Source organism: Apodemus sylvaticus, chromosome 8, assembly GCF_947179515.1.
Source record: "Apodemus sylvaticus chromosome 8, mApoSyl1.1, whole genome shotgun sequence".
Lineage (NCBI taxonomy): Eukaryota > Metazoa > Chordata > Mammalia > Rodentia > Muridae > Apodemus > Apodemus sylvaticus.
In genome coordinates this window covers 15,953,423-16,025,511 of record NC_067479.1, presented here as the reverse complement: position 1 = coordinate 16,025,511, position 72,089 = coordinate 15,953,423, and positions in this window count along the sequence as shown.

The following is a 72,089-nucleotide window of genomic DNA, read 5'->3' as shown; positions in this document are numbered from 1 at the left end:
CCCTGTTTGCCATTGCTATGTAGCTCTGCCTTAGCACACACCTTTAATCCAAGAGCTTTCTGTTTGTGGTAAACAGTATTAACTAAAGTCAACCATATGTCAAGAGGCAAAGCAGCATCCAGTTAACAGAGAGAGAAAAACCATAAGAAAGAAAAGAACTCAGATTATGAGAAAGATAGGAGGACAGAGAAACACACAAGAAGTTGAATTCCATTGAAAGGATTTTTTTAGAAGTTATGAAGAAAGAGAACTTCATTTTGAGATGAACACTCTGAAGGAAGGTGCTTTCTCTGCCTCTCTGAGCTAGCAGTCATTCACTCCAGCATCTTATACCTGAGTCTTTATTCAAAAAAGTTGAACATGCACAAAACAAAGAACGAATATTAAAAACAGTGACAGAAAAATGTCAAGTAAAATATAAAGGTAGACCTATCAAATTTACACCAGATTTCTCCCCAGAAACAATAAACATCAGAAGATCATGGGCAGATGTTATACAGACCCTCAGAGAACACAAATACCAGCCCAGGCTACTATACCCAGGAAAACTTTCAATGAACATAGATGGAGAAAACAAGATATTCCATGACAAAAAAAATTTACACAATATCTTTCCCCAAATCCAGCCCTGCAAAAGATAACGAATGGAAAACTCTACCACAAGGAGGGAAAATACACCCTGGAGAAAGCAAGAAAGTAATCTTCTTTTAACAAACCCAAAAGAAGAAAGCCAGACAAACAAATGTCCGTCACTAACAACTAAAATAAAAGGAAGCAACAATAACTTTTCCTTAATATGCCTTAACATCAATAAACACAATTCTCCAATAAAAAGACATAGACTAACAGGCTGGATACATAAAAAGGACCTAACATTTTGCTGCATACAGAAAATGCACCTCTCCAGGAGAGGTGGTGCATGCCTGTAATCCCAGCACTTGGGAGGCAGAGGCAGGTAGATTTCTGAGTTCAAGGCCAGCCTGGTCTACAGAGTGAGTTCCAGGGTGGCCAGGACTACACAGAGAAACCCTGTCTCGAGAAACCAAAAATAAATAAATAAATAAATAAATAAATAAATAAATAAATAAATAAATAAAAAGAAAAAATTAAAAAAAAGAAAAGAAAAGAAAAAAGGAAAAAGAAAATGCACCTCAGTGACAAAGACAGACACTACCTCAGAGTAAAAGGCTGGAAAAAAATTTCCAAACAAATTGTCCCAGAAACAAGTGGGGGTAGCAATTCTAATATTGAATAAAATCAACTTTCAATCACAATTATCCAAAAAGATAAGGGAGGATACTTCATAAACATGAAAGGAAAAAAATCTACCAAGATTTCCCCTAAATTCTGAACATTTATGCTCAAAATGCAAGGGTACCCACAATCATTAAAAACAAAACAAACAAACATAAAACTGGACTAAAGCTCAAAGCACATATTGCACCTCACACAATAATAGTGGGAGATTTCAACACCCCACTGTCATCAATGGACCAATCACGGAAACACAAACTAAACAGAGTGAAATCAACAAAAATAATGAAACAAATTTATTTAAGAGATATATACAGAATATTTAACCCTTAAACAAAAGAATATACAATATATGAAAATCCATCATTTTATTCCACTATATAAGCAAACTAAAAGAAAAATAAACACATAATCATCTCATTAGATGCTGAGAAAGCATTTGACAAAATCCAACACCTTTCATGATAAAAGTCTTGCAAATATCAGGAATTCAACACTCATACCTAAACATAGTAAAAGTAGTATGTTTATTTTACTAGTGGGATGTATATATGGTGAGCACGGAGAGTGGGATATAGGATAAATGCTCACCATACACCTACTCCTGCTTCCCTGTCTTGGTATTGCCCTATACCTGGGCATCCAGCCTTCTCAGGACCAAGGGCCTCTCCTCCCTTTGATGTCCAAGAAGGCCATCCTCTGCTACATATGCAGCTGGATCCATGGGTCCCTCCATGTGTACTCTTTGGTTAATAGTTTAGTCCCTGGGAGCTCCAGGGTTACTGGTTGGTTCATAATGTTGTTCTTCCTATGAGGCTGCAAGCTACTTCAGCTCCTTGAGCCCTTTCTCTAGATCCTCCATTCAGGACCTTCTTCTCAGTCCAATGGTTGGCTAAAAGCACCCAACTCTGTATTCATCGGATACTGGCAGAGCCTCTCAGGAGACAGCTATATCACGATCCTGTCAGCAAGTGCTTTTCAGCATTCACAATAGTATCTGGGTTTGGTGACTGTATATGTGATGAAACCCCAGGTGGGGAAGTCTCTGGATAGTCTTTCCTTCAATCTCTGCTCCATATTTTGTCTCTGAATCTCCTCCCATTGTTATTTTGTTCCCCCTTCTAAGAAGAACCAAATTATCCACACTTTGGTCTTCCTTTTTCTTGAGTTTCCTTGGTCTGTGAATTTTATCTTGGGTATTACAAGCTTCTGGGGTAATATCCACTTATCAGTGAGTGCATACCACATGTGCTAATTTGTGATTGGGTAACTTCATTCAGGATGATATTTTCTAGTTCCATCCAAATGACTAGCAGTGTCATGAATTCATTGCTTTTAATAGCTGAGTATTCCATCATGTGAGTGTACCACATTTTCTGTATCCATTCTCCTGTTGAGGGACATCTGGGTTCTTTCCACCTTCTGACTATTATAAATAGGCTGTTATGAACATAGTGGAGCATATGTCCTTATTACCTTTTGGACCATCTTCTGGGTATATGCACAGAAGTGGTATATCTGGTTCCTCAGGTAGTCCTATGTCTAATTTTCTGAGGAAGCACCAAACTGATTTACAGAGTGGTTTTACCAGCTTGTCATCCCATACGCTATGGAGGAGTGTTCCTCTTTCTTCACATCTTCACCAGCATCTGTTGTCACCTGAATTTTTTATCTTATCCATTCTGACTGGTGAAAGGTAGAATCACCATGTTATTTTGATTTTCATATCCCTGATGCCTAAGGATGTTGAACATTTTTTTTTTTTTGGTGCTTCTCAGCCATTCAGTATTCTTTAGTTGAGAATTCTTTGTTTAGCTCTGTACCCAATTTTTAATAGTGTTATTTGGTTCCCTGGAGTCTAACTTCTTGAGTAACATTAGTCCTCTATCAGATGTAGAATTGAATAAAGATCTTTTCCCAGTTTGTTGGTTGTCGATTTGACCTATTGACAGTGTCCTTACCTTGCAGAAGCTTTGCAATTTTATGAGTTCCCATTTATCAACTCTTGATCATAGAGGGTAAGCTATTGGTGTTCTCTTCCAGGAACTTTTCCCCTGTGCACATGTCCTCAATGGTCTTCCCCACTTTCTTCTCTATTATTTTCAGTGTAACTGGTTTTATGTAGAGGTCTTTGATCCACTTAGTTTTTTTGTTATTGTTTTTGTTTTCGTTTGTTTTTTTCCCCTGAAACAGGGTTTCGCTGTGTAGCCCCGGCTGTCCTGGGGAACTTACTCTGTAGACCAGGCTGGCCTTGAACTCAGAAATCTGCCAGCCTCTGTCTCCCAAGTGCTGGGATTAAAGGCATGTGCCACCACTGCCCCACCCCTTGATCCATTTGGACTTGAGCTTTGTACAAGGGGATATGAATGGATCGATTGGCATTCTTCTACATGCTAGCTACCAATTGAACCAGCACCATTTGCTGAAAATGCTGCCTTTTACTGAGAGCACACAGCTTGCTCCGGGGACTGAGAGTTTAGGTTCCAGTACTGAGGCCTCTGGCAGGAGTCTTCAGATCTCTGCTGTGGGATCCAAAACAGACTGGGTTGCAATGCCACATCTCCAGGTCCTGCAAGAAGCCAGAAGGGCTCCCGGGAGGCCGGCTGGGAGGAGTCAGGGTGCTCTGGAAAGTACAGCAGGCCCCAGCGGGAGCCTTCAGGTGTCTGCTTCCGGATTTGAAAAGCCTGGGCCACAGCACCCTGTCTCCAGGCAGTGCAGGAGGTCAGCTGTGCACCAGAGGCCACCTGGGAAGAAGCAGCTTGCACTGATGAGTCCAGCATTGACAACAAGACCAACTAACACCAGTGAGAACTAGATTTGGATTTGAAATCACTGGTCGTGATGCTGGTACAGGAACACATGAAGGACATACTTAAAGAAATTCGGGAGAAAAATGGATCAAAAGTTAGAAGGCCTTACAAGGGAAACACAAAAATCATCGAAAGAAATTCAGGAGAATACAAAAGCCAATAAGGAGAAAACACAAAAATCACTTAAAGAAATACAGGAGAACTTTGGTCAATAGGCTGAGGTCATGAAAGAGGAAACACAAAAATCTCTTAAAGAATTACAGGAAAGCACAAACAAGCAACTGAAGGAGCTAAGCAAAACCATCTAGGATCTAAAATCAGAAGTAGAAACAACTCTGAAACTCAAAAGGAGACAACTTTGGAGATACAAAACCTTGGGAAGAAATCAGGGGACATAGATGCAAATATCAATAACAAAATACAAGAGATAGAAGAAAGAATCTCAGATGCAGAAGATACCATAGAAACGATGAACTCAACAGTTAAAGAAAATGCAAAATGCTAAAAGCTTGTAACCCAAAATATCCAGGAAATCCAGGACACAATGAGAAGACCAAACTCAAAGAAAAAAAACATATGATCTTCTCATTAGATGCAGAAAAATCATTTGACAAAATTCAGCATCCTTTCATGCTAAAAGTCTGGAAAGAACAGGAATTCAAGACCCATACCTAAACATCCTTAAAGCAATACAGCAAACCGGTAGCCAACATCAAACTGAACTGAGAGAAATTTGAAGCAATCCCACTGAAATAAGGGACTAGACAAGGCTGTACTCTCTCTCCATATCTTTTCAATATAGCACTTGAAATTCTAGCAATATTAATCCTGCCGATCCACGAGCATGCAGAGTTTTCCATTTTCTGAGGTCTTCTTCGATTTCCTTCTCCAAAGACCTGAAGTTCTTGTCATATAGATCTTTCACTTGTTTGGTTAGAGTCACACCAAGATACTTTGTATTGTTTGTGGCTATTGTGAAGGGTGTCATTTCCCTAACTTCTTTCTCAGACTGCTTATCCTTTGAGTATAGGAAGGCAACTGATTTGCTTGAGTTGATTTTATAACCAGCCACTTTGCTGAAGTTGGTTATCAGCTGTAGGAGTTCTCTGGTGGAGGTTTTCGGGTCACTTAAGTAGACTATCTTGTCATCAGCAAATAGTGATAATTTGACTTCTTCCTTTCCAATTTGTATCCCCTTGACCTCATTATGTTGTCTAATTGCTCTAGCTAGAACTTCAAGTACTATATTGAAAAGATATGGAGAGGACAGCCTTGTCTAATCCTTGATTTTAGTGGGATTGCTTCAAGTTTCTCTCTGTTTAGTTTGATGTTGGCTACCTGTTTGCTGTATATTGCTTTAATGATGTTTAGGTATGGGCCTTGAATTCCTATCCTTTCCAAAACTTTTAGCATGAAAGGGTGCTGAATTTTGTCAAATGCTTTTTTTGCATCTAACGAGATGATCATATGTTTTTTTTCTTTGAGTTTGTTTATGTAGTGGATAGCATTGATGGATTTCCTTATATTGAACCATCCCTGCATCCCTAGGATGAAGCCTACTTGATCATGATGGATGATTGCTTTGATGTGTTCTTGGATTTTGTTGGCAAGAATTGTATTAAGTATTTTTGCATCAATATTCATAAGAGAAATTGGCTGGAAGCTCTCTTTCTTTGTTGGATCTTTGTGTGGTTTTGGTATCAGTGTAATTGTGGCTTCATAGAATGAGTTGGGTAGAGTTCCTTCTGTTTTTATTTTGTGGAATAGTTTGAAGAGTATTTGTGTTAGGTCTTCTATGAAAGTCTGATAGAATTCTGCATTGAAGCCACCTGGTCCCATGCTTTTTTTGGTTGGTAGCCTTTCTATGAACCTTTTTATTTCTTCAGGTGTTATGGGACTGTTTAGTTGATCTATTTGATCCTGATTTAGTTTTGGTGTCGGATATCTATCTAGGAAACTGTCCATTTCCTCCAGATTCTCTAGTTGTGTTGAGTATATGCTTTTGTAGTAGGGTCTAATGATTTTTTGAATTTCCTCAGTTTCTGTTGTTATATCTCCCTTTTCATTTCTAAGTTTGTTAATCTGGATACAGTCTCTGTGCCCTTTGGTTAGTCTGGCTAAGGGTGTATCTATCTTGTTGATCTTTTCAAAGCATCAGCTCCTGGTTTTGTTGATTCTATGTATGGTTTTCTTGGTTTCTACTTGATTGATTTCAGCCCTGAGTTTGATGATTTCCTGCCTTCTACTCCTCCTGGGTTAAATAGCTTCTTTTTGTTCCAGGGCTTTCAGGTGTGTCATTAAGCTGTTCATGTATGCTCTCTCCATTTTCTTTTTGGAGGCACTCAGGGCTATGAGTTTTCCTCTTAGCACTGCTTTCATTGTGTCCCATAGATTTGGGTATGTTGTACTTTAATTTTCATTAAGTTCTAAAAAGTCTTTAAATTTGTTCTTTATTTCTTCCTTGACCAAGGTATCATTGAGTAGAATATTGTTCAGTTTCCATGTGTATGTGGGTTTTCTGCTGTTTTTGTTGCTATTGAGACCACTTTTACTCCATAGTGATCTGATAGGAGGCATGGGATTAGTTTCATCTTCTTATATTTGTTGAGGTCTATCTTGTGACTAATTATGTGGTAGATTTTGGTACCTCAAGGTACCATGAGGTGCTGAGAAAAAGGTATATTCTTTTGCTTTAAGATAGAATGTTATATATATATATATATATTAAATCTAATTGGTCCAAAGCTTCAATTAGTTTGATTGTGTCCCTGTTCAGTTTCTGTTTTTCTGATAGGTCCATTGAGGAAAGTGCAGTGTTGAAGTCACCCACAATTATTGTGTTAGGTGCAATGTGTGCTTTGAGCTTTAATAAAGTTTCTTTTATGAATGAGGGTACCCTTGCATTTGGAGCATAGATGTTCAGGATTGAAAGTTCTTCTTGTTGTATTTTTCCTTTGACCAGCAAGAAGGGTCATGCAGAGTCTCTTTTGATGACTTTGTGTTGAAAGTCAATTTTATCTGATATTAGAATGGCTACTCCAGCTTGTTTCCTGAGACCATTTGCTTGTAAAATTGTCTTCCAGCCTTTTACTCTAAGGTAGTGTTTTTCTTTGACCCTGAGGTGTGTTTCTTGTATGCAGCAAAATGTAGGGTCCTGTTTACATATCCAGTCAGTTAGTCTATGTCTTTTTATTGGGGCATTGAGTCCATTGATGTTAAGAGATATTAAGGAATAGTGATTGTTACTTCCTGTCATTTTGATCTTATTTTTTAAATTTGATTGGTTAACTTCTTTTGGGTTTGATGAAAGAAGGTTACTATCTTGCTTTTTCCAGGGTGAAGTTTCCCTCCTTGTATTGGTGTTTTCCTCCTATTATCCTTTGTAGGGCTGGGTTTGTGGATAGATATTGGGTAAACTTGGTTTTGTCATGGAATATCTTAGTTTCTCCATCTATGGTGATTGAGAGTTTTGCTGGGTATAGTAGTTTTGACTGGCATTTGTGTTTTCTTAGAGTCTGCATGAGATCTGCCCAGCATCTTCTAGCTTTCATAGTCTCAGGTGAGATGTTGTGATTCTGATAGGTCTTCCTTTATATGTTACTTGGCCTTTTTCTCTTACTGCCTCTAATATTCTTTTTTTGTTTAGTACATTTGGTGTTTTGATTATTATGTGATGGGAGGTATTTCTGTTCTGGTCCAGTCTGTTTGGAGTTCTGTAGGCTTCTTGTATATTCATGGGCATCTCTCTCTTTAGGTTAGGAAAGTTTTCTTCCATAATTTTATTGAAGATATTTGTTGGCCCTTTAAGTTGTAAATCTTCACTCTCATGTATGCCTATAATCCTTAACCATATGCATTTTCAAAGTCATCCACTGAGATACCATCATCGAATATGTTTATTATTTTTCTACTAACTTTTTATCATGAGACAAATTGAATTCTCCTGTAACCTGAAGTGAGATTTTATAATTACTTTGACAATACAAGGTAAATCAGCAGGTACAAGATATTTTAGATATTGATTTATTTGGGTCTAAAATCAATATATTGTTATATATTGTCATATGTTTATGTAAGAGAACCTGGTCACTCTCAGCTGTGTTAATGTATTTTTAAACAATCCAGTATAATTTATAGCAGGTGATACAAGAAAATGGCCCATTTAACTAGAAAATAAAATTTCTTGGTTGCATCACTCTAAGTGAATAAAATGTAAATCAATTCATTTTAAATAAGGTTAATGTAAGTGAATATACAGAAGATGATTGGTTATATAAGTTTATTCATTTAAATGATCTTCCTTTGGCCATTAAAAATGATTCTATATGTTTGAGGAAGATTCTCAAAACTTATATGTCCCTCAATGTTTTTAATATTAGGCTTCAAGCCTCTGTAAGCCAGTAAACATTTTAGAAATAAAAGATATAATAAAAGACATGCCTATATTTATATTAATACTAGAACATGATTGATCTTATTCCACACAAACTTGTAGCCACATAAATTATTTGAGAGTGATGACATAAGCATAATAAATCATGATCTAAATCAGTATTTTCTAGGCAGCATTTGAAATGTTATTGTGGAAGAAAATCCATGATTTCTTGTCTCTCTTGAATGAGTCTTCATGAATACTGAGATGATTTTAAATGCTTCCTTCTAAGGATTCTGACATTAGTACATTTGGTTATAAATGTAAATTTAAACCTTGTATTATCAAACTTTAGAGAGGTCCTTAAGTGTTTACATATTTTGAAATGAAGCGATTTCTAATTTCCCACTTTTGAATAAGGTGTGCATACTGCTGATATTTTGCCATAATCTGGCCAACTTTTAATGAGAAAATCCACTTTAAACTTTATGCATCAAGCAAAGACTTTCTAAGAAAGTATTGTCTTAATTATGTTTTCCACGTTTGCCTAGTGTGAATATACAAAAGTTGTGCCTGGCATATTCCTACCATTGTAATTATTAATATATTCATGGCATGTGTCATTTTTCTTTACATATCATCAGAAAAACTTCGGAGTCAAGTAGGTTGAGAACCAATAATTTCCAAAGAATTTTGTTTTGCATAGGCTATTTGCAATAAAGGTGATTTTTAATCAGTTGAACCAGAAGAACTGAATAGTGCTGCCACCTTCGGAAAAGAAAACAAACCCAAAAACACCCCAAACAAACCAAACAAAACAAAGCAATCCAACAAACAAAATCATCCGCTGTAATCACAACAAGTTAAATTGGAAAAAAGGAAATAGATGAGATCACTTTAAAAAAGATGGAATATAGTTTCTTCCATAGGACCTCATAAAACTACAAAGTTTCTGTAAGGCAAAGGACACTGTCAAAAGGACAGAACATCAACCAACAGATTGGGAAAGGATCTTCACCAACCCTAAATCTGACAGAGGGCTAATATCTAATATTTACAAAGAACTCAAGAAGGTAGAACCCAGAGAACCAAATAACCCCATTAAAAAGTGGGGTACGGAGCTAAACAAAGAATTTTCACATAAAGAACTTCGGAGGGCTGAGAAACACCTTCAGAAATGCTCAACATCATTAATCATTAGGGAAATGCAAATCAAAACAACCCTGAGATTTCACCTCACACCAGTCAGAATGGCTAAGATAAAAAACACAGGAGACAGCAGGTACTGACAAGGATGTGGAGAAAGGGGAACACTCCTCCTCTTCTGGTGGGATTGTAAGATGGTCCAACCACTTTGGAAATCAGTCTGGTGGTTCCTCAGAAAACTGGGCATGACACTTCTAGAGGACCCTGCTATACTAATCCTGGGCATATACTCAGAGGATTCTTCAGCATGCAATAAGGACACATGCTCCACTATGTTCATAGCAGCTCTATTTGTAGTAGCCAGAAGCTGGAAAGAACCCAGGTGTCCCTCAACAGAGGAATGGATACAAAAAATGCGTTATATTTACACAATGGAGTACTATTCAGCCATTAGCAACAATGAATTCATGAAATTCTTAGACAAATGAATGGAGCTGGAGAACATCATACTAAGTGAGGTAACCCAGTCTCAAAAGATCAATCATGGTATGCACTCACTGATGAGTAGATATTAACCTAGAAACTTAGAATACCCAAGACATAATCCACATATTAAATGATGTCCAAAAGAACGGAGGAGTGGTACCTGGTTCTGGAAAGACTCAGTGCAACAGTATAGGGGAATACCAGAACAGGGAAGTGGGAAGGAGTAGATGGAGGAACAGGGAGAGGGAAGAGGGCTTATGGGACTTGTAGGGACTAGGGACCCAGAAAAGGGGAAATCATTTGAAATGTAAGTAAAGAATACATTGAATAAAAAAAATAAATAATAAAAAAAGAAGAATCTGTTTTTATAGGATTACAGGAGAGGGATAACAGGGAAGAAAGACACACACACACATATACACACAGAATGATTTTCTAATCTCAGTCAACATTACACCTCATTATTACAAACACTTGTAAATTGTAAAAATGCAAAATACAGACCACATTTGTTTTATTTTTAGAAATTATGCTTTACTGTCTTTAATCTTCTCTTATTATTATATTGCATGCATACTGCAGATTCTCCTCCTCTCAGAAAAGACTAGATCTCAGAATGACATCAACCAAACCAGCAGAATAAGCTACAATAAGACCAGGTGCATACCACCAAGGCTGAAAGAGACAAAAGAGTCTAAGGCAGCCCTTGCCTCCACTGTTAGGTTCCCCACAAGAACGCCAAGTTACTCAGCAATAACATGTATTTAGAAGACCTAGGTCAGAACCCAAATGTTTCCCAATCTCTGAAGTTCCTATGAGTCTTAGTCAGTGGATTCTGTGGGCCATGCACTTTTGATGCAACCATTATACCCCTGGTTCTGCAAATTTTCTCCCCTTCTTCTGAAGGACTTTCTGAGCTGCATCCAGTGCTTGGCTGTGGTATACTGCATCTGGTCCCATCAGTTGCTGGATGAAGTCTCTCTGGTCTTACTGATGACTATTCTGCTAGGCTCATGTCCAAGAACACTATGCAGGCAGGTCATATTGTAGATTGAAGATTTTGTGGCTGGGTTGGTGTCTCAATCCATCCTATTGACATCTTTTCTGGTTGCAGAAGATAGCCAGATCAGGGCCTTTTACTGATTTTCAGTTCCCAATGTTATGATGAAGATACACTGATTCCTTCATACATTGTTCACCATACAATCTTTCTTTAAAAGCCAAAGACTTAGTGATTTCAGTATTTGATTATGACCATGAAATATGCAAGTATACATACATTTAAATAATTTTTAAATCAGATAACATATCTAAACTGAAAGTAAAGCCTCAAAATGATCTATCAATTGAATGATTTAAACAATCACACTAAAATCAGGGACTAGACAAGGCTGCACACTCTCTCCCTACCAATTTAACATAGTACTTGATGTTCTAGCTAGAACAATTAGACAACAAAAAGAGGTCAAAGGGATACAAACTGGAAAAGAAGTCAAGATATCACTGTTTGCAAATGATGTGATAGTGTACATAAGTAACCCCAAGAATTCCACCAGAGAACTCCTAAGCCTGATAAACAACTTCAGCAAAGTGGCTGGATATAAAATTAACTCAAACAAATCAGTGGCCATCCTCTACTCAAAGGATTAAATAGGCTGAGAAAGATATTAGGAAAACAACACCCTTCACAATAGTCACAAACAGTATAAAATACCTTGGTGTGACTCTAACTAAGCAAGCGAAAGATCTGTATGACAAGAACTTCAAGTCTCTGAAGAAAGAAATTGAAGAAGATCTCAGAAGTTAGAAAGATCTCCAGTACTCATGGATTGGCAGGATTAATATAGTAAAAATGACCATCTTGCTGAAAGCGATATACAAATTCAGTGCAATCCCCATCAAAATTCCAACTCAATTCTTCATAAAGCTAGAAAGAGCAATTTCCAAATTAATCTGGAATAGCAAAAGAGAAAAAAAAAGGATAGTGAAAACTATACTCAACTACAAAATAACTTCTGGGGGAATCATCATCCCTGAATTCAAACTGTTTTACAAAGCAATGGTTTTAAAAACTGCATGATATTGATACAGTGACAGGCAGGTAGAGAAGTGGAATAGAACTGAAGACCCCACACACCTATGATCAATTAATCTTTGACAAAGGAGCTAAAACAATCCAATGGGAAACAAACAAACAAACAAAAACCCAGCATTTTCAACAAATGGTGCTGTTTCAACTGGCAGTCAGCATATGGAAGAATGCAAATCGATCCAATCTTATCTCCTTGTACAAAGTTCAAGTCCAAGTGAATCAAGTTCCTTTCCATAAAACCAGATACACTGAAACTAATAGAAAGGAAAGTGGGGAAGAGCCTCGAGCACATGGGCACAGGGAAAAGTTCCAGAACAAAATACCAATGGCTTATGATCAAGAATTGACAAATAGGACCTCAGAAAATTGAAAAGCTTCTGTAAGGCAAAGGACACTGTCAATAGGACAAAATGGCAACAAACATATCAGGAATAGATCTTTATCAATCCTACATCTGATAGATGACTAATATCAAACATATCCAAAGAACTCAAGAAGTTAGACTCCAGAGAGCCAAATAATCTTCTTGGGGGGTTCAGAGGTCAACAAAGAATTCTCAACTGAGGAATACTGAATGGCTGATAAGTACACAAAGTAATGTTCAACATTCTTAGTTATCAGGGAGATGCAAATCAGAACAACCCTGAGATTCGACCGCACATCAGTCAGAGTGGCTAATATCAAATCTCAGATGTCAGCAGATGCTGTCAAGGGTGAGGAGAAAGAGGGACACACCACTACTGATGGTAGAATTTCAAGCTGGTACAACTAATCTGGAAATCAGTTTGGCAGTTCTTCAGAAAATTGGACTACTAGAGGACCTAGCTATACCACTTCTGGGCATATACCCAGAAGATTCTCCAACAGGTAATAAGAATACATATTCCACTATTTTCATAGCAGTCTTATTTGCAATAGCTAGAGGCTGGAAAGCACCCAGATGTCCCTCAACAGAGGAATAGATACAGATAACGTGGTACATTTACACAATGGAATACTTCTCAGAATAAAAAAATATATATCGAATAAAAAAAAAACAATGAATTCATGACATTTCTAGGCAAATGGATGTAACTAGAAAATATCATCCTGAGTGAGGTAACCCAGTCATAAAACAACACACATGGTATGTGCTCACTGATAAGTGGATATTAGCTTAGAAGCTTGATATACCCAAGATAAAATTCACAGACCACATGAAGCTCAAGAAGGAGGACCAAAGTGTGGAGCAGAGACTGAAAGAAAGGCCATCTAGAGACTGCCTCATTTGGGGATTCATCCCATATACAGTTACCAAACCCAGACACTATTAGAGATGCCAATAAGTGCTTCCTAACAGGAGCTTGATATAACTGCCTTTTGAGAGTCTCTGCCAGTGCCTGACAAATACAAAGGGGAATGCTCTCAGCCAACCACTAAACTGAATGCATGTTCCCCTCTGGAGGAGCTAAAGAAAGGAACCAAGTATCTGAAGTGGTTTGCAGCCCAATAGAAGGAACAGCAATACGAACCAACCAGCACCCCCATATCTCCCAGGTACTAAACCACCAACAAAGAGTTCATGTAAAGGGACTCATGGCTCCAGCTGCATATGTAACAGGTGATGGCTTTGTCAGATATCAATAAGAGGAGAGGCCCTTGGTCATGTGAAGGCCTGATGCCCCAGTTTAGGGGAATGCCTGAACAGAGAACCAGAAGTGGGTGAGTTAGTGATCAGGAGGAGTGGGGGATTGAATAGGTGGTCTGCAGAGGTGAAATGAAGAAATGGTATAGCATAAAGAGTTAATAAAGGCCAGGTGGTGGTGTCGAACTGCTGTAATCCCAGTACTTGTGAGGCAGAGGCAGGCAGATTTCTGCGTTCGAGGCCAGCCTGGTCTACAGAGAGAGTTCCAGGACAGCAAGGACTATACAGAGAATTCCTGTCTCAAAAAATGTGAATAAAGAAAATATCTAATAAAAATAACATTTAAATAACATAAAATAGGTAAAAGTAAAAAATAGAAAATTCTTTCTGATGATAGCTGAAGGTGTCTAATTTACAGATAGAAAGATGAAAATTTTAATAGCAGTTTGATATTATGTCTAATTAGCAAAATGAGAGTAGTAAGTAAACACCTGGGATCTGTGATATCCTAAATCATGAGTAATTTGGTCAGATTTTTACTATTAGGGATCCCTTTTCTTTTGTTTTATAGGCCTTAAATAGAAAAAACATCAGTTGATTCATCTCAGGACATTTGTACTATCATTGTAAATACAGGTATATAGTTCCATAATGGACATTACTGTAATTCACAGGGTTCAAAACTGAGAAAACTCTTTGACTTTTTTTAAAACAGTATTCTACATAGCACAATCCAGCACTATGAGAGCTAGCCAGAGGACAAAGTTTCCAGCTGAGTTTCTCCATGTCTTGTGATGTATGTGTGTTCTATTTTCAGTATTTGTGGTTTCATCAGCATGCTCTGGTGGACATCTACGAGTAAAACCAATAGCCTGCACTGCTTTGGTCATGAAGGACATACATCTGACCAATAACTAAATGGAATTTATCTTATATATGTCTCTTTATTTCTTATGTGACAACTGGGAGTTTCTTCTGAGATGAACAAAATGCCCATATATAAGCTTTTTATTTAATTTAACTTTTTTTTTCTTATTTATTCACTTTACAACCTGCTCACTGACCCCTTCTAGTCACCTCCTCCAATAATCCTTCCTGACTTCTCCCTCCCCTACTTCTCTGGACAGGTGAGGCCTCCAGTACCCCCATACCCTGGCACATCATGTCTCTGTAAGGTTAGGAACTTCCTCTTCCAATGAGACCAGACAAGGCAGTGCAGCTAGTAGAACATATGCCATACAAAGACAACAGCTTTTGGGATAGCCCAATTCTAGTTCTTCAGGATTCACATGTTTTTACATGTTAATCCTGTTTATACAAAACAAAACAATATCTTCTTAAAAAAGAAAAACAGAGGGGAAATGGTATCCCTGTGCATATCATTTGAATTATGCACATATGTTTTTAAGAAAATTTTAAAATTTAGATGCCAAGGAAACATTGCTAAATGTATATGGCTTCCTATCACGAGGCACGCCAGTGCCTAGATGAGATGGAAGAATTCACTTATTGGCATTGCTGTTGTTCTCAAGATAGATTAATAATGTTTCTTAGATATGCATGAGGCTGTATTTCCTAATATGATCTTTATAGCCTCTACATAAAAATACTCTTGATTTTCATAGATGGCTCTTCTGAAGGAAGAGCTAGATAACTTATTTATAATCAACAGGGTTATAGAAACACCTAGGCTCAGCTCAGTTAGAGCTGACAATGATATTAAATGTTTTTCAACCTATAAATAATACTTTTAATCCCTTTACAATTAGCTTGTATGTTGCAAAATTTGTCCTTTTTTGGAAACCTATGACATGTTTAATTTTAATATGCCATCAGGATCTTTGTTTTCACTATTGTAAAACAATGTCCTAACTGCCTTTCCTTATCTCCAGCTCCCCATTTAGGGGTTTATCTCTGTGGCCTTATACCCTATCATTTTTGACAAATGGATGTAATTCACTATTGGAAAAATTGGAAAAAAGATTTCTTTTCACTTCTCTACATTTGAGAGAAGCCTCTAAATGTAATCAATCATTGTTCATAAATTTTTATACCAAGGGATTGCCATGGTTAAATGGCGGGACTCGTTAACCAATACATGGAATGGTCCAGATCCTGTTTTATTATAGAAAAGATGTTCTATTTATATTTTCTCTCAAAAAGAAGATGGAGCCCGATGGCTTCCAGAAAGATTGATATGGCAGGTAAATAGAGACCCTAAATCAGCTGGTAAGTATGACTAATTCAATAATGTTCTTAAGACTGCTTTTCCCATATTGGGAAGGTAGGCTGCTTTTCCTCTAGCCATTAATTTGCAAGCCAGGATTTTTTCCTGAACAACCAAATTAAATACTTTGGGCCCTCCAGAGAAACAGTCCAAGCAGTTTTTCCCTTTAATCTCTTATTTTGTGTTTCAAGTAGATATCTTCCAGATACAACACTCAAAGGTGGGCTGCTACAGCAATGGCTTCAAGGACTCGAAGATGGGCGGCTATAAAAGCCAGCCAACTCATATTCACAGGGCATTTACTTTACCAGTGGATCTCCACAAATGGAGCTGCACAGAACTCAGATCTATGTATGTTTGTAAATTAAAACAAACATGGGCACCAGTTATGAGGTGCAAGGCGAGGCACTGCAAGGGAAAAAGGAAATGTCCTGCTTCTGAGTTTCCCTGAAAGTAAGCCTGGCTGCATAGGGGTCGACGTTGAGAGACTGTCCTTTAAAATATTAAGACAATCTATTTCCCCTCCCCTAAAAAAGACATCAATTAATATTTAAGGGGGTCGAGGCCTCTGTTTTCCCTCACTGGTCAATGCCCATCGTCTTTGACAAATATAGTTATCCACTGGTTTTCCTTAAAAAAAAAAAGGAGGAATTGTGACCTCCCCCTGCCCACTGCTCTCAAGAATAGAAGGGAGGAATTGTGACTTCCCCCTGCCCACTGCTCTCAAGAATAGCAGCCAGCAACCTGACCACCCACCTCCTGAAGTGTAGGGTTCCATAGCTGCCTGCAGCTATTACGAAGTGGGTTTCTGGAACAGAAGCTGAGGAATAAATAGGGAAGAGGGGCGAAAAGAAGTACGGCTAAGACAATATTCACTGATCAAAGCCCGAAACGTTAATGGCGCCAGACCTTTTAACAGTTTGGGCAAACCCTTCCCCCCAGACTCCAGGCTGAGTTCCGGTGGAAGTTGTCTAGCTTCTCTTGGAGGTCCTCGCCTTGACTGCTCCTGCAGCTGGGTGGGTCACCTGCTTAATTCAGGAATTCCTAGACCTGGAGGAACAATGAACTTAACCTTTACTTCGAGCACTCCACCCTGGGTGGAGAAGGATCCTGGCTATCTGGGAGAAGTTAACCTTGACCAAAGTCAAACTCTGACCAAGTGCAAGACTGCCCCAATATGGCTCTGTACACTGAAGAACAAGAAGAACCGGTTTCCAGCCCTCAGGGGAGGGGTTTGGTCTGCCTTTGTTTTCTGGGAGAGAGGCATTATCATTAAAGATGGAGACTTGAACCAAAAGCTATGTGTTTTGTGTCTCTCCATGTAATTTCTCTTGCAGCCTGTTCCTTTACCCATCTTTCCTTCCAGAGAATCCACGATTAAGATGTGTGAGCTGGACTCAACAGAATTGCACATTTGTTACACATGAGCAGGGAGGCCTAGGTCCTTCCTGTGTAATTTTTTCTAGACTCTGAGACTCCTAGGTTAGTTGGCTCTGCTAGTCTACCTGTGGAGTACCTATGCCCTTCAGTGACCACAACCCTTCCTCTTTTTCTTGAATAAGAATCCACAAGCTCCAACAACTGCTTGCCTGTGGGTATCTGTATCTGTCTAAGTCAACACCTGGGTAGAGCTTCATGTCTCTGGATACCTCCTGGTTAGAAGACAACATGTTCCTGTCTGCAAGCATACCAGTTTCATGAATGGATTAGGATTGGTGCTTGCCCATGGGATGGATCTCATTCCCTTGGTCTCTTTTTCTTCCTCTATATCTATATTACCTGTAGACAGGATAGATTTTTGGTTGAAAGTTTTGTGGGTTGCTTACTGTCTGTATTGCTCCATCAGTATTCCTGTATCCAGTCAGGAACCCCAAGTATAAACTTTTACGTGAATACGCATAATACACATACTACAGAAATACATTTAAGATATAAATATATATGTGTGCACACACATATATATGCATATATATTAGCTCACATATATAACAATATCTGTATAATTATATCTATATAACTATGTCTATCTCTATAACTATCTATGTATCTATGTATCTATGTATCTATGTATCTATGTATCTATGTATCTATGTATCTATGTATCTATTTATCTGTCTATCTATCTATCTATCTATTTATCTATAGCTTATATTGTCAAATATTAGGATGTCCACATGGCTCCTTCAAACTTTTCTTTTTTAGTTATTTCCATCCCACAACTCTTTTCTTCCCTGTCATTCTCCCTTCCTCTGCATTATTCCTGCTTTCTACTAATATTACCTATGTTCTATGAATCTCTTTCCTTTAAGACTGTGGAGTACTGGAATACCCAAAACATAATCCACCCATCAAATGAGGTACAAGAAGAACAGAGGAGTGGCCCCTTGTTCTGGAAAGACTCAGTGAAGCAGTATAGGGCAAAACCACAACAGGGCAGAGGGAAGGATTGGGTGGGAAAACAGGGGGAGGGAAGAGGGCTGATGGGACTTTCGGGGAGTGGGGGTCTAGAAAAGGGGAAATCATTTGAAATGTAAATGAAAAGTATATCAAATAAAAAATAGTAAAAAAAAAAGACTGTGGAGTACTCAGTGATAATTATACCATCTATAACACATGACTTTCCAATAATCAGATCATAGTGGAATCTGAGCAGAGATTGATGGTAACGGACAGAGGAGGGGAGAGGATCAGAACCTAACAAATTTTCAAAGAATTAATACTGTATTTCTGAAGCCACATACGGATTCTCAAAGAGGTTCCTGCGGGATGGAGTGAGGACCTAGGGGCAAGAGGCCCAAGAAATGGACACAAGACAGGATTCTGATCAAGTCTCCTTTATTGCAGGTTCACATAGCTCTTATATGGTAAAGCATTTGACAGCAAAATAAAACAGGATGTGGTAAGCAGCCAGCAAAGATAAACAACCTGACCTATACAGAGAATCTAATCTAAAGAATATGTCAGCACACTATGTCTCATCAAGATCTCAGGGTACAGTCAGCAGCAACAGTTCCAGAAGGACGAGACTACTTCCTATGACTAATGCTCTCACCTTGACCCTGCTCAGGCCTGAGAAAGACATGTCTGACTCCAGTAGTCTCCTACAGTATTTGTATTTAAAAAGTATGGATTTAGCATTTGTCTCAATTTCAAAATTTAACTGACTAAAATATATGTTAAATACTAAGAAGTTATTATCCCTCTAGTTATAAAATCATTAGGGGCAGTAACTTAGGTTTTAATTTTTTTTTTTTTTTTTTTAGGTAGCACTAATTCTTTAAAATGAATTTAGAGGTATACTCCCATTGATGTGATAACAAACAGATAAATAAATGTGGAAACATAAGAAACAGAATTCAGGGGCCAGGTGGTGGTGGCACACGCCTTTAATCCCAGCACTTAGGAGGCAGAGGCAGGCAGATCTCTGAGTTCGAGGCTAGCCTGGTCTACCAAGTGAGTTCCAGGACAGCTGGAGCTACACAGAGAAACCCTGTCTCAAAAACAAAAACAAAAAACAAAAAAAACAAAAACAAAAACAAAACAAAAACAAGAAACAGAATTCAGTTCTTTTATTAATTTTGGGGAAACAGGGTAAAGAAATTGTTTCTATGATATAAACATTGGGAAATCAAAGGAAACAAGAAAAATTTCAAACATTTTCCACGGTAGGTAAATAAATGATATGGTCCAGTTTTTTTATTGGATATTTTTGTTATTTACATTTCAAATGTTATCCCCTTTCCTGATTTCCCCTCCAAAACACCCTATCCCATCCCCCCTCCCCCTGCTTACCAACCCAACCACTCTCTCTTCCCGATCTTTATATTTCCCTATACTGGGACACCAAGCCTTCTCAGGGCGAAGGGCCTCTCCTCCCTTTTATGTCCAACAATGCCACCCTCTGCTAAACCTGCAGCTGGAACCATGGGTCCCTCCTTGTACACTCTTTGGTTGGTCATTTAGTCCCTGGGTGCTCTAGGGGTACTAGTTGGTTCATATTGCTGTTTCTCCTATGGTGCTTTGGGAGCTTCAGCTCTTTGGGTCCTTTTTCTAGCTCCTCTATAGGGGACCATGTGATTAGTCCAATGGTTGGCTGAGAGCACCAACCCCTGTATTTGTCAGGCACTGCCAGTGCCTCTCAGGAGACAGCTATATCAGGCTCCCATTTTTTTTATTTAGACACTTCAAAAATTTTAGGTGCCATCTTAAACAATGGTACAATTAATTTCCATCATACAAATATTTTATTACAAATGTGCACATGCTCTTTACTTATAAGGTGATGAACTTTGTCCCATGTCCTAATACACAAAATTAAAAGCACATATGGTCACCACTGAGGTTATTTAGTCGTTATTTTCTCATTTTTCAGCTTCATTCACTGCAATCTTTGTGTCTGTTATGAATGAACAAACAAGTGCACTGGTTTGGCAGCTGGAGAGATTACCTAGAAACTTTTTATTTTGTATGCAAAAAATCTATTTTGAAAAATGAAGACTACAATTTTTTTGAATGCTGGCTTCATTATATTTTTTTGCCTTTTTGGATTACTTGACTACTAACTAGAGCAATGACACCAGAGGAAAGACAGTTTAAATTACTCTGCGTGATTGCTTTTCCAACCAAAATGAGGAGAAAATGAAAACACTTTAAAATGAAATATCTCAAATAAACATTTCATTTAAGATAAAACTGAAGCTGCATATATACCATCATATTAAATATTGAATGAACATCTATTGAAGAGCTGAAGGACTCATTTGCAGGAAAATAAATGTAATTGTGCAAGTAAGCTGCTGAGAGTAAATATGTAAAACCACAGTTGAACAGCATGCAATTAGCACGAATTCATCCTGGAAAACAGAAAACGATGATGAGATACGGATTTTGGTGAAGTATGTATTTGCATAACAGGTTGCCTTGTTTATCATCGAACATGAGTCTAGATGTACATGGATACTCTTTGCTGATCTGAAAATACCAAGCAGAAAGTTACAAAAGTGTGCATCAGAAAATGTCAGTACTACGTTTTCTCAATTAGTTTTGTTTCTTAATTAAGTAACTTACTTTATTACCTTAAAATATATTTACTTATTTTCAATTGTGTGTGTAGGTGCACACACACACACACACACGTACACACGTACACACAAACACAGTCTTGCACACATACATGAGTGTGTGCATGCCTGGCATGCCTGTATATACACAGCATGTTTGAAGATGCAGTGGAGGACAGAAAGCAGCAGCATCTCCTTGCAATCAGAATTACAGGTGTGTGAGAGCAACCTGAAAAGACAGAAACCGAGCTTGTGTACTTTGGATGGTCACCAAGTTGTCTTATTTGGTTCTAAGTATCATTTGCCACCTTAAACACTTACTTTTGTCTCTCTTCACGGCTGACGCTTCCCCTATTCTTTCAAGGATTGTTGTTCTATTCATTCCCCCTCTGTAATTTTACTCTCTAGTAATAATATTTGTTTCTGAAACTGTTTATTATATCCATTTTATCTCAACAGGACCTATCGTTGTTTGTGGGTAAATAATTTATTTTTGATATAATGTCTGGAAATTACAAATACTTATATAATTACTAAAAACTATAACCCTAGGTGAGAGACACATAACATTTCATTTTAAAATAGTGATTTCAGTTGAATGCTTATGAAGAGAAAATTCTTATGGAATTCTACAATAGTAATCATTGTTTGTATTATATTATTGATGTTGGTACTACATCAAACAAAATAATAAGCTTTCTAATTTTTACTACCTAACTATAGATAAATGACAGATATGTAATGAATAAACATTAAATGTAGCTGCCTTCACAATGATATAAGCAGTATATGCTCAAAATGGTTATATTTAGGTTCCAATTAAATAATTACCAAACACACTGTTAAAAGATGGAGATGTCCAAAACTAAGGTTAATACATCTTTATTTTAAGAGAATTATTTTGAACAAAATTTGGGAGGTAAAACCAACGTCATAAAATAGAGAATAGAAATTGGCATGGTTAGGAGTGTTTTCAGAGCCAAAACACATTAGCAAAATGGAAATCTCACATGATTTGCATTCACTGCCAAATATTTTCTTGACTAATAGAACTGTCACAATTTTCTGCTGTCTCAGCATTGTGAAGATCAATTAAAGTTAAAGAAATTGAAATAAGAAATGACAAAATTGCTTTAGCTTTTGAGTTGATATTACAGAGGTCATGGATTACATTTTGTCTTTTTGCACACCATTAGGACTCCAGGCATGACATGATTTGTTTCATTTTTACATCTTTCTTCCTAAATAGGCATTTAAATATATATATAATTAAATTTCATAAATCTTTTAGTACTTACAGATTAATAATCTATTTTTAAAACATACTATCCTTCAAATAATTCTAATCACTAATGTGAACTAATTAAATACTGCTTTCTGAATGAATTCAAGGAATAATTCCTCATAACAAAAAGTTTTAATTGTGCCTATATTAAGTTATAAAGCATAAGGACTGAGAAGGTATTTATACTATTGCCAGAGATTATGATTCTACTTAATTTTAACTCATGTTTCCCCTTGGTAGCTTGATTTGGCTGTATTCTACTCTTTACTTAATTAAACCAAAATTATTCTATTTCAAATGAATTATAGCATTGCAAGTTTATTTATAATGTTTGTCAGCAGACCAAACATTTCTACTCTAATCTCATATATTTTTGAGTCTGTTTGAATTGATTATCTATCTATCTATCTATCTATCTATCTATCTATCTATCTATCTATCTATGTAGTAATATATCAAAGGTATGGGTTTAAAAGAACACATAAAACTGATTGTCCTAATTTTAAAAAATACTAATTTTTTTCTGAAATGAACATTAAAACAGGGGAGATATGTTCCCCATCTTAACAACAACAGCAAGAGTATACTCAACAAAGTCTATTTATTCTTGTTGAGCAGGGAAAATCATTTGATTATTTTTAGAAAAGATAGGTTTGGGGAGTCCATAAAGCCCATTTATAGCATTGCATAATAATAAAATTTACCTCAGATATTCTGGTATCTGGTAGTTATGGTTTGGAGTTTATTGGGTGAAGTATATATTCTATAACCTTTAACATAGTCTATGTAACAATGTGCTAAAGAGAAAGATTGTGAATAATACATGTTTTTCATCTTGAAGTGTCTTAGTCCAATTTTATTGCATAATTTCATTCTTCTTATATTGTCTTAACTCTTTCACTCTTTAGACTTTTTTCATGATAGGTAGGAAAACTGGTATTTCCCTTGATACAAATGGTAAGTTATACTTAGCGATGTGATCTGACAGGCATGGGCCTGTTCTTTTCCAAAAAGCATGCATTATTTCAGAATGTGTGACTCCCTGAGAGGTTTAGACACAGTGTATGCAGCACCCACTTCACCCCTAGGCCTCTCCATGCCTTCTGCTACTCTAGGAGATCCTCTTCTTATAATATATATATTATACATACATATATATATATATATATATATATATATATATATATATATATATATATATATATACACACACATATATCTGTACTTTCTGTGGCATTGTCCCAGATTATTATCTATATCAAGTTGTCTGCCTGTTTGCTAGGACACAGCTGGGTAAAATCATCAGACAACATTGGAAGTTTAAACAGAAGCCTTTCAGAGTCTCACATTTTGCTGTTCTCCAGGCTGTCATGTTAATACAGGTTCCTTATGCCAGTTTTCCCTTCTGTGCAGTGTTTTCTATAATCAACAACTGCCACTGAAAATATTTATTTGTAAGACAGGATAAAACAGCCAAGCATCAGACTGAACTTAGGGAACCTGGCAGGGGAGCTGGCAGAAGGACTACAGGGCCAGAGGGGTTTTACAACCCCATTGGGAGAACAACTTAGTCTGGCCTGGAGTGTACCTAGAGGGATCCATATACATTTGTAACAGAAGATGGTGTGCCCGACAATAATGGGAGGAGAAACCTCAGGTCCAGAGAGATTTGATGCCCCAGAGTAGGGGGATGATAGAGAGATGGTGCAGGAGAGTGTGGATGGGGGGGAGCACCCTCATACAGGCAAAAGGTAGAGGAGCGGACAGATGTGAGATGGAGGTGGTGGAGGGGGTAACCGGGAAATGGGATATCATTTGATATGTAAATGAATGGAATGATTAAAAAGAATAAAAAAGCAATATTTTTTCTTATAATGTACAGATTCTAGATGTCAAATCATATAGAATATAGCACTCGAGCTTGACTAAAGGAGTCTTCTCTTTAGCACTGGTTCAGACAAGTATTGTATTTTATTTTCTGTATGAGGACATTTGAGTGATACTTCCTTTATGCTAGCAGCATTTTTCTGTATTTGGCATAGAACTGACACAGGCATCATCAAATAAAACTAAGACCTAAAGTACTTTGGCAGACGTGGACATCAGTATACTGTTCTAATCCAGGAGTGGGCATCATCAATGGAATTAGTAGTGCAAAGTCGGGCAGGGATTTTTCAGGAGTCTTACAGAGCAAATTTTACAATACCAATGTCTGTATAATTATCATAATGTTCACACACATCTGGACCATATGTTCATCTGGAAATAATGATGTTTCATATATGCAACCAGAAATGAACTTCTAAATCCAAGATTCTAAATAGAATATGAATGTGTAGCACATAGAATGATAAGATTCTAATCAGTAGAACCATTGAAACTGTCTTGGTATAACTTCAAACCACAAGGAACTCTGAAATGAGATTTCTATCCTAAAACTTGCTAAGCCTCACAAGGAATGTTTCTGCAGGACTCTTGTAAGAAAAATAGCAAATGATCATAGAATGATTGATACAATTTTAAGGTCCTTTGAGGCAACTGAACACATCACACAATTATTGGCCCAAATAAATATATTGAAAATGTTTTTTTGTGGTTGTTAGTGTACCTTAAGAAAAGTTATACCATATATGCAATGTATGTGACAAGTCAAATTTTCATATCTCTAAGTTTGCCTTTTTTTCCTAGATCATAGTGATTTCTAAAATGATCCTGAGTCCTTACAAATGTTGTTACATATTTACTTTGCAGAATATTGGTTTACTGACTCGGTCTGGGAACTACAAAAATCAAATCGTTTTGAGTGATGATAGGACAATGCTATAATGAATTTAATCAACCATGTACTTGGGTGCTGATTTATCTCTATAAAGTTAATTTGTAAATCCTTTGTGAGCACTAGCTTCAAAAATATATCTACAACCTCAACACTTCCTCCTCCAAGCAAGTTGGAAATGCCTTCCTACTACCCAGGTTAGAAATTATTTTCCCTTTGCTGTATTATTTTAATAGAAAATGAGCCAGTCTCTGATTCTACCTTTGAGTTTTACCCTCACCATTTTTCATCATAGTTATAAGGAGTTGGTTTTTTAAAACATAAACTAGTTTGTAACATTTGTCTATTGAAGTTCAGCAATGAGAAACAGTTTTCACTTAGAATTCAAGTAAGAGCTTGTAACTAAATGTGAAAATTGACAAAATCTTGATTCTGATCTCATTCATATTGTGCCTTTCTAACCTTTGCCCACCTGTCTTGTCCTTGAGCTCTTTAAACAATATTTCTTCATATTTCTTTCAGGTATTTGTACTTACAATATTTGTTCAGAGTCTTTTTTTATATGGCTAATTTTATAATGTCTTTAAAATCTTTTCAAAATGTTATCTGAATTAATCCCAGAATCATTTCTGTTAAATTTCTTTGCCTATGTCATGCAGCAGAGCTTTGGGAGATAAACATATTTCAACAACTTTATATTTATAGCAGCCTAATCTGAAAAGACTATTAGCACTGGGAAAATAGATCCTATCCTGATAATCTTAGAATTTCCACATCCCGTACAGTGAGAAAAGTATTTTAAATGACTCGGTCTGTTGTGTTATGCTACAGGCTTCCTGTTTGACTCACATGAACAAGTATGAAGATTGTGCACTTGACAACATGATCCTATTATTTCATATTGGAGGCACTCTCCAAAAAAAGTAATTACATTAAGCACAAAAATAATTAAAATAATGAGTTTTAATTTTGTTAGGAAAAATTTAAATTTCTTAAGGCTAACATATAAGTAGTACTCATTATAAATATGTGAATATTATTTCATTGCCCCTTTCTTTTATTCAGTTCTGGTAACAAAGCTGTGTAGCTGGATTTCCACACAGTCAAAAGAAATCTTCAATTGCTAGACTGTTTTTTGTGGAAAAAATCATATTATAGTTTTTTGCTTTACAACTATGGAACAAAACATGAATGAAGAAATTAAAAAATGAAATAAAACAATCTTTTTACTATTTCAACATTCAAAAATATATGGCTACTTCCCAGTTCCACATAATATTGCCTACCATGTCAAAGGTTAGATTTATTAAGAACAACAAAAAGTAAATGTTTTTTTTTTATATTTTGCTTTTATCTGTTTCATTTTCTCAGTCTTTTTCTCTATCACCATCTTTCACAGCTTTCTTGAGCATAATCTTTATGATAATAAACACTGTAAAATGAGGTGAAAATCAGATACTAGTTGGGTCAAGTTACTTCCAGGATCTACCTGCATATTAGCTAAAACTCTTTTCTTTTACTCTATTTTATTTTGGTCAATTTATAGAGTTAATTGTAAATGATCAAATTATATGTGTCTTAATAAAATAAAATTTAATTTCTCGCTCATAGGATTTTGCTAAAGATGCTCTTGGCCTAGGTTCAAAAAGCCAGGCTTCTTCTAACTCACAATTTCATAATCTTTAACACATGTGTATAAATGAATCAAAGGAAAATGAATAAATACAAGTATGGTGAATTAGTAGTATTACTCTAGTAAAATTAGCCATCCTATCAAAAATCTTCAACAGCTTCCAAGGAATCCTCATTTCCTCATTGGAATTTGTAATTTGGAATGAGGAAATTGTAATTTCCTTATTGAAATTCCAATGCAATTCTTTGCATTGGACCTTAAAAGTACATTGTTAACTTCACATGGAAGAAAAAAGAAAAAACAAAATACAAAACCAAACAACAATGACAACAACCACAAAAAAACAAACAAACAATAGAAAAACAGAAAAGAAAAATGCTTTTGAACAATAAAAGAATGGTGGAAGTATCATCATACCTGATTCCAAGTTGTACTACAGAGCTCTAATCATAAAACTCACATGGCATTAACATAAAAATGTTTTGATCAATGGAATCAAATAGAAGACCCAGTCATAAATTTATGAACTGGTGGATGCCTGATTTTTTTAAAAATAAAGGAGCCATAATGGCACAGTGGGAAGAGAAAGACTCTTCAGCAGATACAACTCATATAATTGGATATCTGATGTGAAGAAGAACGCTCATAGATGCATATTTAGCACCCTGCATAAAGATCAAGGCGACATGAATCAAAGACATCAATATAAAGCTAGATACTCTGAAACATAATAGAACAAAAAGTAGATAATGGCCTTGAATTCACTGACACAGGAGTCAACTTTTTTTCAAAGTTGAAGACACAGTGATATAAGCTAAAAATAGATTTTTAAGTAATAATTTGATTTGTTTAAATTTTACAGTTACACCTCTACAAGCCCTATCCTATTTTTCTTCTTCCCCCTCTCCTTTTTCCTCTATGAGGGTGCTCCTCTACCCACTCACACACTCCCACCTCACTGCTCTAGCAACTCCCCATGCTTGGGAAATAACCCTCCACAGGAACGAGGGTCTCCCATCTCTTTGATGTCAGATAAGCCAATCCTCTGCTACATATGTATCTGGAGCCAATTATTCCCGCCCCCCCCCCACCCATGTATACTCTTTTGTTGGGGCTTTAGTCTCTGGGAGCTCTGGATGGTCTGGTTATTTGACATTGTTCTTGCTATGGATTTACACTCCCAGTCACCTCCTTTAGCCCTTAGCTCTTCCATTGGAGTCCCCAGACTCAGTGTGATGGTTGGCTGTGGGTATCTGCATTTGTATTGGTCAGGTGCTGGCAGAACCTCTCAGGGAACAGCCATACTAGGCTTTTGTCAGCAAATGATTCTTGGCATCAGCAATAGTTTTGGCGTTTGTAACCTGCAGATGGGATGGATCTCTAAGAGATATCTGGGATGGCTTTTCCTTTAATCTCTGTTCCATTTTTTCCCTCTCTCTCCTTTTGACAGGAACATTTCTGGGTTAAAAATGTTGAGATGGGTGTATGACACCATCCATCAACTGGTAGGATGTGGTCTCTACAGGTTTTCTTTCAGGTTTCTTGTATAGTTTGCTGAAATTGTCGCAATTGGGTCCTGGGAGACTCTTGCTTCCTTTGAGTCTGGGACTGTCTAGTGACTACCCCAGTTCCCCATCCCCCAGTGTTCTCTACTTCTTTCTTCTCCCTTCTAATACTTGATTCTGACCTCCTTTTTCTCCTCCCCTCCATTTTCCCTCCCAAGGCTTCCCCTCATCTTATGCCATGTGAGTTTTATTACTAGAGCTTTGTAGTACAACTTGGAATCAAGGATGATTTTAAACAATCCTTTATTGTTCAAAATTGTTTTCCTTTTCTGGGTTTGTTGTTTGTTTGTGTGTTTGTTTGTTTGTTTCTGTTTTTTGTTATTTTTTCCATATGAAGTTAACAATTTCCTTTTAATTTATCTCCTGTGATTATTTTGTTCCCCTATGTAGGATTGAAGCATCCACACTCTGATCTTCCTTCTTCAAGTTAGTGGATTAGATACAGATCCAAAGATAATTCTCCACAGAGTAATTTCAAATTACTGAGAAATGCTTAAAGAAATAGTCAATATCCTTAGGTATGAGGGAAAAGTAAATTACGATGACTCTGAGATTCCATCGTAAATCTGTCAGATTGGCTGAGATCAAAAATAAAAGTGACAGCTCATGCTAGTGAGAATGTGGAGCAAAGGGAACATTCCTCCACTGCTGGTGGGAGTGCAAACTTATACAGTCACTTTGGAAGTCAATATGGCTCTTCCTCAGAAAAACAGAATTTACTCTACCTCAAGATCCAGTTATACCATACCTGTTCATATAACCAAAACAGGTTCTATCCTCTTACTTGGACACTTGATCAACTATGTCCATAGACTGTTTCTTCATAATATCTAGAAAACTGGAACAAACTAGATGTTTGTTCCAAGAGAAGAATGGATAAGGAAAATGTGGTATGTTTACACAATAGAGTATTACTCTGCTGTTAACAAAATGACATCATGAAATTTGCATGTTAATGAATAGAACTAAAAATATCATCCCGAGGAAACCCAGATCCAGGAAGACAAATTCACTGTCTACACATTTATGAATGGATATCACATGTAAAGTAATAGACTATCATGCTGTGGCCCACAGACCTAGATTGGCTAAGTAGCAAGAAGTGCTCAAGGAAAGATGCAAGGATCTCCCTGGGGAAGGGAAATAAAATAGATTTTTTAGGCTGATGCGGTTGGGAACAGAAAGGATCAATTGGCAGGAGAAGGGAAAGGGAGAAAATACTTAGAAAAACAAATGCAATTAGGAGAATTTCTGGGTTTAAGTAAAAAAAAAAACTAGTGCAATGGAAACTGAATGAGATCTATGATAGTAAGCTTAGCAAATATTACTAATAATGGGGATAGGTATCTTGAACTGGCCATCTCTTGTAATCAGGCAAGGGCACAAGTGGAGGGATTAAGATACGAACCCAAACATGAAACCTTCCTCCTACCTTTTGTCCTTCTAGCAGCGTGTTCCAAGATCAAATGTAGCTGAATCATCATCAAAGAGAAAACAGAGACTTCATTTAGTAATTGCTGGGAGCAGATGCTGAATCCCACAGCCAAACACTAGACAGATTGCAGGGAGTCTAGTCTAGAAGAAGGGGCATTCATGATCAGAGGAACCACAGAGATCAGGGATACCAGGAGGAGAGGAGAACAGTACACACTGAATCGACTGATCAGGACTCCTGGGGTCTCTTAGAGATCAGGAAGCCTGCAATGATATGACTTAGGTCCTCTGCATGTAAGTTACTGCCGAGTAGCTTGCTGTTCATATGGGATTCGAGGCAATGAGAACAAACGCTGAAACTGCAATCCCTTCTTGGGTTGATGAACATTCTCAGAGATGGTCATCAGCACAGATTTTTTATATGGTGAAACTCATTACAGTGGTAATGAATAGTTTTCTAATTGGACTGATGTCCCATTTAACAGGAGAGAAACCATGACTAGTTCTGAAAAAATCTAGCCAGCTTCCTAGGGTGAGTGGGCTCACTGAATTTAGAAAATAATTTGCTAATGTCACTTGCTTCCTGACTACATTCTAAATCTTATCCTTACAGACACAGATAAGTGTAACTGCCACTACTCATCAAAGAAACCTTTCTTTACAGCAAATGGAGACCATTACAAAAAAACAGCTGGACACACTGCAGAGACTGAGAAACACCCAGCCTCAACAGATACAAATACACCATAAAGTCTGAATCTGTGGCTCAAGGAACATTATGGAAGAATGGGTGAAAAAAATTGTAAGAAAGTGAGATAAAGGGGAACAAAATACTCAAGGGAGGAAATATGGAGACAAAGTATAGAGCAGAGATGGAAGTGAAGGCCATTCAGAGACTGTGCCACCTGAGGATCCATCCTAGATACAATCACCACTCCCAGATACTATTGCAGATCCTGACAGGAGCCTGACATAGTTGTCTCCTGAGAGGCTCTGCCAAAGTCTGACAAATACAGAAGGGGATTCTCACAGCCAACCATTGGGCTGAGCTCAGGGTCCCCAATGGAGGAGTTAGAAAAAGGACTGAAGAAGCTGAAAGTGTTTGCAACCAATAGGAAGAACAACAATATCAAACATCCAGACCCCACCCCAGAGCTCCCAGAAACTAAACTACCAACCAAAGTGTACACATGGAGGGACCCATGTCCCCAGCCAATATGTAGCAGAGGATGGCCTTATTGGGCATCATTGGAAGGAGAGGCCCTTGGTCCTGTGAAGGCTTGATGCCAGGGGAAGGCTTGATGTGTAGGGGAATGCCAGGGTAGTGAAGCAGGTATGGGTGGGTGGGTAGGGGAAGCACCCTCATAGAGGCAGGGGAAGGAAGATGAGACAGAGGGTTTCCAGAGAGCAAACTGGAAAGAGGGATAGCATTTGAAATCTAAATAAATAAAATATCCAATAAAAATATATAGTATTAAAAAAAAGAAAAGTTGGTAAGAAATCTGATGTGAAACAGTACTGCCCAGAAATGGCTAATAAACTTTTCTTGGCCTATGTCAGTGTCAATAACCTATTAACAAGGAAGGAGAAAAACTTTTGTGGAATTCTGAAAGAACTATAGGCGCCTAATGACTGACAGGTGAAGAATTAATTTAAAACCTATTCCTTTGTATTCCAAGGGACTTTTACACCTCAGTGGCCATTTGTCTCTCTAAATGCAACAAGTGAATTGTTTTTATGGATATGGTTTTATTCACTGAAATATTGAATGATATACTTTGTGAACTGAGGCACTCACTCCAATATCTGGGCTCATGTTAGACTCTGTACCTTTAAGTGTGATTTCTATAAACCATTTAAAGCCATATACCGCTTAAGTAAAAATAAAATAATACATTTTTATAACTAATAAGCTTAAGCATGCTAACATATAACTGGAACTAAATAAGAAGTTTGTAAATCTCTGTTATTATTAGGAAGCATTATACTTTTATTAAATGTACATCTTTGAAAAGCAGAGACTGGATCAGTATTTTATAATGACTTAATATTTTTGCAATACCAAAAAATGAATTTCCTAATTATGGAAAAATACTTTCTAAAAAAAATGCACTTGCAAGATACTTTTGTTAACAGGTTTTAATGTATGCTTACACTATTTGAGATGTGAAAACATCACACTCTTTAGTTTATCTGTATCTCCTGGACAAAATCAGCATTCCTAGAGTCAAAGCCATGCCATTGCTTAAACCTTCACACTGTCCACATGTTATAAGCTATTTTTTTAAATAGACACAAAAAATGAAGAAGTAATAAGCAGACCCCAAACTTCTTAGTGCAATATTAATTTTTTATAATGCAGGATGAAAATTTTCCTGTATCACACACTTATTTGCTATTTCTGATCATTAATGATTAACTATTTCAAAATGATGAAATCACTAGCTAAATATAATATACTAAACATCTTTATAATAGATGGAAAATCATTATTTCATAGAAAGACTGAAGACTTGAGCATTGTTGGTTTTACAATTTGCACACTGAATTAGTTTCTGAATAATATATGAAGGGAAAATGAAGACCCAAATTCCATCCCACTGCCATCTGGCTTTAGAGGATAAATGTCACAAGCAATTGGCATATTCTTGCTTAAGATAAATCTCTACCCTTTTTGTAAATTCTAACCCATGTTGTGCTCATAAGCACAGTGGGTAGAGTGATCTTCAAAATATATTTTTAGAATAGATAATGCCAGACTAGATAAATCACCAGCATTAGATCAAGTAGCACTGGACATATTCCCATGATACAGGATAAGAGGTTAAGATTTAATGTTCCCACTAAGGAAACTAAGAAAATGCTAAGCACCCATCCTAAAAGGTTTATTTTCTATAAGGAAAACTCTAAATGTTAGTGGACTACATCATGCTGAGATGAGTTTTGTCTTACTATTATGTTATTACATTAGTATTATAATAAAAATATATGCATATAACATATAGAATTAATTAACCTAAACTGTTCTAAATGTGATTATATTAATAAATGCACTGAAAATGAAATAAAAATACTGAAAATTTAAATAAATGAATAACTTTTTATTTTAGTTATTTATTTTTCTTTTCATATATACATATATATATATATGTTAATAGATTTCCAAAAAAAATATTTTGAATAGATTTCAAAGCTATTTCTAAACAAAAATCAAGGAAATTTTAAAATTATATTTCAATTAATAAAAGTATTTTACTCATTGATAATAAATTACTATGAGTATTTTGGCATTCATGGGCATGCATTGTTAAATTATTACAGTCCTGTATATGTATATGTGTGTTATTGTTTCTAATGTCCTAAAAATCCATTGCATAATTGTACTATATGCTATTTAGTAATAATCTGCTTATAATTGCTTCTAATATGTAGAATGACATATGGGCAAAAACAGTGACATGTATTGCAAAGTAAGTGCATAGACTTAAATTGTACCTTATCTATAATATAGATTGTCTTCAAACAATTGGAAAGTGTGTGGAACCACTATTTTATTAGTATTTATTGGCTAAAATGTGCCTGTCAGCCATAAAACTTTCCTCCATATATGGTAGTATAAATCTCTATATTGTCAATAGAAAAGGTATCCCTTTCTTGACAACTGAAACTAGAGATGAGACCAGATGACAAATGAAGCAATAAGAAATAAGAAAAACAGTTTTCTGCACAATGGGACAAAAGTAGATCATGTTGATTTTGAGAAGTTTTTATGTGTGTGTGTGTGTGTGTGTGTGTGCGCACGTGTGTGTTTTGGGGAGTTTTATGATATACTTTCTTTCTTTCATGGTGCTCCAAAAGCCATCATTTGTGTAATTTTGATTCATTGTCATCACCTTTATCATATGTTACAATCCCAGAATTCCATAGAGATTACCAAAAGTCCATTTAAGATAGTCAGCCACACTGTAGAGCATGCAATATCTTCCCAGACATTACATTGGGTGACCATTAGAAAAAGTAAAAACTAGTAAAACAAATATATAACTATAGATTATTTGTAAATTCTTCACTTTGGAATTCTAAGTTCCAAGTTTTACTTGGACATTTATCCTGGGAGTCAAACTGACCTTACTTTATGTTTAGACTTCTTTTTAAAAATAGGCTTAGGTTTTGACTTCTCCTCAGCTACAGACCTTGGAGAGATTGGGTGATCGGTGGTCATTGTGCCCTCCCAGAAGAAGAAAACATCTTACAGCTGCCAGAGATTCGCCTTGGCTGAATGCCCGGGCTATGTGAAGAATCCCACTTGCCTTACTTTTTTCCCTGCCTGTATAAGTTGCCTGAGAAAATACAGTTTTTGTGGACCTTGAACAAAGTTGGTGTTGGCCTTCTTCTTCACATCTCCTGTCTCTGTTTCTCTGCCCTTTTCTCCTAGGGACCCCTGTCGAAAACCCCCACAGGCCGGGCCACATTTAGTCAACAGTTATGCTCTTGTAGTGGGGAAAGGATGGGAACTTGGGTGAATTGGGACAAAGAAATGTTTCCCATAAGCAGTGGAAATTTTTCAATCGTTTCAAATGGATGCATGTGCTAGATGGTGTTGATACTTAATCAGTTTTCTGAAAACACTGAACTGACAAATGAATCAAAATCAGGCACAAATTAAAACTGTGTGGTTTCATATCTACCATTGAGGAAAGTAGATATGAAAACTGCAAGATACTGACTGTAGTGACTGAAATCTCCTTAGCTTTTAGGTATAGTTATTATCCCTTAAGTTCCCTCCAGGATCAGGGCATTGCAGACTGCTGACTCTGTTTCTAATATAAATTGATTTAGTACTTTCCTGGATTTCATATATTTCTGAATCTATTAAATCATTTTATGTTATATGTATTATATACTACAAAGCAATTTCGATGTAATTAAGTGATAACTCATATCGCTCATGGAATGATGACAAAAGTAAACATAAATATTTTGCTTTTTTAGTTGATAAATCTGCATTTGCAAGATCTAGTTATACATTAAACACAATGCCCTTATTATTCATCAGCTTTTTACTAAGCCTGACATGGAGAAAGGAACCAAACCAAATTTTATGACCGCTTATTATTTTTTCATACATAACCTTAAAAATACAGTATCAAGAGTACTATCAAAATGATAATACAGTCTTGATAATAATAAATTTCAGTGAAATGATGTAATTAAATTGAACTAATATACATGAAACATCAAATCAGTTTCATATTCATGGGCCCAATATCCATAAATTAAATCTTAGCTGTTGGGGTTGAATTGTATGGAATGTGTCAGCTTGGGTAGGGCACCTTATGCTTACATATTTTCTGCATTTTGAACAGTTATGACTCCCTGAAGAGAATGTAGAGGTACCTTTATCCGAGGATATATCTGAGAACATTCAGATTAGAATAAAAATCTATACTGAATTAACTAAAGGGAATAGTAGGTTCTCCTCTAGGATTACTAAGTTCTCTAGTTAGAGCTTGTTGGGTATGTTTATAGACTTAGACATGGATTCCCTCCTAGGAAGCAAGACTTAAGATATTTGGGCAAATATGTGTACCCCTCCAAATAAAATAGGCACAGTTTCATGCACAGTTCCTGGACTGGCCATTGTGGTTCATGAGCTTTACTACTGAGAACTATTTGATTTCCTTTCTACCTGGACACTGTACACAGAAACTTCTCAGACTACTGAAGCTATTCTTTAAGGAATAAACTTTTAGGTCATTTCCAGGCTGAATCCTCAAAGTCCTCTGCATGAGGAATAATACCTTCAGCATCAGGGTCTTACCTTAAATATGGGAGGCAAGCAAAGGCACTGGAAAAAAGCTACATGGTTTTGAAGTGTCCCAGATTCCCTAACAACAGGAAAGAAGGGTTTCTATGTCTGACATATATTTTAAGTCATCTTATAAAATATTAAAAGGATATGCATTGTATTCAAATATTGTTAGTTTTGCTTATCTTTCCTTTCTATTCTTTTTTATATATTATCTTCATTCCTCCATAATTACTGTAAACCTCTTCCCAATTTTCCCTTTTCCTAGTTCATATCTTCTATGCACTATGATCTCTCTCTGGAGTTCATTTTCCTTTCTACTCTCCAGGATTATGTAGGATATTTAAGTTAAAAAACTCAGTTCTAGTGTTACAGAACTAGAGTCCACACATTGCAGTGGAAATAAGAAATGTATTTTTATGGGTCTTGATTACCTCAGCATAGTATTTTTCAGTCTGATCACTGAATCTGGAAATTTGATGATTTCATCCTCTTTTATAGCTAGCTGAATAGACGTCCATCGTATATAAATAACATGTTTCCATTATCCACTCATCTACTGAACAACATCGAGATTTTTCAATCTCCTAAATAATGTAAATAAAACAGTGATGTATATGGCCATGTATTTATCTCTGTAAAAAGGATACCAAGTCCTTTACATATATTCTAAATTGTGGTATGTATGTCTGGGTCATATGGGAGATAGACTTTTAGTTTTGAGATAATTATCAATATTGATGTTCATAGTAACTGTAGTTTGTAAACCTGCCATCAATAAGTAAGGGTTCTACTTTACCTTCATTCTCACCAGCATTTATTTCTGTCTTTTATTGATATTAGCTATTCTAGTAGGATAAGAGAAATCTCCAATATGTTTTAATTTTACTTCCCAAATGGTTAAAAGTGTTGAATACTTTAGAAGGTACTTCTTGACTATTTTTATTTCTTTCAAGAAATGTTTCTACAGAACCCTTTGTTATTTAGAAATATTCTTTGAAGAGAAGAAAGAGGAGGAGCTTATTTTTGTGGCCAAGCAAACAAACAAACACATGTTTGGGAATTTATAGTGACCTATAGTGTGTTTTGATGGAAGCCACACATTCCCTTTCTTCCACATCCTTTCATACAGTCCTACTTTTCCATCTTACTTTTTTTATACCTTTAATTAGGTTGAATGTTGTTCCTTCTCTCTAACTGGTGAGGTCTAAAGTACTGAAGGAACCTGAAAAGGTAATGTTTGTTTGTGTACATTCTTCCACAGGCCTTCAGGCTGAGCTGTCATGCCCTGTGCTTCCACTACAGCTGAGGTGCAGTTCAGCAAATATTCTGCCTCTCATTGCAAAGTTTTCTTAGCTCTGCCACAACCCTACTGTCATTTGCAATCCATATTGTTTATTGATATATTGATTAGAATATCAAGAAATGGTGAATTTTAATGAATATCTACAAAGATTACATGCATTATCATTTGAGGATTATGATTTTATTTTTTAGTTTTATGTATTTTGAGATGTACTTGTCACTGCAAATATAATCTTATTTATTTAAGAGTTAATACAAAAGAAATGACTGATGTCTTTATTGATTGATATCTTCTCAGTGGCTAATTCCTTTAGACTATATTTATTGGATATTTTATTTATTTACATTTGAAATGTTATCCCCTTTCCTGGTCTCTCCTCTAAACCCCCTATCCCATTCTCTTTCTGTATCTATGAGGCTGTAAATCCCACTTACCCACCTTCTTCCACCTCCCAACCCTGGAATTCCCCTACATTGGGACCTTGAGACTTCACAGGACCAAGGGTCTTTCCTTGTATTGATGCCTGACAATGCCATATTCTGCTACATATGCAGCTGGAGCCACTGGTCCAGACTATTTTTAATCAACATTTCCTTGTAGAAAATTTAAGGTTTTTAATATTATAATAAAAATCTTTAGCACCATTTAATTTAGTGAAGTTATGAAATAAGGAAATGATTTTCCCTTCAGTAGCCTTTAATCTTTTGACATCAAGAACTGTTACTCTGAAGTTATCTTTTTAACAAGTGATATTCTTCCAGCTTTTTGAGTTGTAATATAAATGTCATTTAGATTCACACTGATATGTCAAGTAGTTAATACTCAAACAACCATGTTGCTTATTTTACTTTCTAGATATATACCTTGGTTCTCTCACATTTGTTGAAAATATTATGCAGCCTGCTTAAATTATACCTCTTTATTTATTGCAGAAATTCAATTAATAATATACAGATATTTGCTACATCATTTATTTTGGCTCTTAGCCTTATAATATTCACTCCTTGCTTTTGACAATTCCATACATGTGTATAGTAAATTCTGATGGGTTTAATATGCCACACTTTTACCTAAACCATATTGTTAATGCTTTCCCTCTCTACATTTTCTAAAATATTCATTATTAGGAGTCATAGTTGCTATGGTTATACTAATATGTTTGTATGTATGTATGTATGCTTAGTGTTCTTGAGGGATTCCTAACAGCAAGAGCAGGGACTAACTGACTTTTTTATCTGCTTTTGGGACTCATTTTCTCCTACTGGTATGCCTTGTTCATCCTTAATATAACAGTATGTGCCTGGACTTACTGTAACTTGTTATGCCATGTTTGGTAGATATCCCTTGGAGGACTACTCTTTTCTGAAGGGAAACAGGGAAGGAATGGATTTATGGGAGTGGGAAGGGGATGGGAAAGGACTAGAAGAGGAGGGAGGGAAATCTGCAGTCATGATAAAACAATATGAGAGAAGAATGGATCTAAGAAACACCATTTTTTTCTGATATTTTAGGAGAAAAGTATCAAAGCAAAATATTCTAAATTTACAACCTTTTGCACCCATTTCAATTATGGACCCTTGAGTTTTAGGTGCAGGAGCTGTGATGTAGATGTATTAATTGTTTAAAACCCTGCAATTGGCACTATCTATTGTAATCTAGCATGCTTCTGAATGGTTATAGAGACTGACATGAATAACAGCTCCTTCCAAAGAACCTATCATGATTGAATAGTTCTGGAGTTAGGAATAAGGTCTCATGAGACCATTCATGATCCATTATCTCTTGGTGATATGTTCAGTGCTATGTAGATCAAGTGCACATAGATTCTTTTATGAGGTTATGACCTCATATACAATACTCAGAAGATAGAACTTCACAGCTATTTACCCTATCTCCCAGCTTTCAGGTTCTTTCTAACTCGTATTTGGAGTTGAATATTAAGCCTCAAATAAAATGTCTTATTTAGGATTACATATTCAGGCTTACCTATTCTAAACCCTTTGAACATCCGTGTACACCTGCAATTCACTGATGTTCATTGCAAACAAATGCTTCTCTGACTGAATCTGGATCATTTGTCTACTGGTATAACCTTCTCGGTCGTGGGTTTATTAACATGTGTAGAGTACTAGATATCGATTCTATATTATGGATTGTTCCTCAAAATCAAAAAGAGATCAGTTGGCTGTCTTTATAAAAGTCATGACCCTTATTGGATTACACCCAAAAGATTACATCTTACCACATAGATGGTTGTTCAGCCATGTTCACAGCTTTCATGTTCACAATAGCAAGGAAATGTAATAAAACTAGATTATGATCAGTTGGTAAACTAGTAATGAAAATGTGTGAAAGGAACATGGTTAAATTTTATTCAGGTATGAAAAAAATAAAATCATGTGCTTTGTAGATAAATGAATAAACTAACCAAAGTACATAATATGTAAGGTAACCCCAATAAAGTTAAGGTCCAGTTCTTTCTCCCTGTCCCATGGTTATATAAATAAGACTCAGACTCAAAATATATTTACAGATGCCTTGTGTATATATCGAGGATCAACTTTGACTAGATTGTAACTAAAGAGAACGCATTTAATTTTATTCTAGATTCTGTATTGAGGCTAATTACCTATGCTCAGGTTCCACATGTCTATCTTCTTACATCTTCAAGGACTGGTCCATATCCTTGCTCTCTCCCATAATCCTGTGTCTCTCCTGGATGCTCCACCTCTATTTCTTGCCTAAGCCATATGTTATAGGCTTTTTAATTGACTGGCCATCCAGTCATACAATACACACGATATTTTCTCTACATAAATCAGCCTCAAAAACCATAAATGTATGCATGGTACTGTTTCTCCTCTGTGGGTCTTGCTTTAGTTAGAGTTACCATTGTTATTCATCATCATAAAAGCCAGACAGGAACTCAAACAGAGCAGAAACTTGAAGGCAGAAGCTGATACAGAAGTCACAGAGAAGTGCTGCTTACTAGCTTGCTATAATGGAATGATCATCCTGGTATGTTATAGAACCCAGGAACCGCACTACCCAAAATGGGTTGGATCCTCTCACATCCATCATTAATTGACAAAATACCTTACAGCCTAATCATATGGAGACATTCTATCAATTTATGTTCTGTTATTACAGAGAACTCTAGCTTGTGTCAAGTTGGTATAACACTAGCCAGCAAATGTCTTAATGTCTACTCTCTAGATTAGTATGTGTCCCAGGATACTTTAAATGGAAATGGAAAAAAAATTGAAAGAAGGCCCATATGATGGATGGAGTGAATGCAGTGGGCAGAGGAAGGAAAAACAGGATGTAGGTCCTGAGAAATTATAAAATTTTTATGGTGCTAAATTTAGCAGGAATGGAAGTAAAAGGTGGGAACTATCTGTGGGAAAGGAGGCCAGATTAACCTAATTAGATGTATAAAATATCCAAAAAAGAAACTGACTTCTTTCTAAACCAGTTTAAAAATATTTGTAAAAGGAAAAAAGAGGCTCAGAAGTAGAATAGACAGTATGCTTGTGCAATAGCTTAACATGAATGTCAATGGAACTTAAGGAAAACCTAATGCCAGGTGTAGGATATCTCCATATGAAATGATTTTGGCAGAAGGTCCACAGTTTCCAAATATAATGCAGACATTTACTGCTCCTTTTTGGCTGACAATGAGAACAAGGTAATAAGAACCAGTAACTGTAGCTATACAAAACTTGTAAATTGAAATGATCTTCAATAAAGGATGATGCCAACATAAAATTATAATACCTTTGTTTCTAAAATTTGGCTTCATTATGATTAAATATTATATATAAAATATTCATAAACTTTCTATTTCTATTTATTTATATAACAGGATCAGTGCTCCCTAAAACAATGAGAATATCTTTTATATTTAAAATTTTTATTTTAGCAGTTTATATTTTAAAAACCTTTAATCAATACAGATTAATAACATACTAGTATGACTGTATTTTAAATGCTTGTTTTGTTTTATGGGGAAATGATAAAAAATAGAAATCTTTGTTGTAAAATTGTTATTGCCAAAGACATGTTCCAGTTTCCTAGTATGTTTGTCACAATTTTCAATGGATTATTCAGTCTTATATCTCTTTATAATATGTTGATGATTGCTGTGCCAAGCTAGTTTGAGCTTAAAACTTTTACATTGTGTAATATAATCATTCTTTACTTATCTTTTGATTTTTGGTGAAACATCTGTAGTTTGAGGTGATTTAGATAATGTCAAGTAAAGATTCTAAACTCATGTAAGTTCACTCATTAAACCACTACATTTGGAAAAACTAGTAGAAAACAAGATTTTCTTTATTTTTATTCTCAAGAGGTGTAAGTAATATTTTAAAGTTTATAACTTTTTTTTCTTTTTTTAATTCAATATATGTTTTATTTACATTTCAAATGATTTCCCCTTTTCTAGACCTCCACTTGTTGAGGTTTTGTCTAAGCTCCACCCCACACCTACCTGGCAATGGCCAGGTATGCCCTGCCCCAGAGATCTGGCCCACTATAAGAGGGGCTACTTGCCCCTCCTCTCTCTCTTTGCTCACAGCTCTCCCACATACTCTCACCTCTCTGCCCCTGGGGCTCTCCCCCCCCTCCACATGGTCATGGCCGGCCTCCACTCTCTCTCTCTCTCTCTCTCTCTCTCTCTCTCTCTCACTCTCTCTCTCTACCACTAACTCCCATCCCCTATTCGGAATAAACTCTATTCTATACCATGTCTGTGTGTGTGTGGTCCCTCAGGGGCAAAGGTGCCCAGGCAAGGGCCCGCCTGGACACCTTCCCCCATGCCGCCTAGCCACACTCACCTAACCCCCTATACCCCCCACCTTTAAGCCTCATCATCCTGCTGAATCCTTCATCCAGAAGTAACCCTAAATCCTTCACCACTCCCCGAAAGTCCCATCAGTCCCTTTCTCTTCCCCTGTCCTCCCACCCACCCCTTCCCACTTCCCTCTTCTGCTTTTGCCCTATACTGCTTCACTGAGTCTTTCTAGAACAAGGGGCCACTCCTCCGTTCTTCTTGTACCTCATTTGATGTGTGGATTATGTTTTGGGTATTCCAGTTTTCTAGGTTAATATCCACTTATTAGTGAGTGCATACCATGATTCACCTTTTGAGTCTGGGTTACCTCACTTAGTATGATGTTCTCTAGCTCCATCCATTTGCCTAAGAATTTCATGAATTCATTGTTTCTAATGGCTGAATAGTACTCCATTGTGTATATATACCACATTTTTTGCATCCACTCTTCTGTTGAGGGATACCTGGGTTCTTTTCAGCTTCTGACTATTATAAATAGGGCTGCTATGAACATAGTGGAACATGTATGCTTATTACATGGTGGGGAATCCTCTGGGTATATGCCCAGGAGTGGTATAGCAGGATCTTCTGGAAGTGAGGTGCCCAGTTTTCAGAGGAACCGCCAGACTGATTTCCAGAGTGGTTGTACCAATTTGCAACCCCACCAGCAGTGGAGGAGTGTTCCTCTTTCTCCACATCCTCTCCAACACCTGCTGTCTCCTGAATTTTTAATCTAAGCCATTCTGTCTGGTGTAAGGTGAAATCTCAGGGTTGTTTTGATTTGCATTTCCCTAATGACTAATGAAGTTGAGCACTTCTTAAGGTGCCTCTCAGCCATCCAAAGTTCTTCAGGTGAAAATTCTTTGTTTAACTCTGTACTCCATTTTTTAATAGGGTTATTTGGTTTTCTGGAGTCTACCTTCTTGAGTTCTTTATATATATTGGATATTAGCCCTCTATTTGATGTAGGGTTGGTGAAGATCTTTTCCCAATTTGTTGGTTGCCGATTTGCCCTTTTGATGGTGTCCTTTGTCTTACAGAAACTTTGTAGTTTTATGAGGTCCCATAAGAATAACATATTACACTCCTTGGTGAAAGAGTGTTTTTTGTTATACCACTTCACAAATTCATACATTTGTTACAGAAAAGGGGTTAAGAAATTTATTTGTTGTTTAAGCTTTATTCAGAGGTATGCACTATGTAAAATAAGTCATTTTATTAACTCTTGTGAAAAACTACAATAAATCATATAGTATTAATGATTAGGATTAATCTGTATTGGCTACTTATTTAGGACAAATTAATAATTCATTTTATAGGATTATTCATTATTATTTTTATATTTTTATTACACAAGTGATAATGTACTGGCTGTTTTGTGTCAACTTAATACAAGCTGGGGTTATCACAAAGAAAGGAGCTTCAGATGAGAAAAGGCCTTCATGAGATCTAGCTGTAAGGCATTTTCTTAATTAGTGATCAAAGGGGGAGGACCCCTTGTTGGTGATAACATCCCAGGGATGGCAGTCTTGGGTTATATAAGAAAGCAATCTGAGCAAGCCAGGGGAAGCAACCCAGTAAGAAACTTCCCTCCATGGCCTTGCATCAGCTTCTGCCTCCCAATTCCTGCCTTGTGTGAGTTCCAGTTCTGACTTCCTTTGGTGATGAACAGCAATTAGAAAGTGTAAGCTGAATAAACCCTTTCCTTCCCAACTTGCTTCTTGGTCGTGATGTTTGTGCAGGAATAGAAACCCTGACTAAGACAGGCAACAACACTCTAACAGACCTGAAATGTTAGATTTTTTGATATATCCTAGTCCATTCCCTGAGTTCTCATGATCTATTATAGGTAGATATCTATAAAAATATACAAAAACATATTGTTTATGTGAAATATCTTTTCACATTCTCAGCACAAAGGAGGAACTATCTATTATCATTAAATATTTATTTAGAAAGCTGCCTGATATATCAGTAGGTAAAGATAATTTTGCTACCAAACATGCTAACATGATTTTTATACCCTAAATCAAATGGTATTATCTCATGTCCACAAATGCAATGGAATACACAGAACACTTGTCCTGATATGAAATAATAAGTAGTTAGATAAATGCATGGTTAGATAGATAGATAGATAGATAGATAGATAGATAGATAGATAGATAGATAGATAGATGGATGGATTTTGAAAACAATTTAATATAGATTTACTTAGAGCTAGAAAATGTTTATTAGTTAAGAGCACATACTTACACTGCAAATATCAGGCAGCTCACAACGGTCTATAATTTTATCTCCTGTTTGAATAAAATTCTTCTGGCTTCCATGTTCACCCATATACATGTGAATATAAGTGTATACCCACACTCGCAATAACAACTGTAACAGCACCAACAAAAACAATAGTAATAACAAATTAAAACATGCATAAATTTTAAAAATTTTATTGAAACAATTTTTATATACTATGTCACCTCCAATACCATGCACTGAAAATCAAATTGATTTGAAAATGAGTAATGAGAACCTTGTAGTGACAGCAAAGTTAAATTTTCAAAGTAGTCATTCTAAGCTAATAAAAGAGACAATGGAGTGAATCTACCTCTTTCATGAATTCTATGATTGTGAATCCTTTCCTAAAATTCTCATGGAATCCCTTAGGCAATGCTCTTAATACATATGAGGTTAATTTTGAGACACACAGAATAATCCAAATTTTGAATATTTGAAACCTTCTACAGCTTTGCCTTATTTTTTTATTTTTATTAGGTATTTTCTTTATTTACATTTTAAATGTTATCCCCTTTCCTGGTTTCCACTCTGAAAACTCCCTATCCCATCCCCACCTTCCCCTGCTCACCAACCCACACACTCCCGCTTCCCTGTTCTGGCATTAGATATAACTCTCTCTTGAGAGGCTCTGCCAGTACCTGACAAATACTGAGGTGGCTGCTCTCAGCCAACAATTGGACTGAGCACAGGGTCCCCAATGGAGGAGCTAGAGAAATGACCCAAGGAGCTGAAGGAGTTTTCAGCCCCATAGGAGGAGCAACAATGTGAACCAACATTACCCCTAGAGCTCCCAGGGACTAAACTACTAACCAAAGAACTTTGTCACATCTTGATGACCTTACATACTTCCTATGTTCTCTTCCAAAATGTTCTCTGAGTGAATTTCTTACAGTTGAACCAGCATCTACTGCTTTCACTTATCAACTTGGGAGAGCTATGAGTTTCTGCATTCACCAATACTGACTGTAAGAGGAAGCTTCTCTAATTAAGGTTGGGAAGTATACATATTTAGAAGGTGGCTTTTATCTATGGCAGTTTAATTAACAATAAGCTCCCTGAATGGGCCTACTACTTCCTCACTCTTTTATTGTTTCATTACCAGCTGGACTCCCCAGATATGGTTCATTCTCCTGCATCCATATCTAGTGGGCTTCAAATCTGATCAGAGAACAAGTTTCACCCAACAGTCAAACCACTATTGCACAGGTGGGTGCATCTTGCCTTTTATTTGATTTTTTTAGACTCTTTCTATCCTGTTTATGTGCACAACTGCACAACTATGTATGCCAATGCACATGCATATGCATATATGATCAGGAAACAATCTTAGATACCTTCCACTTTTGCCTGAGACAGATTGTGTTCACAGTCGAGGTGAGACAAGAAAATACATTGTTCTTCAGTCTCAGCTTTTATACCATAAATTTATTTTGTTGCTGCTGTACTTTTTAATGTCTTTTATGCTTTTTATTGATGATGAATTGTCAAAAGTTTCCCAAAAGAATAGGGGTGAGTGTTGACTATTGTTCTTAAGTACAGAAAGGGAGTCATGCCCCTTCATATGGGAAAAAGTATCATGTTTTAGATTTCTCATGCTTGAGCTAAAGTACTATTGACTTTGAATTCAATGTTAATCCAGGAAATATGTACTACAAAGAAGCAAACAGAAAACAAAGTAATATATTGAGTGCTTGGGGAAAAATATATGAGCAGAAGCTCCCTGGAATGTAGCCCTTCATTTCTCCTAGGAACAATTATTCAATATTTGCTAACTCAGTTCTTAAAGAAACATTATAGAACACAACTACAAGAAATAATGAAAATTGATTATATTTGGGATTTCTCCCTAAAGAGGAGAATGGGTAAATCTAAACTTAAAATATCTAAAGAGAATTGTCAATATTAACTTTGCAAAGAGAATTCTCCTCTCCTACATCAGAGTTATTTCACCAAATAAGGAAGATTTTTGAAATTACAGTTATTATTCTAGAAGGAATGTAGTGAGTGTGCAGTCATGTATTCTTAAAGTAAGACAGTGAAATTACTTCTCACCCTTGACTTTCCAAAGGCATACATGGCTAAATGGTCAAATATGTGACCACCAATAAATACAACTCTCTCAATGTCAGTCTCATACACTATAAAATCCATGATTCCTTTTAAAAAATATGTTGTTTTTTACACACAAACACACAAACACACACACATAGAATCACATGAAAACACATGGATACAGAAATATGGAAAACCTACATAGTCCCTTAATTTAGTGTTGTTTCTATACACATGTGTTTCAAGCTAATATTGAGGGTTCAGATAACCCTAGGGTGTTTATTTTGTACAAAAATTATTCTCCCTCTCTCAGTAGCCATAAACTTAGAAGCTCTTCATCTACTGGTGAGACTTTGTAAAGCTTTTCCCATTCATATTGGCTTGTTGACCATTAGCATTATTATTCAGATCTGTTTAGTCAGTGATAGTGTGGCTATTTCATGGTGTTGGTGGTTTTAATAGATCTAGAGAAAAATATATTGCATCATGCTGTTGGTGGTTTTAATAAATCTAGAGAAAAATATCTTGTGGTCCTCTGAAACTAATATTTTTGGTTTTGCTTTCTTCTTTCATTATGTTTCCTGAACCTTAGATATACAGGTTACATGGTTGACCAGCTAATTCAGAATTGGTATCCTAGAAACACTTATTTGCTCTATTTGTCCTAGTCGGTATGTCCAGAAAAACTGAAAAAGCAGAAAAAGCAAAGAATCTGCTTTGATGGGAAGTGAAAGGGATCTCTGCAGTTACGAGGATATGTATTTAGAATAAATTTAGAAATTATATTGGTCTGCAAACGTGTCAGTAGTAGGTTCTCCTCTAGGTTTCATAGTCAAACCTGTTATGGGTAGTTGATTAGGTTTCTAGTAGATAGCATTGACCCCTCCTATCGAGCATGCCTCAGGATGAAGTAGACTACAGTAAGTTTCCATTTAGATACAGGTGTCGCTACTGTACTACTGAGAACATCTTGCTCTTCTGATCACTGATGTTTGTTGGCATAAATCTGAATAGGAGCATCATCTCCATAGTGTTTCTCCCTTGATAGCTTTCAGAACATGGATCATTGCTAGACAACTAGCCAAACCACCAAAAGAGGTTTCCAGGCCCTTTGCTGCTGGTCTTATTTATGAAGTGTGGTATAAAAGAAACTGCTGAAAAAGTATAGGATATTGCTGCTGACCTTGATGTCCTGCTAAGACTGTTACAGACATCATATTTCATAATTCTTACTTTTTTGTTTAACTTTATTCATTTACTCAAACAAACATGAGCATTCTATTATATATTCTGTAATTGAGGATTTTATCAGGTATGCTTATTGCTTTATCAACTACTGAACAAAACTTATGTTATCTTTAAATAAATCCCCAAACCCTCTTCTTGTTCTGTTAATAGGCCATTGCTGTACTTAATCAGATGTTGTGAGAATGGTTTGTATACTATCAGGTCAAATAAATTCAAATGTATGTTTCATCTACAGCCTGGGAATCCACATTACTCTTTCAGTTGTTGCAACTGTTATGCAAACCTATTTGCAATAGTGACAGTGATTCTCTTTATTGATATATATTAATTGTCCAAAGTAAATAATTTAATTTTTACATTTTTCCATAAGCATATAATCCACTTTGCTCAAATTCATTCTTTTTCTGCAGTTTCAGCTGTCTTCCTCTAACTTCTCCATATAAATTACTTTTCTTGTTGCTGCAATAAAATATATAACAAAGGAAACATCAAGGGAAATTTTATTTTAGCTAACAGTGTGAGGGATAATCCATCACAACAGAAATCCATTGGAACAGAAATGGGAATCTGACGGTCAGGAACCAGATAGGGAGGTGTGTTTCTGCTCAGCTTTCTCATTTTTTCCTTTAATTTGCTATTTGTTCATAGCACATTTACTTTATTAATTTAAATTTCTGTGTTTCTCTCTTCATAAACATTCCCAGAGGACTGACTCCTATGTGATAACAGAGACAGAGTTGACAATGATGGATTGTCATCAACCGGTCAACATCCCTGATGGCCCACTTTTTTTCCTGTGTATTTTCTATTCTAAATATTCTACATAGAAGTGAAAATCATATTTGCCATTGCAAATATGGATTATCTTCCAAGTTGGAAAATTAGGAACATTCTTGAAGAAGGTGGGAGTTTATGACCATAAGAATTTTATGGAAACACTATTGCATTTCTGCATACTGCATTTATTTATGCTAGTTGAAACAACCTAAATAATCTGTTTCTTCACAGTTTTTTCTTTTTTATTGAATCCTGCATGCAATATACATTAATTTGATATGAACAATGCATGTTTAAATGAAATAAAAAATTCCAACACAATTCTTCAAAGATATGAATTCTCGAATTTATTTGGAAAAACAAAAAACCCATGGCATTGGTACATAGACAGGCAGGTTGATCAATGGAAGAGAATTGCAGACCCAGAAATAAAATCACACACACTTATGGACACCTTATCTTTGAAAAAGAAGTCAAAAAGAAGAAAAACAGAAAACATCTTCAATAAATTTGCTGGTCTAACTGGCAGTTAGTATGTAGAAACATTAAAATAGATCCATATTTTTCACTGTGCACAAAGCTGAAGTCCAAGTCAATCAAAGACCTCAACATAAAACCAGATACACTGAATCTAATATAAAAGAAAGTAGGAAAGAGCCTTGAACTCATGAGAACAGGGATCAGGAGAAGGGAGATTTCCTAAACAGAATTTACACTTTAAGATCAAGAATTTATAAATGGGACCTCATGAAACTGAAAAGCTTTCATAAGGAAAAGGACATACACAATATGACAAATCAGCAATCTACATATTGGGTAAAATTCTTCAGCAACCCCACATCTAATAGAGAGCTAATATCAAAAATATATAAAGAACCCAAGAAACTAGCCTCCAAAATGTTAAACAACCTAATCAAAGAATGTGGTATAGAACTGAAAAGAATTCACAGCAGATTAAAAATGAATGGCCAAGAGGCACTTAAAGGAATGTTTGAAGTCCTTAGTGATCAAGGAAACGCAAATCAAAATGACCCTGAGATTTTACTTTACACCCATCAGAATGGCTAAGATCAGAAATGTATTTTTCTTATGACTTGGTCTTACTATTTTGTTATCTATAGGTGGTCAATACTATCAAAGCTGGTGCTAGTTTCAAATGTAGTAACCTCTTAAATTTATTTAGTTATTAAACATGTATAGCAATATATTAGAATATTTTGATGCACTTAAGTAAAATGCATTTGTAAATTATAATACTTCCTTGTGTGCATTACTTTCTGAAATATGTTTTAAAATATCATAGTATATTTTAACCTTCCATTCAGAAGCAAAGATATAACAATTTTAATGGATGAGATGATAGCCCATGGTTAAAGCATTAGTTTGGCATTTGTGATACTCCAGGTTCAAGTGCCATTATTGAATACTAAGCACCTACTGACATTAGTGTAAATCATTTTTGTCTCCCTCACAGTTTAGATGGAACTATGTCATAGAGCAATATTATATTTGTTATCATTTGTCCAGAGGATACTTTTTGACAGTTTTATTCACTGATATATAAAGGAAGAATACAAGGTCTTTCCCAACATATCTGACCCAAAGAATTAAAAGTCAATCTTTAATATTAGGTTAGAATAAGAAAAGCCCAAGTTCATCAGCAATTCCACAAGAATTCATAGTAACCATTTTTACATAGTAATTGGAATCATGACCTTAGTATAGAAGAAGAGAACAATATATTAACTTTCATCCATGAAAACTGATGGCTTCTTCTAGAGGACATTAAAAGCATTGGCCATCTTTAAATGGTTCTTTTTTCTAGCAGTGGCATTTTTCTCTGCTAGATGTGCTCCTTAATGCAGTCTAATTGACAGTCTGAATGAGCAGACCTGACGCCACACTGCCCCTTATGCTAACAATCTAGACTGAGGTCCCTGGATAAAGAAGAGTTGATTGTTTCAATTATGCTGGGTCATGGGATCATGGCCCTGATACTTGTCAAATGATTGAGATCATATTTCCAAAGTTTCATTTGGATCATCTTATATGAGATGTCATCACTTATAAGTGAAAGTCAGACAAGAAAATTCCTACTCTATTTAGAAACCTGAAAATCATTTTCAGAAATGAAAAAATTGGAGAGCCTCTGGCCTCAGATATCAGGGGTTATACAAGTTATCATCTTATATTTGAGGATGATTGCCCAATTGTATTTGACTTTAGAAAGATAGTTTAACAGAAGTGAATTTATTTTCACTCTCTATATAATTATCCAAGTTTGGTTCTGAATAAAACTTAATTAAGAAAGAGATAGAAACTGGGTAAGCCTTTAATTTTATGATCACAAGACTAAGAATAATTTATAATGTTCTGTTATCAAATATAAAGATATATGTTAAAATTTAGTACATGAAAAATGTTGAAATTTATGCTGCAAATATTTGATGATAGTCATTGTGCTTCCTTTATATTGTCTTTTAATTTCAATACTGAATCAATGATTTACTTTTTATAAACCATTGCATGTTTTCTTGACCTCTGTTGTCAGATAAAGGGGATATTCTAATAATTGTATGTAAAAGATGCTACATTACTTGTTTGTCACTTTCAATGGAGCTTCGAGCTGCAGAAATACACATTACAGTCTAAATTTAGAGTGCCATCTAGTGATAAGTATGTGTTTGGACAGGTTTTAAGTTGAAAAAAAAAGTATATATATGGCTATAATGTTTCTTTCAAATTGGCTATTTCTTAGTCCTTCCCCATCCCTGTATATCTATCTGTATAACAGACACACAACCAGAGAAGAGAGAGGGAGATTCCTGTATGTCCTTTGTGTATGTCACAGTGAGCTGATGTTTCACATGTCTATATTGAGGCCAAAGGTATTCATCACAGTATTTTTAGACCACTTTGAGACAACTTTTATTTTTTAATGCTTCTTCTCTGGCTGGTTTTGTTAGCTGTTTATTTTTTTTTAACATTTATTTACTTATTATGAATACAGCATTCTGACTGCATGTATCATTCAGGCCAGAAGAGGGCACCAGATCTCATTATAGATGGTTGTGAGCCACCAGGTGGTTCCTGGGAATGGAACTTAGGACCTCCAGAAGAGCAGATAGTGCTCTTAAGCTCTGAACCATCTCTCCAGCCCTGTGTCCAGCTCTTAATAGGTAGAAGTTACCCGAGCAGAGATTCTCTTGCTGCCATAGCAGTCAATTTACAAATTGAGCCATGTCTATAGACCCTCAATGCAAATTTTTTAACATAAAATGACATAATATTCTATCTGAATTTGGTACAAAATTAACAAGTTATTAAATAAGCTTCATTTAATTTCAAACTTACAAGTAGGCTTTGCAACTAGACAATGAGTGAAACTTTTTTAATGTTTGTCACCTCAATAATAGTAAAGATCTTTGCCATCAAGATTAGGATGCAGTGCTATTTGCATTTGTATATTTCATGTTAATTAACACTGTCAGAGAATTTAAAAAAAGTTGTGGTTCTCAATGCCTAGCACACATAGGCTTTGCAAATAAGGGTTACATAATTACTGCTAAAACTTAAGACTATAAATCTTTATAATACATGCATTTAAAGATTTTGAAGCTTTAGTGATTTAATGATCTAGACTGGATTTCTGAAGATTTACCCTCCAATATTAAGTTAATTTTTTCATGTGTCAATGAGTTCTCAAAATCTATCAAAGCAGAAACAAGAAAGAAAGAAAGAAAGAAAGAAAGAAAGAAAGAAAGAAAGAAAGAAAGAAAGAAAGAAAGAAATGAAAAGAAAAGAAAAGAAAAGAAAAGAAAAGAAAAGAAAAGAAACAAGAGAAGTTGTTGACAATTTTTAGCCTTTCCCCTACTTCAGATTCAGAGTGTTACATTGTTACTAGTTACCATGATCAAATTGAAACAATGATGTTTTTCATTAGGACACGTGTACAAGCATGCATTGATAAACCATTTTGTGATAGAGTAACATCAATGAAACAACAAATTAAATGGTAAAACCAGTAAAGTATCAAGGGAATTAGGATTCATGTATTAAGTAAGAAGATCCTCCAGGAATCAGCACCCTTCCATTAAATCTCATTAAGGTGAGTACACAAAATTATTTCTTTTCCTGTTTAACAAGAATTTCTTTTATACTAAATATTTGCTTTGTTTACATTTCAAATATTATCTTCTTTCCTCATTTCCCCTCTGAAAACCCCCTATCCAATCTCCCCCTTCCCTGCTCACCAACCCACCCACTCCCACTTCCCTGTCCTGATATTTCCCTATACTAGGGCACCAAGCCGTCTCAGGACCAAGGGCGTCTCCTCTCATTGATGTTTCAAATGGGTATTCTCTTCTATATGTGTAGCTGGATCGAAGGGTCCCTCCATTGAGTACACATAATTCTAATCAGCAGATTTCAGGAGATTTTAGGGGCCATCAAGATTCCATGGTCCCTTTCATATCAGTGAGAAGAAACCTTCCTAAATCTGTAATCTCTGATTATGCTTACCCACACATTCTAGTTGATACAAACATATCATTTTTATAAATAGGTGAATTCTTTAGTTCTTCTTTTAATAAGAAATGTGGGACTACAATCAGTTTTAAATGCAAGAATAAGCCTCTCTTAAAACTTTTAAGACGTTCATGTTGTGGCAGGGTTTGTGAAATCCTATTACTGATACTTTGGGGGCATTTTGATTAAGGGTATTGATATGAGACCTATCACATGTCAGAAAAATGGCTTTGACTCCCATCAAACTGAATAGCATTGTTCTAATTTAGTATTAGCTTCAATGTGATGATATTTCTGTGGAAATTTGCCAATAACCTGCTGGCATTGTAGGATATGACTCTGGCTCAGGAATTTAGCCTGTGAGCAAGTCCCAGGGGGCATAACAAACCGAGCATGACAGTCTTTGTCTTCAAGTGTATGGAGAATTTCCTGTAGAATATTTGCTACATTCATATCACCTTTGACAAGTGAAAAGAATAAGGAAGGTTATACAAAATGTTTTGTCTTGGACCCTGTTTAGTAAATAAATAAGGGAAAATTCTGTACCTGCCAACAAATGTCAGCCTTGAGCTAAGTTTATTTCTCTGCAACCATGGATTTTTGTTTTCACTACACATTTCTACAATTTACTTAGTTCATAAAATTTCTGTTGCTTTATTTGTATAACCTTGAAAAAGCTAAAAGTGAATTCCCTATCCTAACAAGATAAGCATCTAAAGAACCTGAGATGATATTATTGTAAGATGCATTTGGCCAATCTCTTTCTCTACTCTCAAGTCATAATTAATATGCCATCAATTAGATAACCTAACTGATAATTTTAATTGCCTCATGAGAATATATATATATATGTGTGTGTGTGTGTGTGTGTGTGTGCGTACACAAAATATGCATTTGTTATATGTATATATATTATATATATGTGGATATATTGTGAAATAAAAGAGAATCCTAAGCTATTGTACCATAATCAAGAGGATTATTAGTGAAAGGATTTGAGAACAAGACATTCAAAGCAACCTGTGCACCCCAAACACACATTCCCAAAATCAGATTCAGAAATGTCTTGTTAATTACAGAGCATTCCTATGCCTACTGACCTCCAAATTTTTCTCCTTCCATGAACTCTAATAACTTATATTTGACTGCATTTTCTAATCATCTGTTTCTTTTTTTTTTAAAGAGCATTGTAAAAGGCATTTTACTATTCATCTTTTATCTTGCTAACAATTATATAATGTCTAATGGTAGGACAATTCACTTTTACTGACAGAAGGAATTCATAGCATACCAACCTTTCTTTAGCAAATACCAATTTTTGAATTGACTTAGAAAAATAGAGAGAAATACTTCCTAAAGTGGACAAGACAAGAATGTCTCAATGGCTGAACTTGAATGAGATTAGGAAGGCCCAGGAGGGCTCAGGTTTGCCAATGGAGCACTTCCCATTTAACCAGATCATGTGTGGGAACCTCTGGACAGTTACTTGGAGGTGGCAGGGAAATGTGAGGAGCAGACAGTTGGGGTTCTCCGGGAGAGGAGAGGATTCAATGTCAAGGCCATTTTCACATGGCTAGTCTTAAGAATTGTGGACACATAATGTGAATTCCCAGATTCTAGAAACATGAAGGGATTTTACTCTGGGGCCCTGTTAGAATTTAACGAAGCCTCTGATTAGAACACTAATTAGTGTGAGCTGAAAGGATGAGTACCTTGTCTGAGCCACAACAATTAATTCACATTTAATTGAATATAGAGCATTCTGAGTTTCTCACTTCAAAAAAGAAGGTGAGTCATTTGTATGAGAAGCAATAGCATTTCTGTTGTCTGACTGCTGAGACTTGAGGATCGTTATTTAAATAAAGAAAATATCAAAACATAACCTCTCAAACCTTAGTACATGCAGCAACAGTTGCCAAACGTATATTCTCATGTGAACTTGATGAAAAAGCTGAGCTGAGCTGTTAGCAATCAATTTAAATGACAAGTCACAGTGAAAATAATGTCCAAGAGGGTAGTTGCCTATGTGCTGACATAAATGTATATTTATTTCAACTGGAGAAAGCTCTGAATTACATATGGCATTCATTGTTCTATAGACATGGAAGGAGTTCTGGCCCTGAATAAGGTGAACCAGCATACACTCAGATGAAGGGATCCTTTCAATCCTCCCAAAGGCTTCTACGTTTACCTAAACTAAGGGAGTGTCTTGCAGAGTAGACAGAGGTCTTCATATTTTCCTCCTCCTCCTCTAGTAAGAGACACTGACTGATCTGCTGTCCAAAGGCCTCCTCTTAGTTCTTCATGTAAGGAGTTCTCAGGATGACGTCACACAATGGGATAGACATGGGGGCATTCTCGGAGGTAGAGCAGAACCTTGACTAAAACTCAAACTAGAGACTACCTAAAGTAATGTGGGGAATATGGGTTTATCCTTGGATAATGGATAGTAAAGACTTTAAAACTGATTAATTACCTTTTAAAAAATAAAAAATAAAATATTGTTTAGATTCTGATCAGGAATAAATCCTGATTATTGAAAAAAAACAGGAGGTTACTAACTTGATATTTTCTCCGTACTTAAGCCTATTTACAATTAATTACATTATGTAATGCTGAATAAGAAGTTAAGATAAATCACTGCCAGGGGGCAGGGGGCTGGAGGGACAGAGGGACATGAGTGGGAAAGGCAACAAGGAGGAGAAGAGGGGAACATGATTTAGTATTTGTGAGGGAACAGGACTGAAGCCCTGAGAACCAGCAGAAAGAATCAAAACAGGCTATCTCAGAGGATAGGAGGTGGGAGGACCCTTTAGCTGTACCAGAGAACTGGGAGGTGAGAGACTCAGGAATTGCAGGGAGGGGACATAGATGAAATGCCCTAGAGTGGGGAGATGGAAATTGTAGAGTCCACCTCCAGTCGAAAGACACAACATCAAGTGGAGGGATAGGTTGCCATACCATGTCAAAAACTGTGACCCAGTATTGTTCTTGTCTGAAAGAACTGCAGAAACAAAAATGGAGAGGGGCATGAGTACTAAGTAAAGAAGGTCTAGCGTCAGGCTCAAATTGGAATCCAGCTCAGGGGGAGGCCCTGATGCTAAGTGTGCTTACAAGCGGGCCTATCATAACTGCCTGAACCAATGGATAGAAGTTGGCAACCTCTGTGGTTGGGTCATGGAAAAGCTGGAAGACTCTGAGAAGGATGGAGACCTTGTAGGAGGACCAACAGTCTCAACTAACCTGATCCACAGGATCTCTCAGAAACTGAAAGACCAACCAGGCGGCATACACCAGCTGATATGAGGCCCCCAACACACATACAGCAGAGGACTGCCAGGTTTGGACTCAGAGAAGATGCACCTAACCCTGAAGAGCTTGGAAAAGGCTGGTGGGTGGAGGGTGGGAGTGGGAAGATCTTCATGGAGCCTGGGGTTTAGGATGTGGAAAAGTCAGCAGATGGACTGGGAGGTGGATAAAGTCTCTACTGTAAAAGAAGATTAAAGAATGAAATTTTTTTGGTGTTTTGATTTTTGGATTTTTTTGTTGTTGTTGTTTTGAAACAGGGTTTCTCTTTATAGCACTGGCTGTCGTGGAACTCACTCTGTAGACCAGGCTGGACTCAAACTCAGAAATCCACCTGCCTCTGCCTCCCAGAGTGCTGTGATTACAGGTGTGCGCCACCACACCCGGCTAAGAATGAATTTTTAAAATTAAATACTATAGATAAGTAAACTAAATAAAACTCAATTTAAAAGAAATAAATGAAGCAGCCCTAGAGAACTGGCCTATGTGTATCACAAAATAAATTCTGTAGACTGTGTGTGTGTGTTTGTGTGTGTGTGTGTTTGTGTGTGTGTGTGTGTGTGTGTGTTTGGGTGTGTGTGTGCTTTTTATACTGCTTTTTATACTGTTGTGTGTCTAGTATTGGGGAAGACATCAGATATCAGGCCCTCATCATGTTCAGCTTCATGCCCTAACACAGGGTCTCTCATTAAAGGTTCTGTCTCTGATCCAGAGGGGAACTCCTGTCTCTTGAGCCACCTCCCTCTATGAGTATAGATGGCAAGCACAATGTCATGTCCAACTTTTATGTGACTTCTGATTGATAGAAGTGATATTCTCCTGCTTATGTTGCTAGTGCTTTACCCACTGTGCCATCTCTATAGCTCATAATTACAAATATTTCTTAAGTTCATCTGAGAACTAAAGAAACATGGTAAAATATACTGTCATCTTCTTTTATGATCAATATATAAAAGGATTTTTGACATATACTTCAAGTAAAATTTTTCATAAACACATTGCTTAATGGTTATAAAGGAGGTAAAATATTTGTCTACTTGCTTTTCACATTATTTTAAACAATAAAAGCATTAACTCCACTTATATTTGGCACAAATATGTGAAAAAAGGTAGGCATTTTATAGTTAGTTATAAAAATTGAATTTTAAATAACTTATTGAAACATGTTTCTGCTTATGTTTTTAGAGGCGTTTACTTTTTAAAACAAAATAATTGATTTTCATGAAGTGAAATATGTCTCAAAATGTAAATAGTATATATATATATATATATATATATATATATATATATATATATATATATATATATAATAGTGTCTGAGAACTGAATAAAATTTTTGGAAATGCAATAGGATTTGATGCTGTATGATTGAGGGAACATCTAAGCATACCCAAACTCACATAAGAGGGAGAGAAAGAGGGAGAGAAAGAAAGAGAGAGAGAGAGAGAGAGAGAGAGAGAGAGAGAGAGAGAGTTCCTGAAGATGTTACACAGTATAAAGAAAACCATGATTTTATGACTTTATAGCATAAAAGATCTTATAAAGCAGCAGCATACACACTTTGTCCTATGACCACAGCATTCTTTTGATGAAGATGCTCAACAAGCTATACTGTTATGATAAATATTACAGAATCTAAGCTTCCCTATTGCATTTGTGTTTCTACATTAGTAGGACGTAGATTTTAGACCATTGTCAAATTTCTTTACTCACTGGGGGAATCACCATCCCTGACCTCAAGCTCTACTACAGAGGGATAGTGATAAAAACTGTTTGGTATTGGTATGCAGACAGTAAGGAAGATCAATGGAATAGAATTGAAGACCCAGAAAAGAATCCCCACACGTATGGACACTTGATATTTGACAAAGGAGCTAAAAAAATAAAGTGGAAAAAAGAGAGCATTTTTTTAAATTTTATTCGATATATTTTTTATTTACATTTCAAATGATTTCCCCTTTTCTGGTCCCCCACTCCCCGAAAGTCACATAAGCCCCCTTCCCTCCCTCTGTTCTTCCACCCATCCCTTCCGACTTCCCTGTTCTGGTTTTGTCTTATACTGCTACATTGGGTCTTTCCAGAACTAGGGGCCACTCCTCCGTTCTTCTTGTACCTCATTTGAAGTGTGGATTATGCTTTTCATATTCCAGTTTTCCAAGCTAATATCCACTTATTAGTAAGTGAATACCAAGACAGCATTTTTAATAAATGGTGCTGGATCAGCTGGAGGTCTGCTTGCAGAAAAATGCAAATCGACCCATTCTTATCTCCTTGTACAAAGCTCAAGTTCAAGTAGATCAAAGATCTACACATAAAATCAGACACACTGAAGCTTATAGAGGAGAAAGTGGGGACAAACCTTGAACACATGGGCACAGGGGATAAGTTTCTGAATAGAACACCAATAGCTTATGCTTTAAGAACAAGAATTGACTTTTGGGACCTCATAAAACTGCAAAGTTTCTGTAAGGCAAAGGACATAGTCAATAGAACAAAATGGCAACCAACACATTGGGAAAAGATCTTGACTAACCCTACATCTGATAGAGGGCTAATATCCAACGTATATAAAGAACTGAAGAAGTTAGACCCCAGAGAATCAAATAACCCTATTAAAAATGGTGTACAGAGCTAAACAGGGAATTCTTAAATGAGGAAACTCAAATGGCTCTAAAGCACCTAAAGAAATGTTCAGCATCCTTAGTTATCAGGGAAATGCAAATCAAAACAACACTGAGATTCCACCTTCCACCAGTCAGAATGGCTTAGATGAAAAACTCAGGGGACAGCAGATCCTGGAGAGGATGTAGGGAAAGAGGATCATTTCTCTATTGTTGGTGGAATTGCAAGCTGGTAAAACCACTCTGAAAATCAATTTGGCAATTGTCTAATGAAAATTAGACATAGTACTACCTGTAGACCCAACTATACCACTCCTGGGAATATACCCAGAAAGTGCTCCTACATGTAATAAGGACATATGTTCCACTATGTTCATAGCTGCCTTATTTATAATAGCCAGAAGCTGGAAAGAACCCAGATGTCCCTCAACATAGGAATGGGTACAGAAACTGTGGTGTATAAATAGTACTCCATTGTGTGTGTATATATATAGTGTGTATAATAGTACACACAATGGAGTACTATTCAGCTATTAAAAACAATGAATTCATGAAATTCTTAGGCAAATGGATGGAACTAGAAAGTCTCATCCTGAGTGACATAACCCAGTCACAAAAAAATGCACATGGTATGCACTCACTAATAAGCAGATGCTAGTCCAAAAGCTCAAAATAAACAAGTTAAATTCACCCAGCACAGGAAGCTCAAGAAGAAGGAGGACTTAAGTGAGGGTGCTATGGTTCCTCTGAGAAATCGAACAAAATGCTCACAGGAGCAACAAGGAAGGCAATGTATTGAGCAGAGTCTGAAGTAAAGGCCACCCAGTGAGTGCCCTACCTGGGGATTCATTCTATAAACAGTAACCAAACCTCCCTTGACACTATGGTGAGTACCTAAAGGAGCATGCCATGACTGTATCCAGAGGGGTCCTGTCAGAGCCTTACAAATACAGAGACAGAAACTAGCAACCAACTATTGGCCTGAGCTTGGGGTCCCCAATGGAGGATCTGGAGGGTGGTCCGGAGGAGCTGACGGGGTATATAGACCCAAGGGAAGAACAATGACTTCAGACACCCAGACACTCCAAGACTCCCAGGGACTGAACCATCAACCAAGGAGTATACATGGTTCCAGCCAAAAATGTGGCAGAGGAATGCCTAGTTGGTCAGGGAAAGGCTCAATAGAGGCCACAATAAAGGGAAACGGACAGGGGAGGGGAGTTGGGGGGGGGAAGTGGGACTGTGTTGGGTAGAGGGGCATATACATGGAGGCAGGAGGTGGGAGGAGGGGTAAGGAATCGTTGGGAAGGGGGGCTTTTGGGAGGAGGGAAATTGGGAAAGGTCTTACCACTGGCAATGTAAATGAAGAAGATACTTAATAAAAAAAAGAAAATTTCAACTTTAGGAGCATAAGGATTTCTGAATACTATGTTTACAAATGCCAAATCAGTATAAATATATTCTGCAATGCCTGAAAACTTAGATGAATAGTTGTGACTAGAGACAGTATATGCAAATATTCATGGATTCTGTGAAAAATAAAAATTTGATCTTTAATAGCAATGACTACTGTGTTTATATTTTGCTTATTTTTTTTTCAATTTTGAGGCACCCCAAGGACTACCTGGCCTTGTTTTATAGCCTGATGTTTTGTACAGGAAAAACTGAAGAGTAGTAATATTAACAGAAAATTATAAATATTTTTAATATTTAATATAGTAATAGAGCTATCAATATTAATGAAATAATGACCAAATCAATCTCTAAATTCAAGTTATCTTAAAAGTTTTCTATACTATTCAGAATTCCTCTTCTAAATATCACAGTAATATCACAAAATATTAAAATATTTCAATATCATGTAAAATGTCTGTGGATTGATATCAGTTATTTTGATACAGCAAATACCTTGACATGTGAAACTTTTTATTTACTGTTGCATGGAAATACAGCATCAAATAAAATTTTCTCAACAGTATGTAATAGCTCCGATAAGCACTTAGAATTTTGAGGAAACCAGTACTTTTCTTGACATTCAATAGAACAGATTAATACCAAGTTTTAATGGTAAACTGCAGAATAAAGGGAAACAAAAACCATGAAAACTCCAATTTGCTTTTTATCTGCACTCATACAGAGACACACAAATCACTCAAACATGTAAGACATCTAATGATTTTCTGTAGCTTGAACATGTGGCTATTATTCAATTCATGGGACATTAGAGTTAGGAGGAGACTTAAGCATTACCTCATCTGAGCTTGTCTTTTTCTTGCCAAGGTCACAGTATGAAAGCAATTCAATTTTTCTTCCAAGTCCTGTTGCCTTTTCTCTAAAACTCTCTGTCTCTTCTATCTAAAAAACCCAGAAAGAATGTAACAAAAGCACATTTCTAAAATCCCCAGATCATTTTAGGGGATAATACTTTTTCCTTCTTTCATGTTCCAGAGACTTGCTATCCGACTTTTGATCCCAAACATATTAAAGGCTTAGCTAACAGCTCCTTCCAGCACTGAATCATATAAGCACTGCTTCTCTATTTAGTGTGTGAAAAGCCCAGACTGATGTGTAAACAATGGCGGATTTGATGAGAGTGCTGCTTGCTGGTTTAATACATTTATTATTTGGGAATACACGTGTATTAAACTTAGAAAGTAGTTTGAAAAGATATGTATTATCTCTTTATTCTAAAAATTTGCAAGCTGGTTGCACAGCAAAGCAAAACCATGGGACTCAAACCCAGGCTCTCCAATTCCCAGTGGTATATTAAAAGCTTCCATATGCAAGTCCACAAAATACTTTAACTTGTCGTGAATTATTTTGAAGTGAAGAAGTTTTCTTTACAGTTAGAATCGTCTATTTTTATTGGAGCTATTAATTCTCCATTCATTAATCAGTTTAATTAGCACATATTTTTAGCCCCTTCTGAGTAGTTCATACATCTCTGGAAAACTTGTATAAGATCAAATACCAGAAATAATTCCTGAGAAGATGGCAAAATCATGCCAACATAACAGACAGTATCCAAATTGAAAAAAGGGTACATACATTTATAAATGAAATATACAATTCTTCACTAACTTAACCTTTTCAGATGCTTATTTCTTTTAGTATAGAGAATTAAATATTTAGAACTATCATTAATGAAATTTGGAGATGGATTGGAACAAAATTTTGGGGACAGTTTTTGTATGTTAAAATGCTAGACCCACAACTTACTGTCAGACTGAATACTAAGACAACATTGAGTCAATTAATCTAAAACTTAGAAACAAATCTGGCATGTGTTCAATGTTATTGATCATGTTAACTGCTTTAGGAGAATAGAATTACAATTACAGTTAAAATATATCAGACAAGAACTCATCACAGTAACAATGCAAAGGACTCCTGACTTTGTATACAATAGAAAGGTTAGTTAACTGTTAAAGACAGCTGATGAGGACTTACAAACGAATGCATTTGTTATAATACTGTATACAAAATTATGATTATTGGCAGTGATGGTAGCAGGAACAGAGCAATAAATGTATGCTATAGAGGTCTTAGCAAATATATATGTATGTTCAGCATAAGATATTCAGAACACAAAATGAATACATATACGTAATATTATAATATTTCAGGAAAGGTGAAAGAAAATAAGAGAAATTATGATTTAAGACACAAGTATAGAAAGAGTAGAAAATGTAAGTTTAATATCATCAAAGAGGCACAAGAAAATAAATAGACATAAGCATAGTACCTTCACAAGCCACAAGAGTTCCATCGTGTTACTTGTAATATAGAGTCACCGCCAAGCATGGAGGGAAATGTTTTCCTTTAGTTCATACCTGGGAGGAGGTGAATCTTTTCAGAGAGAATAGTTAGTGCTCACATTGTAGAAGGTAGTTGAATTGATGAACCTGAAATGTGAAAGTAGGTTGAATCCTTGGCTCATTATGTTTTATTATTGTTATTCTTGTGAACAAAAGTTGCCTTTAGGTAAAAAAAAAAAGTCATCTGATACTGTATCTTCTCTAAAGCTGATTAACTGATTAGAACTGGAAGTATGTGTAGAAAATGAAATGTTGGAAGTCTAGAGCTAAGTTGTAATGGGAACTTTCTTCTTAACCATTTAATAGCTAACACTCTACTGCCTAACATCTTTGAGGGGAATGGATAAATCCTTTTGTTAACCAAAACCTTAGTTTATACTTTAGCTTAATTAAAGGCCTATGGCATCATAACAACACTGCAGACACTTTTGTTAGGTTGTTGGTTGTTGGGGGAACAGGTAACAAAGCAGAATGGCCAAACAGCTTTAGAACTCATGGAATGTGGCCCACAAGTCAGTACCATCATGGTGGGTGTGCCTCAGAATCAGAGTCCCAACAACTACATGGCCTGAGGACTTAATGTTCTGAGAACTTCATGGTGTTGTAGAGATTTGCTCAATTTGTTGTCTTCACATCACATCCATTCTAATCTACAAGTTGTATAAAATCTCTAAAGAGGCTTCCAGGACCTTACTGGGCATTTGCCCTTACTATGATAGTGACTTTTTTTGAGCATTGATGCTGAAGCAGATTAATGATCACCCTCAGAAAGGACTTAAAGATTTAAATTGTTAGTAATGTCCACCAAACTTAGAATTGGAGTTTTAAATTACTAATAAAGTTAGGTTAAGATGTTTTTCCATCTAGTGGCTTTGATATTGAAATTGTTAGGGAAAAATTTGAAGTTCAAAAAGGCACACTGTTAATAGTTGAGCTGTAGATTTTTTAATAGATATATTCTTTATTTACATTTCAAATGATTTCCTTTTTCCTGATTCCCCCTTCCTTGAAAGTCCCCTATAAGCCCTCTTCCCTCCCCCTTTTCCCCAATTAACCCCTTCCCACTTCCTTGTCCTGGTATTCCCCTACACTGCTGCTTTGAGCCTTTCCAGGACCAGGGGCCTCTCCTTCCTTCTTCTTGGACATCATTTGATATGTGAATTGTGTCTTGGGTATTCAAAGCTTCTGGGTTAATATCCACTTATCAGGGAGTGCATACCATGAGTGTTCTTTTGTGACTGGGTTACCTCACTTAGGATATTTTCCAGGTCCTCCCATTTGCCTAATAATTTCATGGACTCACAGTTTTTTTTCTTAATATTTTTATTTTCTATATTCTTTGTTTACATTCCAAATGATTTCCCCTTTCCCAGATTCCCCCTCCCCATATGTCCCATAAACCTTCTTGTCTCCATCCATTCTCCAATCACCTCCCTCCTTTTTTTCTCTGTCCTTATATTCCCCTCCAATGCTAGATCAATCCTTTCCAAGATCAGGACCTTCTCCATACTTCTTCATGGGAGTCATTTGTTATGTGATTTGTGCCTTGGGTATTCAGGGCTTCTGGGCTAATTAATATCCACTTATCAGAGATTGCATTCCATGTGTATTCTTTTGTGACTTGGTTACCTCACTTAGGATGATATTTTCCAGATCAAACCATTTGTCTAAAAATTTTGTGAATTCATTTTTTCTAATTGCTGAGTAGTATTCCATTGTGTAAATATACCACATTTTCTGTATCCATTCCTCCTTTGAGGGGAATCTGGGTTCTTTCCAGCTTCTGGCTATTATAAATAAGGCTGCCATGAACAAAATGGAGCATGTGTCTTTATTGCATGCCAGGGAATACTTTGGGTATATGCCCAGGAGAGGTATAGCAGGGTCCACCTGAAATGTCATGTCCAGTTTTCTGAAGAACCGCCAGACTGATTTCCAAAGTGGTTGTACCATCTTACAGCCCCACCAGCAGTGGAGGAGTGTTCCTCTTTCTTCACATCCTCCCCAACACCTGCTGTCTCCTGAGTTTTTGACCTTAGCCATTCTGACTGGTGTAAGGTGAAATCTCAGGGTTGTTTGATTTGCATTTCCCTAATGACTAATGATGTCATTAGGTGACTCTTGGCCATCCAAATTTCTTCAGGTGAAAATTCTTTGTTTAGATCTGTACCCCATTTTTAATAGGGTTATTTGGTTCCCTGGGGTCTAACTTCTTGAGTTCTTTGTATATATTGGATATTAGCCCTCTATCAGATGTAGGGTTGGTGAATATCCTTTCCCAATTTGATGGTTGCCGTTTTGTCCTTTTAACAGTGTCCTTTGCCTTATAGAAACTTTGTAATTTTATGAGGTCCAATATGTCAATTCTTGATCTTAGAGCATAAGCTATTGGTGATATGTTCAGGAACTTTTCCCCTGTGCCCATGTCCTCTAGGGTCTTCCCCAGTTTCTTGTCTATTAGTTTCAGTGTGTCGGGTTTTACATGGAGGTCCTTGATCCACTTGGAGTAAAGTTTAGTACATGGAGATAAGAATGGATCAATTCGCATTCTTCTGCATGCTGACCTCCAATTGAACCAGCACCATTTGTTGAAAAGGCTATCTTTTTTCCACTGGATGTTTTCAGCTCCTTTGTCGAAGATCAAGTAACCATAGGTGTGTGGGTTCATTTCTGGATCTTCAATTCTATTCCATTGGTCCACTTGTCTGTCAATGTGCCAATACCATGCAGTTTTTAACACTATTGCTCTGTAGTATTGCTTGAAGTCAGGGATACTGATTCCCCCAGAATTTCTTTTGTTGTTGAGAATAGTTTTAGCTATCCTGGGTTTTTTGTTATTCCAGATAAATTTGAGAATTGATTTTTCTAACTCTGTGAAGAACTGAGTTGGGATTTTGATGGGGATTGCATTGAATCTGTAGATTGCTTTTGGCAAGATGGCCATTTTAACTATATTGATCCTGCCGATCCACGAGCATGGCAGATTTTTCCATTTTCTGAGGTCTTCTTCGATTTCCTTCTTTAGAGACCTGAAGTTCTGGTCATATAGATCTTTCACTTGTTTGGTTAGAGTCACACTGAGATACTTTATATTATTTGTGGCTATTGTGAAGGGTATCATTTCCCTAACTTCTTTCTCAGCCTGCTTATTCTTTGAGTATAGGAAGGGAACTGATTTGCTTGAGTTGATTTTATAACCAGCCACTTTGTTGAAGATGTTTATCAGCTGTAGAAGTTCTCTAGTGGAGGTTTTCGGGTCACTTAAGTAGACTATCTTGTCATCTGCATATACGGATAATTTGAATTCTTCCTTTCCAATTTGTATCCCCTTGACCTCCTTATGTTGTCTAATTGCTCTAGCTAGAAATTCAAGTACTATATTGAAAAGATATGGAGAGAGAGGACAGCCTTGTCTAGTCCCTGAATTTAGTGGGATTGCTTCAAGTTTCTCTCCATTTAGTTTGATGTTGGCTACTGGTTTGCTGTATATTGCTCTAAAGATGTTTAGGTATGGGCCTTGAATTCCTGTCCTTTCCAATACTTTTAGCATGAAGGGATGCTGAATTTCATCAAATGCTTTTTCTGCATCTAATGAGATGATCATATGGTTTTTTTCTTTGAGTTTGTTTATGTACTGGATAGCATTGATGGATTTCCTTATATTGAACCATCCCTGCAACTCTGTGATGAAGCCTACTTGATCATGGTGGATAATCATTTTGATGTGTGCTTGGATTCAGTTGGCAAGAATTTTATTAAGTATTTTTGCATCAATATTCATAAGAGAAATTGGCCTGAATTTCTCTTTCTTTGTTGGATCTTTGTGTCGTTTTGGTATCAGCGTAATTGTGGCTTCATAGAACGAGTTGGGTAGAGTTCCTTCTGTTTCTATTTTGTGGAATAGTTTGAAGAGTATTGGTGTTAGATCTTCTATGAAGGTCTGATAGAATTCTGCACTGAAGCCATCTGGTCCCGTGCTTTTTTTGGTTGGGAGACTTTCTATGAGCCTTTATATTTCTTCAGGTGTTATGGGACTGTTTAGTTGATCTGTATGATCCTGATTTAGTTTTGGTGTCGGCTATCTGTCTAGGAAACTGTCCATTTACTCCAGATTCTCCAGTTGTGTGAGTATAGGTGTTTGTAGTAGGATCTAATGATTTTTTGAATTTCCTCAGTTTCTGTTGTTATTTCTCCCTGTTCATTTCTAAGTTTGTTAATCTGGATACTGTCTCTGTTCCCTTTGGTTAGTCTGGCTAAGGGTTTACCTATCTTGTTGATTTTCTCAAAGAACCAGCTCCTAGTTTTGTTGATTCTTTGTATTGTTCTCTTTGTTTCTATTTGATTGATTTCGGCACTGAGTTTAATGATTTCCTGCCTTCTACTCCTCCTGGGTGAAATAGCTTCTTTTTGTTCCAGGGCTTTCAGGTGTGTCATTAAGCTGGTAGTGTATGCTCTCTCCATTTTCTTTTTGGAGGCACTCAGGGCTATGAGTTTTCCTCTTAGTACTACTTTCATTGTGTCCCATAGATTTGGGTATGTTGTATCTTCATCTTCATTAAGTTCTAAAAATTCTTTAATTTCTTTCTTTATTTCTTCCTTGACCAAGGTATCATTGAGTAGGATATTGTTCAGCTTCCACGTGTATGTGGGTGTTCTGTTGTTTTTGTTGCTATTGAAGACAACTTTTACTCCATAGTGATCTGATAGGGGGCATGGGATTAGTTTGATCTTCTTATATTTGTTGAGGTCTGTCTTGTGACCAATTATATGGTAGATTTTGGAGAAGGTACCATGAGGTGCTGAGAAAAAGGTATATTCTTTTGCTTTAGGATAGAATGTTCTCTATATATATATATCTGTTAAATCTAATTGGTCCAAAGCTTCAATTAGTTTCATTGTGTCCCTGTTCAGTTTCTGTTTTCCTGTTCAGTCCATTGAGGAAAGTACAGTGTTGAAGTCACTCACAATTATTGTGTTAGGTGCAATGTGTGCTTTGAGCTTTAATAAAGTTTCTTTTATGAATGAGGGTTCCCTTGCATTTGGAGCATAGATGTTCAGGTTTGAGAGTTCTTCTTGTTGTATTTTTCCTTTGACCAGCAAGAAGTGTCCCTCAGAGTCTCTTTTGATGACTTTGGGTTGAAAGTCAATTTTGTCTGATATTAAAATGGCTACTCCAGCTTGTTTCCTGAGACCATTTGCTTGTAAAATTATCTTCCAGCCTTTTACTCTAAGGTACTGTTTGTCTTTGACCCTGAGGTGTGTTTCCTGTATGCAGTAAAATATAGGGTCCTTTTTATGTATCCAGTCAGTTAGTCTATGTCTTTTTATTGGGCCATTGAGTCCATTGATGTTAAGAGATATTAAGGAATAGTGATTGCTACTTCTTGTAATTTTTGATGTTATTTTTTAAATTTGATTTGTTAACTTCTTTTGGGTTTGATGAGAGAAGGTTACTATCTTGCTTTTTCCAGGGTGAAGTTTCCCTCCTTGTATTGATGTTTTCCTCCTATTATCCTTTGTAGGGCTGGGTTTGTGGCTAGATATTGGGTAAATTTGGTTTTTTCATGGAATATCTTAGTTTCTCCATCTATGGTGATTGAGAGTTTTGCTGGGTATAGTAGTTTTGGCTGGCATTTGTGTTCTCTTAGAGTCTGCATGAGATCTGCCCAGGATCTTCTAGCTTTCATAGTCTCAGGTGAGAAGTCTGCTGTGATTCTGATAGGTCTTCCTTTATATGTTACTTAGCCTTTTTCTCTTACTGCCTTTAATATTCTTTCCTTGTTAGTACATTTGTGGTTGTGATTATTATGTGACGGGAGGTATTTCTGTTCTAGTCCAGTCTGTTTGGAGTTCTGTAGGCTTCTTGTATATTCATGGGCATCTCTCTCTTTAGGTTAGGGAAGTTTTCTTCCATAATTTTATTGAAGATATTTGCTGGCCCTTTAAGTTGTAAATCTTCACTCTCATCTATGCCTATAATCCTTAGGTTTGGTCTTCTCATTGTGTCCTGGATTTCCTGGATATTTTGGGTTACGAGCTTTTTGCATTTTGCATTTTCTTTAACTGTTGAGTCCATTGTTTCTATGGTATCTTCAGCATCTGAGATTCTTTCTTCTATCTCTTGTATTCTGTTGTTGATATTTGCATCTATGTCCCCTGATTTCTTCCCAAGGTTTTCTATCTCCAAAGTTATCTCCCTTTGAGTTTTCTTAGTTGTTTCTACCTCTGATTTTAGATCCTGGATGGTTTTGCTTAGCTCCTTCACTTGCTTGTTTGTGCTTTTCTGTAATTCTTTAAGAGCTTTTTGTGTTTCCTCTTTCAGGTCAGCCTGTTGACCAAAGTTCTCCTGTATTTCTTTAAGTGATTTTTGCATTTCCTCCTTATTGGCTTTTGTATTCTCCTGAATTTCTTTCAATGATTTCTGTGTTTCCCTTGTAAGGGCTTCTAACTTTTGATCAATTTTCTCCTGAATTTCTTTAAGTATGTCATTCATGTGTTCCTGTACCAGCATCATGACCAATGATTTTAAATCCAAATCTTGTTTTACTGGTGTGATGGGGTATCCAGGACATGCTGTTAAAGGAGAATTGGGTTCAGATGCTGCCATATTGCCTTGATTCTGTTAGTGACGTTCCTGCGTTTGCCTTTTGCCATCTAGTTCTCACTGGTGTTAGTTGGTCTCGTAAATGCTGGACTCACCAGTGCAAGCTGCCTCTTCCCAGATGTTCTCTGGTGCACAGCTGACCTCCTGTACTGCCTGGAGACAGGGTGCTGTGGCACAGGCTGTTCAAATACTGAAGCAGACACATGAAGTTTCCTGCAGTGGCCTGCTGGACTCACCAGAGCACACTGACTCCTCCCAGCTGGCCTCCTGGGTGCCCCTCAGGCCTCTTGCAGGATCTAGAGATGTGGCGTTGCAGCCCAGGCTGTTCTGGATCAGGAAGTGGCGATCTGAGGGCTCCTGCCAGAGGCCTCAGGACTGGAACCTACTGTTCCATGCTGGAGCAAGCTGTGAGCTCCCAGTCTGCTTCCGGGTGCACACCAGGTCTCTTGCACTTCCTAGAGACTGAGTGCTGTGGCCCAGGGTGTTCAGATCCTGAAGCAGACACCTGAAGGCTCCCGCAGGAACCTGCTGGACTCACCAGAGCACACTGACTCCTCCCAGCCGGCCTCCTGGATGCCTCTCTTGCCTCTAACAGGACCTGGAGATGTGACGTTGCAGCCCAGGCTGTTCTGGATCCCAAAGGGAGATCTGAAGGCTCCCACCAGAGGCATCAGGACTGGACCCTAAGCTCAGTGCAGCCGGAGCCAGCTGTAAGCTCCCCGGACTCAATGTTTTTAATAGCTGAGTAGTATTCCATAGTGTATATATACCACTTTTTCTGTATTCATTCCTCCATTGAGGGATGTCTGGGTTCTTTCCAGCTTCTGGCTATTATAAATAGCCACCAATGTATGCATGTTGATGTAGGTATACATGTGAAGTTGTTGGTACTTCTTGATATTTGCTTCATCCACTTTGTGTGTGTGTGTGTGTGTGTGTGTGTGTGTGTCTGTGCGTGCGTGTGTGTGTGTGTGTGTGTGTGTGTGTTACCTCACAATTTTACTGGCCCCAGAGAATAAAGTTTTGCTTCTCCATACTTTTTACCAGCCTCAGAGGGACAAATTTGATCCCTCAGATAAAAGTCTATTGAATGATTAATTTCTGACTCTAGCCCCACCTCTGTTCATCCAGACCTGCCAAAGCTAGCCTTCAACTGTTGGTCAGATATTAGGCATCCAAGAGGCAATTGAAATTGAATCTTCTTCCTTCATAAAAAGCTTTAGACTCATATCCTATATCCTATATCCCTGAAATGTCCTATATCCCTGAAACATTAATTTTAAGAATTGGAAGGTATCACTACTGGCACCATATAAAAAGGTAAACTGATCACAACTTTGCTGCATCCCATTAAGCAACTCTTATTTTCTCCTAGTAAGCCATGACTATTTTAGAAACTGTTGAATTAAAAATAATATCCCTTTAATTATTCTTATGTCCCATGTATGAATATGTTAGGTTGTTGTATGAAAGCCAACCATGAGTGGAGACCCATACTACTAATCCTATTGCTCCCTAGAAAAAAGCAAGTAGATCTCTCTATGTTCAAAGCCAAGCCAGGTTTACGTAGTGAGTTCCAGACCAACCAAGTCTACATAGTGAAATCTTGTCTCCAAAAACAAATGAATAAACACAATAAAAATAAAATAATAAATAAATAAATAAAATTTAAAATATTTAGAAACAAGCCTCTGTGTTTAAAGTACAGGCTGCTTTTATAGCGTCTAAGTCTAGTCTTCAAAACTAACATGGGGCCTCGAAGCTGGCACCTAACTAGAATTCTAGAGGCTACATTGTATTTATTGGATCTCTATAGGATACTGAATGCATATGGTCCTTTCTAGTCACAAAAAAAAATGTAAAAAGAAAGTCAATGTAATGTTAGTGAGGTATGGACCTGGACAGATGCATGGCATTGTAAACTAATCAAATAATTTAATATTTCAAAGACATAATATTAATAGCCTCGTAAAAGTTCATCCAAATGAGACTGTTGATTGTCTGGTCCAAAAATAACTCTAATTTTTGAAAAGTGTTGTTGTTGTTGTTGTTGTTGCTGTTGTTGTTGTTGTTGTTGTTGTTCTTCTTCTTCTTCTTCTTCTTCTTCTTCTTCTTCTTCTTCTTCTTCTTCTTCTTCTTCTTCTTCTTCTACCCCTTCTCCTTCCCCTTCTCCTCCTCCTCCTTTACCTTCTCATCCCCTCCCCCTTCCCCTCCCGCTCCCCATCTCCCTTCTCCTCCTCCTCCTCCTTCTTCTTCTCCTTCCTCCTCCTCCTCCTTCTTCTTCTTTTTCTTCTCCTTCCCTTTCTTCACCTTCTTCCTCTTGTTCTTGATCTTCTTCTTTTTGTTCTTCTTTTTGTTCTTGTTCTTGTTCTTCTTGTTCTTCTTCTTCTTCTACTACTACTACTACTCCTTCTTCTCCTTCTTCTCCTTCCCCTTCTTCTTCTTTCCCTTCCCCTTTTTCTCCTTCTTCTTCTCCTTCTCCTTCTTCTTCTCCTTCTTCTCCTTCTTCTCCTTCTTCTCCTTCTTCTCCTTCTTCTCCTTCTTCTCCTTCTCCTCCTTCTCCTCCTCATCGTCCTCCTCTTCCTCCTCCTCCTCCTCCTCCTCCTCCTCCTCCTCCTCCTCCTCCTCCTCCTCCTCCTCCTCCTCCTCCTCCTCCTCCTTCTTCTTCTTCTTCTTCTTCTTCTTCTTCTTCTTCTTCTTCTTCTTCTTCTTCTTCTTCTTCTTCTTCTTCTTCTTCTTCTTCTTCTTCTTCTTTTCCTTCTCCTTCTCCTTCTCCCCCTCCTCCTCCTCCTCCTCTTTCTCCTCCTCCTCCTCTTCCTCTTCCTCCTCCTCCTCCTCTTCCTCCTTTTTTCCTCCTCTTCTTCCTCCTCCTCCTCCCCCTTATTTCCTTTATGGTTTGAAAACATTTAGTATAAAAGTAAGTTTTATTTAGCAGATATAATTGTTGTCTTGGAGGCTTACTGTTAATAAGCTCTCCCTTTCTAGTTCTTTCTGAACTATGACTTTCTGGTTCAAATCATCTGTTCTGGCTCAAACTCCCTTGTCCAAGTAGAGTAATGCAATCTGGCTTCTCTTGGCTTCTTGCTGAATTTCTGTGCTTAGCCTCAAACTAACTCTGGCTATTTGTT